Genomic DNA, 72,089 nt, shown 5'->3' on the forward strand with positions numbered 1-72,089 from the left:
GATATTGAAGGAGAGGCAGGACAATGGCCAGGAAGAAACACAGCATAAGATCAATGATCCCGACTCACTCTTTCAAAGAATATAATCAATAGGTGAAGTGAGCACGGATCTGGATATGTAATTGAAGTGTTTTCCTTACTTAAAGAAGTAATGAATAGATCTTGTCGGGGTTTCCCTGCTTCCCATGGACCCCATCTTACCAGCACAGGAGTCCCAGAAGGCAGAGAGCAGCAGCCAGGGTCCCATACTGGGTCAATGGATACCAGGGGTGGGGCCAAGAATGCCTAAGGGCCAGCAGCTGCCAGCAGGTGCTCCTTTTCAATCCCTCAGGCAGGAAGGGGAGGGGCAAGAGGAAGCAGGAAGCCCCATAAGAGGCAGGAAGACGGGTGATGACAGGCAGAACAGAAAGAGAGGTGAGGCAGGAGGCTGCACAGCCAACAGCTCCTGCCCAAGACCAGGGCAAACCAGTCAAACCAGGGAGGAGGACCAGGGTGCCTTAACCCCCTCCCTCTGAAGCAAGTCTGAGGCCTCTTGCTGGGGTCTGCCTGCTTCAAACCCCTACAGATCTATTCTTTTTGTTTTGTTTGTTTTTTTGGAATGTCTATATACTGCCATGGGCATTTTTAATGGAGAAGCACTTAATACATTTTATCAGCGAAAATAAAACCCTAAATGGTTGTGGCCTGCCGATAGTAATGTCTTGGTGTAATACTTCAGGTACCTGACAGCTTGCGATATTGCCCTGGCACAGCAAGTCTTAAGATTGGATGGAAAGTCATTGTCAAATCAACTACTACATTTGGTGTCCAAGACTGTTTGATATTCAAGATCCAACATTTTCCATAAACAACCCTTTAATGCAAAGAAGTGCATGTAGATGTGATGTTCATTCTGCTATATTTTATTCAGTGCTACAATTCTGCATATTTTATTTCCGTTTCATTTCTCTCACTACAGTTCCCTGAATGACTTTGCACGCTAACTTATGAATATAATTGCTGCCTTTGGCCTTATGTCTGGATGTTTATTTCCCTTTTTGTTTTTTTGTTTTTTTCCTGTTTATCATATCACTTAGCCGTATTTACTATGTGTAAAGCACACAGCTAAAGGTAGTCCTAAACTTTCAAAGCAGAGCAAATACATTTCAAAAAGTGATCACACTGGATATGTTTGTGGAGAAAAACACAACTTAATTTTGAAGCATTTGCTTCCATGACGGCATGGCTATTTTGTTGTGCATTCACTGTGATTGAGAGCCCAGTCCTATCCCTTTCCAGCACTGATGTACTGTGCCAATGGTACATGCGCTGAATCCTGCAGTTTCAGAGGCCTCCTTAAGGTAAGGAAATGTTTGTACCCTTAGCCCAAGGGTTGCATTGCGACTGCATCAGCACTGGAAAGTTGGATAGGTTAGGCCCTGTCAGATAACTCTTCCAAAATATCAACCCCTATACTGGGATCACTACAGTCCTGTTCAAAAGTAAAGCTCTCATATGCTCCTGTACATATGTTCTTGTGTGTTAGTATTGGCCTCCATCAGTTGGGGGAACTTGTTGGTAGTTTAAAAGCTTGATACTTGCTCCTCTTCCTACATCTGATTGACCACTGGTTTGGCTTCTTTTCCTGTTTTGATGCTTCTGCTTCTGTAATGCTTCTGTAATGATGCTTCTGTAATGATGACTGCAGTTCTCTCTTTGATCAAGCCAGGGGTGTCCAAAGTTTTTGGCAGGAGGGCCACATCATCTCTCTGACACTGCGCGGGGGCCGGGGGGGGGGGAAAGAATTAATTTACATTTAAAATTTGAACAAATTTATATAAGTTTACATAAATGAATATATTAAAGATGAACTTATATGAATGAATGAAGGTCTTGCAATAGCTCAAGTCGTATAAAAGGCCTTGCACAAAGGAAGGCTGGCCTTTCCTTTGCTGCCCCTACTGCATCACAAATGTGAAACAGTAAGCAATGGAGCGAGCCCTCATCCCACAGCTCACGCGAGAGGTCAAACAGTCGACCTCATGCTGAGAACAGTTGCATCAGGCCAGTGCGGGCTCCAGCATGTCTCCGGAGGACCAGAGGCTTATTGGAGATTTGGGGCTCCCTGGGGGCCGCATTGGGAGTTCTCAAGGGCCCCAAGTGGCCCCAGGGCCGGAGTTTGGGCACCCCTGGATCAAGCAAAGCTCTCCACAAAAGTCAGTTTCTTGTGTGTGGGACTGCTTTAAGTCCCTCAGCTCTGTTAACACCTGCCAGTGATGTGCTGATGAAACTCTTCCTTCCTCCAACCTCCCTGTGATCAGGACTTGACTGTAGTGACAAATGCGGAACATGGGAAGCGATCATTCCCAAAATATTCCAGGGTGGAAACTGCAAGGAGGTTCTCTCCCTTTGTTCAGCCTTTGTCTCTTTGTCTCTATAGTCTCTATGGAGGCAGGGCTAAGCATGTGTGTCACTGGCAGGTATGTTTATTCCTGATGTGCATAGCATTCATGACAAAGTTGAGTAGACTTGGAATCCAATTTTAGACAAAGGATAATGGGACAAATGTAAAGGAGGAAGTAGTAAGGAAGATACAGAAAGCTCTAACATGCCCACTGCACAGTCCAACTAATGCTCTAGAACAGAGGTGGCCAACTTACCGCAAGCCATGTGCCACTTTTTATCTACATCATCTTGAATGTGCCACTCCACCTTATTTCAGCCTCTGTCAACCTGCTCAGGTGGTTTCACTGGCCCACACGATTGGCCTAGCCTTCGCTCAGCTATCTTCCCTTGCCCCTGGCCCCGTTGCTCCCTTTCCGGGCTTTGCCTCTGGAGAAGCACTGTGCACTTGTAGCCGTGGAGCCCTGCATTGACTGGCACAGCTGTGACAGACAACTGTGCCACTTAGGAAGTGTCCGCATGCCACTATTGGCACACATGCCACAGGTTGGCCTCCCTTGCTCTAGCACTTTGTCTGGTATGTAGCACAAATATGTCCCCTTGCAAGAGTAAGAGCAACTATTGCAGTGGCTGTCGAGACGATATTGCTTATAAGCTTATGAACTTTCCATGACATCACAGTAATTCTGCCACCAGTGCGTGAGACATGTCTATCAGACAGCCACACAGGGACCAATCATGTAAAGGGAGTATCTGTAGTACTGTATAATATCTATTTGTTCTGCTCTTAACACATCCCCTCACAAAACTTCTTTGTTTATAAGGTTGTCGCTGACTAATAGCCCGTATTGGGAGAAACCAACTCACTGGTAATTGTTTTTAGGGTATTAGGAAGACAAATGACATTTCAAACAGGAAACTAATGATTAGACAAACAAACACCAAAAGGCCATAACTCTGACAAAAGGGCAAAGCAGACACAAACAAGGAAACAGTGGGAGATGAAAATAAGGTTCTTGCGCTGGTGTTAGACATAGAGACTGCTTTAGGTTATTGGGTCCTTTCTCCATTCACACTAATAACCGAACATTGTCTGAAGTAAACATTCCATGAAATATATTGATTGTGCTGCAAGAGATGTCAGGCGGGGCAAGTGGGGGGAAAGAGAAAAACATTTGCTAAAGCATTCTTATCAGCTAACACAGGAAAAGAAAGGAGGTGGGGAGAGAGCGGCCAGTTTAAAAAAACAACTCAGATGATACTACTAAACTATCCTCAGTCAAGTCATTCTTTAATCCAAGAATGCTTGGAATTTCAATTTTTCTTCAGAGAAACAAAACCAAGGTAAATTCAGGCTACAAGACCGGCTTATCCGTATGTCGGGATATCCAAAGGATTTAAGTGGTAACTTTCAATAGATTAACTAGCTCAGACTGTTGATCTAGGAAACAATGCCTGTTAATTAGACAAGGTCAGGATTACAATGGTGGGGCAGTGGCCCTTGGAGACAGAAAAGGGGGAAAAAAAAACAATAGCATATGTTCTTGAAAACAGAAAGTGGACATGCCCTTGATATGACCCTTATTGAACGTAAAGGCAACACACATTCTTACCTTTCCTCCCCATGGGAAGTCCAACACCACCTGCTGTGATTTCATGTCACCTGGTGAGGAAAGAGAGGAACAAGCCATGGCTTAAGAATCACAGGACATCTTTATTTCTTGTTTAGCCACATCAGTTGGTCTGCAGCAGGGGTGTCAAACATAAGGCCATAATTGGGCTCTCCCAGCTTGATAATTGGGCTCTCTTATATCTTGTAAATATGAACAAGATTTGCATATTTTCTCTTTTGTCATTCACAGCTAATGAGTTTCTATATGAGAACAAAGTGCTTATTTCTGGCCATCATATGCTTAATGGTGTCACTTTCCGTTGAATGATGTCACTCCCAGCCCTCAGCAGGCACCATGAAAAGCCTCATTTTTGAGAGACAAAACAGTAGCTGTTTATTAAAGCATTTTTTTTATAGCAAAACTACCCCTAATTTCATTGACAAATCAAAGGAGAAGTAAAATTGTATTTAAGACAAACACATTCCCAGAGGAAAGATCATGGCACAAATGTGGAGGCAAAGTTGAGCCTCTTCTAATATATAGCAACATGGGAGTTGTAGCTCCTACCAAGATTATCTCATATGGGAACTGGAGAAACATTAGGGTGGGACGAAGCAACGGTAGCTTCTGGCAATAGTGGGAAGGAGCCACATAGCTAAAGGTAATCTCAATGGTGGCTGCAGAAGCACCAGCAGCCCTGTGGGGTGGAGAAGAAAAGGAAGGCATCAGGGTGAACATCCACCATTTCCCCCCTCCAGTTGTGGCTGCCTCCTCAAGTCCCACGTCTTGTGCCTCTCCCCCTCCCACACAGTGGCACAGGGCACCAAAACCCCCGGGAGGCAGAAGAGGAGAATTTTGTTTTCAACGTCATTTTTGAGTTTATTTCCACTCTTTTAAGTTCTACACCATGTCTTTTTTTCCGTTATGATTGTGTCACCCATTAGTGCACTACAGTTAGGGGCTGCCACTAGTAATGTGTCGGGAAAAATTAGTGTAAGCCATTTTGGGCTTCTCCTGACAGAGAGGGGAAAGGCGGGATGTCAATATTTTAAATAAAGAATATGTCAATCATTATTCTGAGCCATTCTGGTACCTATTTAAATGCATTGCAAGACAAGCAAGAAGGAATTGTTCAAGGACATCTTTTTTTTTCTTGCCATCCACTCTTCTCAAGGCCATTCTTCTCAAGGCCTTCTCAATGCTCACTAGCAGCCCAAACCTGAGCTGTCCAGCATGTGGGGCTGCAATGGCGCTGAAAATGGCTGCTGTCACATCCTACGTGCTCCAGGCAGCCACTGGCGGCTCCTCGAGAGAAGGGAACTTTTGTCTCCTTCCCTCTGGTAAAGTGATTAGCCCCACAATGGGGCTACTCAATTCAACAGCGACCCAAAAGTCAGCATAGAATCAAGAGCCTCTGTGTTGGGCGGCAAGCCCAACGGAGAGGCTCTGGATCTGGTGGAGCAAAGCTGGATCCAGTGGAGCAATGCCAGATCTGGATCCGGCAGAGCACTGCTGCTAGGGCCTGCAAATGTGCCTTACAGCACGTTTGAACCAGTGCGCACCGGTGGTGAGCTGGCACACCAAACTCAGGATTGGGCTCTAAGAATGTTGAATTCAGTGCTGTTTTAATTATCAATGGTGGTAATATGCACTACCTAAGACCAAAAGGCAATATCATTAACTGTTTGCTACAGTAGCTTTTAAGTGAACAGCAATGCAGGATTTTAATCCCAAACTGATCCATTACCGAATTTCTATCTAGCTGCATTTATATCTATCTAGTAAAGAAACTGACCTAAACGGATAGCCATTATCCACAGATTCCTTGAGTTGAGAAAGAAAGTCTAACATCTTTGGAAACAACACGGGTATTCAGTTAAGTTCTGAGGTCAAAATGAAATGTGTCTGACAGTTCCAATCTGGTGTTCAGCGCGCGTCCATATCACACAACCAATTTCCCATGTTCGATGCAACCTTACTGCTCAGTACTGGGCAAGGTTAAAATGCCAATAAATTTTTAGTCAGGTGCATTGATGGAAGTCTGAAGATGGTATTTGTAGGACTGTAGCCCGCAACCAGAATCTGAAGCACAAATGGTAATGTGCTTTTAAAACAAATTCTGAAATTGTAAATATATAATAAATATGGTCAAAAGTCTTATTCCTAGGAATGCCTGTTTATATGCCTCAGCTCTCCTCCCCAGTGAACAGATCTTTGATTAGAATCACATTGATAGACCTAAAGCAAGCTAGTAATTTCCATTGGCTTAGCTATATGAACAGGAATCATTATATGATTGAACTCACTTCAGGACTCTGAAGTTCTCTGATCTATTTACACAAAAGCTTGTTCTCCACAGGCAGAGAGGGTTGATTCAGACTATATGTCCAAACCAGGCTACTCACTGCATGATTAGAGATGTTACTATCCTTCTAATCTCATGGGCTCATAAGGACATTTGAACTAGTGCTTAGATTGCATTTTAGGGGTGAACCACACTCCCATACAATTAGAAGAACAGAATAAGTTTAATAAGCCAAGAGGTTCACCCATACAGTGGCATTGCTAGTCAAGTGCAGCTTGCACTGGGTGATGTGCACAGGGTGTGTGTGTGTGTGTGTGTGTGTGTGTGTGTGTGTGAGAGAGAGAGAGAGAGAGAGAGAGAGACACCACTACTCATCAAAATGTTTAAAATCTTGGTATTTTGAATAATACTATTATGCTATATATAATTATCAGGCCCTCAGCTGCTGAGCAGTGCTGAGATGTTACTGCTATAAGGGCAGCCCACATGAAAATTGGGCTCTCCCGTATCTTGAAATATGATCAAGATTTGTGTATTTTCTCTTCTGTCTTTGCAGCTAATGAGTTCCTAAGTGATAAAAAGTGCTTATTTTTGGTTATGACCTGTTTAATGACATCATTTCCTGCCTAATGACATCACTTCCGGCCCTTAGCAGGCACTGTGCATGCTGTTCGGCCCTTGGTTTGAAACGAGTTTGACACCCCTGCTCTCTTCTATCAAAAAGAGCCAAAAAATCATCAGGGATGGGGCTGTGATCACCACACCCACCACCCTGAACATTGCCCCGCCCACTGTATGGGAGGAGAACTATCATAGGGGTGACACACTGGCCTCTGCACTGGGTGATGCAAACCCCAGTGAGGCCACTGTCCAGAATCCACATCCTCAGAATCTGAGGTAAAGTTGGAATGCATGAGAGCTTTGCCATTGTTGCACCTGGACTGTGAGACTCCCTGTTCCCAGGATGTCTACCTGGCTCCCACCAGTTTGGAAAATGCAGTACTGCTTTAATCATTAGTATTGGTTAAAAGTACAATTAAGCACATATAAGTGCAGTGGGCCTTCCCCACATCTCGGAACACCTTCAGACAGAGGCATAGCTAGGTCATTTGACACCCGGGGCCCATAAATTTTGTCACCCCATATGACTGTTTAATTAATTAATTGTTTAATTAATTAATTCACTTTTTATACCACCCTTCCTCTAAGCAGCTCAGGGTGGTGTACATGGTTCCTCCCCTTATTTTGTCCTCACAACAACCCTGTGAGGTAGGTGAGACAGAGATAGTAATAGTCATGACATGGAATGAATAATAATAATGGCCAGAAAAATAAATGCAGTGAATATTTCCCCACAAGCAATGGATGAAATTCTGCATCAAATGGTATATAACATGATGGCATTATTCCTAAAAGCCATGATTTCCAGAATTCTGGTCATTAGGGTGTCACAACCCCCCCCCCCCGGATGTCTCATTGGCCTGTTTTGAGTTGACAGTGGCTCTCAAACTTTTAACACTGGGACACACTTTTTAGAATGACAATCTGTCCAGGACCTACTGGAAGTGATGTCATGGCTGGAAGTGACATCATCAAGCAAAACAAAATAATTATAAATAACTAAATTAAAGAAAAACAGATAAATAAGGGGAAGCCAGCCCTGTTTCACCAAGTGAATTTTCTCTGTAGCCTGCCTGCAATAACACCCCCCCACACACACACACACAGATAAAGCAGTGAGATTTTCAGCCCTCCCCAGTACCCACCTTACCAGCTCAAGCCTCTGGTTTATTCTTTGGGGGGGTGCTGCCTTCTGGAGCATTTGTTGAGCTCCACTTTTATCAGATGGGGACCATGCAGCTAGCCTTGCATTCCTCTTTGCCTGACTTGACCAGGAGCCAAGGCACATCTGCTTACTTGCGAATAAATGTGACCGTGTGGCTTACTTTTGCTTTCCATAGGGCTCAATACATTCGTCTGCTTGGAGGGAGGGACTTCCTTCTTGGGTGTTTTTTCAGGACTGCTTTCATTGGATAGGAACCATTCTGCTGTCATTGGATTCCTCTCAGCCTGCCCTTTCCGACGAACTATGGCGAGTTCACCTACTTGCAAGTAAACACACGATATGGCTCAGTTTCATTTTCCATAGGGTTCCATGCATTTTTTTTTGTTTCTGGTTTTTTTTTACCATAACTTTTGATGGAAAGGAGATATTTCAATCTGTTTTCTTGCATTGCATTCTGCTGTAAATTCCGCATCCAACGGTATATGGCATGATGGGGTTACCCCAACCTTCATGATGTTAGCGATATTGGGGCATTTGTGGTGTTACACCCCCCCAAAGGGTGGTACCTGGGGAGGACCGCCCCCCCGCTGGCTACGCTACTGCCTCCAGACAAGACCAAAAGTCACCAGTGTGAACAGGAAGTGGATTCCGGGACATTCTCTGAGGCCCTCCAGTCATAGGCTCAGCATCCATGAATGCTGAAATCCACCGATAAGGAGGGCCCACTGTACACTTAAAAGCATGGGCACTCATGCTGTGTGCATGCCCTGACTCCTTCCCCCCTTTTTAGTTTCTTCTTTTAGTCTACAGTTCTAAGCAAACACTCCTGAGAGTAAGTCCACTGAAGAGAGTAGGGCTTACTTCTGAGGAAACATGTGTGGGATTGGGCCATTAATTATGGGAGGGGGGGTGAGTTTAGACAAACCACCTCACTGCAGGCAATAAACTGTTTTTTAAAGTTCCTCCAAGTTTAAAAAAGCAGTTTGTGATATGGCGTGGTGATCTGTCACTTAGCAAGAACAATGGGAATCCAAATCAAGAACTGGATACAGCTCAGATAAATTAGCAGAAGATGATGAATAGAAAGAAACTCTCTTCTTTCAAAACTCCCAGGTAATAACAGGAGTTATGCTGAGACAAAACCCCAAAATTCAGAGGAAATAATACAACAATATAAAGTGGAGAGTAAAGTCACCTCCCTGACCACATTCTACTATCTGGTACTTGTAACCAACCTGTGGAGAACAATGTCAAGCTGTGAATTCCTTTTTAAGACCCTGAAGTCTTTTCACGCTTTTGTCTAATAGCAGCGCACCCTGCCCTTGAACTCAACACCACCTCGTTGCTCTTTCTTAGCTCGGAGCCCCAACTAGCCGGTCTCTTGAAAGATCATTTATTTTCCAAGGTCTGCCCCAGCAGGGTGTGTGTGAGAGTTTAATGGTGTGGTTGTCTGGGATCCGCTGACAGAAAGCAACTAAGCTATGCCCATTAGGAAGCTCTCCAAAGACAGCAGGAGTCAAATAGAGGGCAAGGAAGTAAAGGTGTGAGGTGGAAAGGTGGAGTAGGTGTTCATGCTGTGTCTAGAGTAATGTTGTAAACTCACAATTAAATTTAAACTTGAATCTTGCGGTATGGCACATATCACAACTGCTCAGGTATTTTGTTCACCTTACCTCCTCCATAGTAAGAAGCAAACTGAGTTCTGGAATTTTTTTTTTTACCTGTTACATTGGCTGTATCTTAAGACAGCTCAGGGCTTGATACCTGTGCATAAGACAATGCTGTATCTGGTCAGATCCAGAGTTGCCCAGCCATTTACAGATATACCAGATCCCACCATCCCACCTAGATCTGCACTGTTTGCCTTGTTTGACATGCATAGCTACATCCTGTACCAGTCTTATTTCATTTATGTTTATTTAAAATATTTATACCCTATCTTTGATCAAGCCTCTCAAGACAGCTAAAACCAATCCTGTATAACAAATACATACACGAAGGGCAAAATCCTAACAATAATAATAATAATAATAATAATAATAATAATAATAATAATAATAATACAGGTATTTATATACCGCTTTCTTGGTAGGCGGTTTACATAGGCAGGCTTATTAAATCCCCGTAGGGATTTTCACAATTTGAAAGAATGTTCTATTTTACAAGAACCACAACATTCAGGTGTTACTTTCTTGATCTGGTTTCACATTCTGGCCTCCATCCTCCCACGCTCAGAGCAGATGGAATAACTCGGCTCAGCTTGTCAGCTGCTTCAAGGTCTCGCCATTCATGGTGCCGGTGGCCTCGAACTGGCGACCTTCGGATGTTATCTTCAGGCAAATGGAGGCTCTACCCTCTAGACCAGACCTCCTGCCCTTAACTATCTGTTAAGGCCTTAGCTATCTGTTAAGGCCAGTGCAAGTCCCTTGCACCAGCCCAGGAGGGTCGCAAACATGCCATAAAGCAGGGGTGCTCAAACTTTCAACTTTAGGGATCATGGACCTTTAAAATTGTGTAGGAGACATAATTTCAGCAGGTGCAGCTTGTCATCTGTGGGATGACAAGTTGCACCTGCTGAAATTCTCTCTTCTATACACTTGTTAAAGGTCCAGCATCCCTGAAGTTGAAAGTTTGAGCACCCCTGCCATAAAGCATGTTTGCGCCATGTCAGGAGTTGGCTGGGTCGGCACAGGGACGTGTGTCCGCCCACAGAGGCTGCATCCAGCCTCTGCGCCAATCTGAGGAGGGAAGGTTCCAGGGAGTGGGCAGGCAGGGAGCGCGAGGCAGGGCTGGGACCCGCAGTTATGCTGGATCCCAACCCCATTCCCCCAACTGTATGGAGAAGTTGGGCTCAAAGCTGCTCCATTCTCCTTGGACTCACACCACCTCAGGAGGTGGCGCAAGTCTGAGGAGACCCATTGGGGCTGTGGTGGCTTACCCAGGGGTAAAGGGAAGAATTTCTGTTTACCTCCAGTTGAGCCATGTCAGGCCCCAAGCTTGTGCTGGATACAGCACAGGCCTCCTAGCCTGCCTGTTCCAGCACAAGATAGGATTGTGCTGCATGCCATATATGTGGGACATGAAATATATGTCCAGAAACATAATAAGTGTAAGAGACAGAAGATCAATTCATTGAAAAACAGGGTCTTTTATATCCTATTAGAACAAGAAAATAAAAGATGCAGCTCAGCCCCCCCCCCCCCAGTAATATTAGTCTACAACGGAAATTAGGATCTATTGTAACTTGGAGGTGGTTTATTGCTTAACTTGATTTTATTTGTAAGAGAAGTGTAAATGCTTGCTACATGGCAACATAGATTGGATTTTATTACCATAATAGTATTAAACACCTTGTTCTGTTGTTACCTGGTTATGATGTCAAAGTGATAAGATGATTCCCGATAAGTGAATTATATAGTGTTATTTACACTGATGCATTTCGTTGAATGCATAATAAAAGAATTAGCTTAAACAAAATAAAATAAAACCTAATGCAAAGAATGAGTCAAACTATTTATGAAAACAACAAATAAATAAAAACAGAATGAGAGAGATAGTAAGAACAAAAACCGAGCTGCAAAACTTTCAACAAAATAATCTAGCGCAGTGTTTCTCAACCGGTTGTATGGGTACCACTAGTGGTACTTGAGGTGGTGTCTGGTGGTACTCATAGGACCCCTGAACACCTGCCACTCAGCAGTGAGACCAGGAATGTGACACAACACGTAGTGGTAGGAGGCTCCAAACATGCTTTTCCACACTTGAAAAAGCCCTCCCTCCCATCCACCTGAGCCTCTTACTGGTGTTTGTTGCATCTCATCTGGCCTCCCAACCCAGAAGTAACTGGCAATGATGTCATCGCCAGTTATTTCTGGTGGCACATTGAATAGGTGGACCATGTGAAGTGGTATGGTGGGGGACAAACATTGAAAAACCCTGACCTAGCACAATTCAGAAGTATGGTAAGGAGCTTTTTGAGATCATTCTGAATAACTGGCCTCCATTTCTGATTTATATGATTCCCATTTCAGGTCAATATGCATTTGGATACTGTTTTTCCATGTTATTATGTATTCTTCTTTGTAAATCTGTGTTTGTATATGCATTTGTATATTTTTTAAAAGAAGTTAATTTCAAAAACATATATATTCAAAAGCAACCCTCTCCCAAATTCTCTGAAATGAAACAGTCTTTATCTGAGAAAGCCTGCATGGCAGGGACAGAGGCAACTTATATGAAAGGAAGTTCTAGGTGCATATACTGAAGAACATTTCCACCATATCTTATACACCAAAGGGAGCAAAAGCAGGGCCACCATTTTGTTCCTATGCATCCGCTTAAATGCAGGAACAAAATTGTAACTTACATTGTGCCATCCGCTGCCTATTCTCATCGATCCATGGCCATTCTGAAGCTGACCACACAAGGACCAGCACAAGGCCACATAAGGAGAATTAATGGAAAAGGCAAGATTTGAACTGAAGAAGTCTTGATTCACAGCTCCATCTCCTGCAGTTCAAGTTGATGCATGTCTAGTCAGAAGTTAAGTCCCACTACATTTAATGGGAACTTATATCAGAAGTCCAGGCATGTTTAGCCAGAAGTTTGTTCAATGAGACTTACTCCTGGGTAGATGTGTCTCAACCACTATGCTACTTCAGCTCTCATAATAACATAAGAACAGCCTCACTGGATCAGGCTATAGGTCCATCTAGTCCAGCTTTCTGTATCTCACAGCGGCCCACCAAATGCCCCAGGGAGCACACCACATAACTTCATCCTAGTGCCCTCCCTTGCATCTGGCACTCTGACATAGCCCATTTCTAAAATCAGGAGGTTGCACATACACATCATGGCATGTAACCCATAATGGATTTTTCCTCCAGAAACTTGTCCAATCCCCTTTTAAATGCATCCAGGCCAGTCGCCATGACCACATGCTGTGGCAAGGAGTTCCACAGACCAACCACATGCTGAGTAAAGAAATATATTCTTTTGTCTGTTCTAACTCTCCCAACACTCAATTTTAGTGAATGTCCCCTGGTTCTGGTGTTATGTGAGAGTGTAAAGAGCATCTCTCTATCCATTCTGTTCATCCCCTGCATAATTTTGTATGTCTCAATCATGTCCCCCCTCAGGCGTCTCTTTTCTAGGCTGAAGAGGCCCAAACGCCGTAGCCTTTCCTCATAAGGAAGGTGCCCCAGCCCAGTAATCATCTTAGTCGCTCTCTTTTGCACCTATTCCATTTCCACTATGTCTTTTTTGAGACGCGGCGACCAGAACGGGACACAATACTCCAGGTGCAGCCTTACCATAGATTTGTACAACGGCATTACAATATTAGCCGTTTTGTTCTCAATACCTTTTCTAATGATCCCAAGCATAGAATTGGCCTTCTTTACTGCCGCCGCACACTGGGTTGACACTTTCATCGACCTGTCCACCACCCCAAGATCTCTCTCCTGATCTGTCACAGACAGCTCAGAACCCATATCAGCCTATATGTGCATGACCTTACACTTACTTACATTGAAACGCATCTGCCATTTTGCTGCCCATTCTGCCAGTCTGGAGAGATCCTTCTGGAGCTCCTCACAATCACTTCTGGTCTTCACCACTCGGAAAAGTTTGGTGGCGTCTGCAAACTTTGCCACCTCACTGCTCAACCCTGTCTCCAGGTCGTTTATGAAGAGGTTGAAAAGCACTGGTCCCAGGACAGATCCTTGGGGCACACCGCTTTTCACCTCTTTCCATTGTGAAAATTGCCCATTGACACCCACTCTCTGTTTCCTGGCCTCCAACCAGTTCTTAATCCATGAGAGGACCTGTCCTCTAATTCCCTGACTGTGGAGTTTTTTCAGTAGCCTTTGGTGAGGGACCATGTTGAATGTCTTCTGAAAGTCCAGATATATAATGTCTACAGGTTCTCCCGCATCCACATGACTGTTGACCTTTTCAAAGAATTCTATAAAGTTCATAAGAATTCATAATAGTCTCAAAAATCTCTACATCAGCTCCCCTGAACTTTGTCCATACAGCAAGTCCTTACTTAAAGTTGTTTCATTCAAAGTTGTTCTGTTATAAAGTTGACAAGGAAAAAAATAAATTGATTCTTGCCCAGGGTCTTTGTGGAGTTCACACATTCTCCCCATGTCTACTTGGGTTTTCTCCAGCGCAGAAAGTTCACATTTTTTTCTCAATATTTAATATTAGAAGTGTTTTGGGTCTTTATTTAGAATTTTGGTGGTGTTTTGTGACCAAAAAAATGCTGTACAAACTTAACTCTGGTTTACAAATATCAATTAGCCTACTATAAAATTGGTTTTGTTATAAGTCATTTTGCTTAAAATTGCAGTTTCCAAGAACCTATTGACAACTGAGGACTTGCTGTATTTACTGAGTTATTGACCCAAACCAGATATAAGCAGAGCCACGATGGTTCAGAAGCTTACATTTGGTTACATCAGTACTGAAGAAAAGTTCTTCTTCTTCTGTTTAAACATACATCTGAGGACATAACTGAAAAGCCCTATCGAAACATGCCTGATCAGAGTATATTTGCTGTATAAATACATGTGTATTGTGTGTAAATGATGCTTAATGCAAAACTAATAGCTTACACTACCTTTCTTGTTCTAGTTAAGCTTATGCTAACCAACACTTATCTGGGGAGAGCTATGCAAACAAAGGTTCTTCCACAACATCCTACCAGGTCTCTGTTATACAATAAAGTCAGGCGGCTAGTCCATGTTTAAATAATGGGTATTGATTCCTTTGTTAGTTACTGTCCTTGCTCTCAACTCCATTAATCAATGTAAGCTTCCAGAAATCCAATGTCTCTGTCATCAAGAGGAGAACACAGACAAGAACTGTAGGCCAAGGGGAAAAAAAGCACAACTATTTACATTTTCAGATCTCTGAAGATCTCTGAAGAAAAAGGAGAAGTTTTGGCTGGTTTTCATGAAGAAGTGACCATCTATTAGGGATCACACCAGAATCTCTAATAGATACTGGAAATCTTCTCCCATGTTACAAGTCTTATTTAATTTTCACATTTTTATACCACCTTTCCTCCGAGGAGCTCAGGGTGGTGTAAATGGTTCCTTCTTTTCTCCAGGATTGATCATAACTTGGCAGAAAGAGAAGTGAAATGTTTGGAATTTCAAGACAAGACATGGACCTTCTAGTAAAGCACACACATTGCTAAGTTGCAATCTTCCGTTACGTTCCAACCGCATTATCTACACTGACTGGTAACCAAATAACAGGTGTCAGATACACCTGGTGCCTTTCTCCATGTGACATGACAAATAAATGATGATGTTTTGAGTGTTCAAAAGAAAACGATGATGGCTCAGCAAGCAGAAATTCAATTGCGTAGACCAGCCAGTGACTCTATGTCCTTTTAAAAACATATCTGAAACAGTATAATTAAATCTATATTCCATAGCTGCACTTAACTATTCCCATATTTACTGAACACAGCTTTTTTGCTGGTATAACTTCAAGCAAAGTCAGAGGGCAGGTCCAGACTGGGAAAGGGGGGGAGGATCCAGTGTGTACTGCTGCCGCTGAGATCCACACCTACCCATCCCCAAACTGCTCCTGCCTTGCCTCTTCCACCACCTTACATGCTTTGGTATGGTCTGGGTGGGCCTTTGGTGGGCACACAGAACCTCCAGCTATCTGCTCCAGCAGCTTGGGTGCAGAATGAAATCCTGCATCTTTTGATCATAGCTAATAAGATCAAAATTACTTCAGAATCACCAATTATGAAGTCAGAATTGCTTCCCAATTCATATTAATTTAGGTTCAGAAAGGGTTATTTACAGGATAGATAACTATAATTATAACTTATCAGCACCAACCCTATGCATTCTTACGGGGGTGTAAAACCCATTAAACACTGTGGATCTTTCTTTTACATAAAATAGGCACTGTTAAGTGGGTTCCTAAACATGTTTAGGATACAAGAAACATTCTTGGGATTGGTCTGAAGTTAGTAATTCAATATGGCGGCTAGTCTATCCTGTTGAATCTAAGGCAAGGTAAAACATGCATCCAAAATTGGCATGCATGTCTTTATGAACCATCTTCACCATATGGGCTCACAGATTAGATATTAGAGTTGGCTGGAGAATGAATGAGCTTTCACATGTAGAATGGTTATAGGCAATCTCTGACTATTGTATTTAATTAACAGGGAGATGGTAATCTATATTTGCAAAAGCAGAATATCAGTCCCCTAACCCACAATCAAATAATATATTGTTGATTATTATCTCCTTAAGACAGTGGTATTCAAACTGGGGCGTTGTGACGCCCCAGCCTGTGGGTCCTGGCCTCTGCCTCCTTAAGGGGCAGGGGCAGCAGCGCGATCCACAGGATCATGCTGCTCAGGGGGGCTACAGGGGCTTGAGTGCACTTGCTCAAGCCTCCTGGAGCCTCCCGGGGGTGCGGGGAGCCCTTCGCAACCTTTGGCAGGGCTCCCCAGGTCAGGGAAAGTGAAAGCGGAGCAATCACACTCCACTCCACAAAACCGGAAGCGGAGCACAATCGCTCTGCTTTCCCTTCTGACGGGGCTGCAGGGACTGGGGTGCACCCTCCAGTCCCTGCAGCAGCCATCCCTGTGTGCGGGGAGCCCTGCACAAGTGCCTGCTGGGCTCCCCAGGTCAAGGAAAGGGAGAGTGGGGCGATCACGCCCCTGCTCCTTCCCCCTTCCCCCTGCTGCCTCCCCCCTGACCCCGCAAAGACTTACTGCAGGTTTCAAACTCCTGGAGAGTTTGAAACCGCAGCCTTAAGAGACTACAGATTGTCAGTTTCCATCATGCTTAATGTGCTATGCGTTCTTGTTTAATTAAAATGTTAACATTGCAGCTATGTACTTAGAAACTGGAAAGATGAGGAGCTGGAAAGAATATTATACCGATTTCAGCTTTCTTGCTACTCTGCTAGTTTCTGCCCTGATGTAGTTTATAGCTTGACCTTATTGATATTCATAACTTGAACTTATTGATATTGTTCTTGACAACTGTAATATCAAAGTTACACCTGAATTTTTCTGAAGTTGGGATGGACAGCTGGGGTCCCTCAGGTCAGATTCACCCCACCCTCCCAGAGCAATTTTATTTTGTCACTGCTCATTCATTCTAATTGGGGACTTTGAATTTCTGAAGTATCAAAACAGGAGGGGAGTAAAGTGACTATTAATGTTTACAAACTGCAAGTCAGAAAACCAACCTGTATCTTTCTCCCAACTCCACAAGAAGACGTGGCTGTAGTTTCTCCAGGTTCAACATCCACCCTCTCTTTCCGCTTGCTGTTCAATCAGGAATTGAGGAGGAAATGTGTGATAAGCCACAGCTGCCTTCAATTTTTCCACCACTGTTAAAGAAAAAATTTCTGCGTTAAACCTCAGCTTGTAATACGTTTTGTTAAGGATATGTGATAATATAATTCAGGGGTCTCCAAACCCCAGCCTGGGGGCCAGATGCAGCTCACAGTGAACCTCTATCCAGTCCATGACAAGTCTTTAGTTCCCTGCAAGCCTCTGGCCCACTTGACCAAATGTGACCAGAGCTGTGCACCGGTTGTGTCTAAGGGTGTTCTGAGAGGACACTTCTCAGAACACCTTCCAAAGGCCTAAAAAAAACCACATACTGGTTCTCCCAAAAAGCCAGAAATGATGCTTTTGGGTCCTCTGAAGAAAGATCATTCCCTCTCCCCAGGAACTCTGAATTATAATTCTGCAAATAAAGCTAAGAAGACCTAATAGGAATTTTTCTGACTAAATCACACGTCTCAGAATGCTTTAGGAAAGGCATGACCATTATTACTTGTCCTGTAGGTATGTCCTTTTTTTTTTTTAAACCATCTCCCCAAACCTTCCCAAAGGATACAAGCGGTGGTTTATCAGGAACCATTACTAGATAATATGGATTCCTTGGTAAATTTGTGGGTACATGCAGTAGCTACTGTAAGAGGAACAGTGCTGCTGACTTCATGTTCAGAATGGATTGTACTCACAGAGGACAAAAGTTTATAGGCTGTTGTGCATGTTAATCTGGTTTACTCCTAGCTAACTAAACTTTTCAGAAAAAAAATGCACATGTGGGAACAGCAGGAGATAATTAGCCGCATTAAATGAGGCTGTTCATTGGATTCCACAATAATCTCTCTCTCAGCAGGAGAAAAAAGGCTATTTGTGTCTCAAGGATCCTTACCCCTGACATTTCCTAATTGCTTTTCAGGAGCTCTGCTAACTTACCTGAACATCAGGGGAGATTGACCCTGAAGCTGACTAGAGTGGTCACTCTAGGCTGCTTGTTATATTCTTGGAGGACTGGTCAGAACCTGCCAGATAAGAAGGTTAGACTATTGATCAGGGGCAGAGCTGTGGTGTTTTTATCTGCTGCAAGACAGGAAGAAATTCAACAGATAATGCATTCTCTGCCACTAAACCCCATGCCTGGAAAAGCTTTTCCTGATGAATTTTGACCTGGGTTTGTTCAGGAGCGCAGGAGCCCTACCAGGGAAAAATTAGTCACATCTTCAGTGCCGGCAATTTTGTCTTTACCCAAAGCAGGCCTGAATCATGTGATACATACAGAGAGGGTGCAGAACATAGAAAATAGCGGCAAACCGATAATGGATAGTTGTGTATGTAAAGCAGTTGTTTAGCTCACTTCCCTGATTACCAGCTTTCCATTAGCGTTGTCTTTAATTCTTCCACATGCAATTTGTCCCTAAAATGCTGAAGCCTAAAGTCCCCAGCTGCCCTACAATATACATTGTTTCTAAATAAGTGAATGTTCTTTTACTTGCCCTGTAAGTGTTGTAAGCAAGGACCACTTCAGTTCCGCACCCTGCACAGTCTTGCATGATGTTGAGCTAAACAGACTTTCAGGGGTAATCTTAGCAGTACAAGAGGAAGCCAATAGTTATGGCAGAATGCAAGGAAAACACACAGCAGCCATTTGTCACAGTGACAGCCGCCAAAGTCCTGTGACAACTCAATTCACCAGCTATGCTCCTGTTTTCTCTGCAGCCCACCTTGCTGCAAAATAATAGCACTGACCGAATAATAGCATTGTCAGCAAAGTGCAGAAGAGGACATGGGGACATTGCTATCCATTCAGTGAAGGCTGATATTTGCACTGGTAGCACAGAGCAAGTTATGCCTTCTCCATTGCTCCTATGGCAACCCCTCTCCAGAAATAGCAGGGACTCCATTCTTTCTGTAGCCATGCTTCCAATCCCACTGCAATTAATGAATGGCGAATCTTTTAAAGGGGCCGCTTCTTCAGATCAGACAACTATTTAAATGACTTATATCCTTTCTTTCCCTCTAAGTAAGAGTGCTCATTTTTGTGTGGAGATTGACCCTTTCACTGCGCCAAACAAGATGGGGTGATGGATATCCATGACTGGAACTCCCATTTCTTCATAGTATAAACATTCCACAGGGTGGTTAGATTCTTTGTTTTTGTATATCAATTTATTTAATGGGATGTTCTCCCTTCCTTGGATAGTTCAGTGAACCTCCAACCTGGCCAGTCATCTCCTATCTGCTTATCTTCTCTTGTGTCTAGTTGGTCTTGATGCCATGATGTTATGGTAGAACTCATGGCCAGGGAATGCACAAAAGCATCCCCAAAAGGCCAGGTAAGGCAGTTTGCATTAACTCGCACCACCAAATAAAACACCAGACTGCAGCCTGGGTTTTAACTGGGTCACTTTTATTGATGAATTTATAAACATTGCAGCAGGGAAGGTTAGTCTATAAAATGCCAATTACCAGCATACAGAGCACTAAGTCAGGGGAAATTACTCTAGTCATCTACCTTCCTTGTAAGTATCTTGGGCATACCACTCAACAAAGCCAAGTCTAGCACAAGGCCTGAGTTCTCATCACCCCTGAAGGGTCAAGGCAGCTGCTGGACAAGGCTTGCCATGCTTCGCCAGTTCGGTCAAGGGCTTGCAGCGAGTCTCCTTCAAGCTGGTCAGGCATCATCAGAGCAATCATGGCCCATTCCTGATCTTGCTGCTTCAGATTGGACACCAGATGTAGTAAAACTGCCTACCCAAGCCTGCACGCATCACGTCAAGTGACCATTACGTGAACTGACCAAGTAAGGAAAAACCTAGTCTTTTAAACCCACACCTCACCCCCAGGCAGTCTGGGGTAGGCAAAAAAACTGCCAGCCAGGATGAATCAGGCTGACAACAAAGGCACGTTTGCAGGCTGGGCGCATGCAAAAGACCAGCCAAGTTAGAGAAGCTGTGAAGGGCAAGGAAGCTTCCTTCCGTAAATGGAAGTCTTGCCCTAATGAAGAGAATAAAAAGGAACATAAACTGTGGCAAAAGAAATGTAAGAAGGTGATAGGGGAGGCCAAGCGAGACTATGAGGAACGCATGGCCAGCAACATTAAGGGAAATAATAAAAGCTTCTTCAAATATGTTAGAAGCAGGAAACCCGCCAGAGAAGCGGTTGGCCCTCTGGATGGTGAGGGAGGGAAAGGGGAGATAAAAGGAGACTTAGAGATGGCAGAGAAATTAAATGAGTTCTTTGCATCTGTCTTCACGGCAGAAGACCTCGGGCAGATACCGCTGCCCGAACGGCCCCTCCTAACTGAGGAGTTAAGTCAGATAGAGGTTAAAAGAGAAGATGTTTCAGACCTCATTGATAAATTAAAGATCAATAAGTCACCGGGCCCTGATGGCATCCACCCAAGGGTTATTAAGGAATTGAAGAATGAAGTTGCAGATCTCTTGACTAAGGTATGCAACTTGTCCCTCAAATCGGCCACAGTGCCAGAAGATTGGAGGATAGCAAATGTCACGCCTATTTTTAAAAAGGGAAAGAGGGGGGACCCGGGAAACTATAGGCCGGTCAGCCTAACATCCATACCGGGTAAGATGGTGGAATGCCTCATCAAAGATAGGATCTCAAAACACATAGACGAACAGGCCTTGCTGAGGGAGAGTCAGCATGGCTTCTGTAAGGGTAAGTCTTGCCTCACGAACCTTATAGAATTCTTTGAAAAGGTCAACAGGCATGTGGATGCGGGAGAACCCGTGGACATCATATATCTGGACTTTCAGAAGGCGTTTGACACGGTCCCTCACCAAAGGCTACTGAAAAAACTCCACAGTCAGGGAATTAGAGGACAGGTCCTCTCGTGGATTGAGAACTGGTTGGAGGCCAGGAAGCAGAGAGTGGGTGTCAATGGGCAATTTTCACAATGGAGAGAGGTGAAAAGCGGTGTGCCCCAAGGATCTGTCCTGGGACCGGTGCTTTTCAACCTCTTCATAAATGACCTGGAGACAGGGTTGAGCAGTGAAGTGGCTAAGTTTGCAGATGACACCAAACTTTTCCGAGTGGTAAAGACCAGAAGTGATTGTGAGGAGCTCCAGAAGGATCTCTCCAGACTGGCAGAATGGGCAGCAAAATGGCAGATGCGCTTCAATGTCAGTAAGTGTAAAGTCATGCACATTGGGGCAAAAAATCAAAACTTTAGATATAGGCTGATGGGTTCTGAGCTGTCTGTGACAGATCAGGAGAGAGATCTTGGGGTGGTGGTGGACAGGTCGATGAAAGTGTCGACCCAATGTGCGGCGGCAGTGAAGAAGGCCAATTCTATGCTTGGGATCATTAGGAAGGGTATTGAGAACAAAACGGTTAGTATTATAATGCCGTTGTACAAATCTATGGTAAGGCCACACCTGGAGTATTGTGTCCAGTTCTGGTCGCCGCATCTCAAAAAAGACATAGTGGAAATGGAAAAGGTGCAAAAGAGAGCGACTAAGATGATTACGGGGCTGGGGCACCTTCCTTATGAGGAAAGGCTACGGCGTTTGGGCCTTTTCAGCCTAGAAAAGAGACGCTTGAGGGGGGACATGATTGAGACATACAAAATTATGCAGGGGATGGACAGAGTGGATAGGGAGATGCTCTTTACACTCTCACATAATACCAGAACCAGGGGACATCCACTAAAATTGAGTGTTGGGCGGGTTAGGACAGACAAAAGAAAATATTTCTTTACTCAGCGCGTGGTCGGTCTGTGGAACTCCTTGCCACAGGATGTGGTGCTGGCGTCTAGCCTAGACGCCTTTAAAAGGGGATTGGACGAGTTTCTGGAGGAAAAATCCATTATGGGGTACAAGCCATGATGTGTATGCGCAACCTCCTGATTTTAGGAATGGGTTAAGTCAGAATGCCAGATGTAGGGGAGAACACCAGGATGAGGTCTCTTGTTATCTGGTGTGCTCCCTGGGGCATTTGGTGGGCCGCTGTGAGATACAGGAAGCTGGACTAGATGGGCCTATGGCCTGATCCAGTGGGGCTGTTCTTATGTTCTTATGTTCTTACGCATGCCTAAAAGAGCTCAGTCTTGCCCCAGGGTGCAACTTCTTCAAGGGAGGGAAGCCTCAGCCTGGAGCACAAGTTGAGGTGGGGGCAATGGGCCATTAGTGTGGAGGCATGCTAATGGCTTTTCCTGGTGCATTCCTCTTTCTTGGATGCTGGTAATTATTCAAAAAACCAAAACGGCCCATGACAGGTTAAAGGTACAGCATTGATCTTGAAGATGGAAAGAGACTTTGGTGCAAGGCAAGTCTCATTAGGTGGTCTGATATTCTTCAGAAAAGTGTGTACTGTAGAGACGTCTGGAAATCCAAGATGTCTGAATAGGACTTGGTCTAAAGCCAAAAAGGAGTTAAGTCATCTTGTGTTGGGTTTGGAAGGATTGTATATTCTCATCTCCCCGGCACTGGTACAGACCCAATGACATTCACCTTTCAGACAAACACTGCAATATCTTCTCGATGGATCCAGTGTGGCTTGTTGGATGCTGACTTGGGCTGGTGGGGGGGGGGAGGGTATGAGACTAAGCTTGGGCTAGCCCTACCCTTGGAAGGTGGAATGAGGGGGGGTGAGTACAGAAGTTGCCTCAGTCACCCTGAGGCATTGTTTGGTGGGGGTTTTTTCTTGAACCAGCAACTATTACCCTGCGCATGCCTGATCTCGTCGGATCTTGGAAGCTAAGCAGGGTCAGGCCTGGTTAGTACTTGGATGGGAGACCGCTTGGGAATACCGGGTGCTGTAGGCTTATACCACAGTCTTTCGAGACTGAAGGTTGCCAACCAAAATCTCTTGGGGATCATGAGGAGGTACTGGAATCTCTCAAGGAAAAAAAAAAAAAACCAGTTCCCAAGTTCAGAGACATGGATCATGGGTGGTGGTGAAGAAAACCAGAATCCATCTTGGCACCTTAGGTGGTACAGCTTTGGCATGCCTCAACCAAGAAAGAGTCTGATCATAGACATTGACCAGGGTGCACTTGCCCAAAATGTTTTAGACTATGGAGGGCAGCAGAGGTCTGCTAGCTACATATCTGCACCAGCTGCAGATTTACAGTAATTAGTCTGTTTAGCAAATTGTTCCTTCTTCTAGTGGTGGTGGTCATTTGTTCCAGTTTCTGAGCCCTGCCTTTTTATTGCCACATTCAGTTGCAATGACTTAGCAATAAGAGCCGTGTGTCTTTCAAAGGAAAAAAAAAAAAATTCCTGACCATGAAGCACAAATGTCATACTGGCAAATTTACATTCTGTTGAATGAACATTTGTTTGGTTTCTCAAAATATGCATTGCTGTGTGAAGAAGTTTAAACTAAGACTGTTCCCTGAAGAGAAGGACAGGTTTTGTGTTTATTTTCTTTGGTCTCCTCACAATGCAATCTTGTCTTAAAACTCGGCAAGACAAGGAATGGAAGACAGATGGGTGTCATGCTTGATATTCAGCTTTATTTCCTTGATATTTTGACTGGGAAAGGATCTTTCTTTAATGGGGGGGGGGGGTTTCCTTTATTCTTGCCTAGAAAAGTATTTTAACTTAATCTAACCCTCTAACTGCATAGAAATAATTTGTATCCTATCATTTTGGAGTATTCTCCTTGTTTTGTGTATAAAACAATGATATAATGGATGGAAATGGATGGTTTAAAATGTACATACATCTATTTAAATCAATAAATAGCCACAAGTCACAGGAACATAAAAAAAAGCCCTGTTGAATCAGGCCAAAGGCCCATCTAGTCTAGCATCCTGTTTCACACTGTGATCCACCAGCTGCTTCTGGGAAGTCTGCAAACAGGATAAAAAAGGCTTCATTGCTCCCTTTTAACTGATATTCATGCTGCTGCTGTGAACCCGGAAACTGAGCACGACCAACATGACGAGGAGCCACTGGCAGATCTGTCTTCCATAAAGTTGTCCAATCCCTTTTTAAAGCCATCCAAGTTAGTGGTCACCATCACAACCTGCGGCAATAAATTCCAGACTAATTTTATGCTGTGTGAATAAATATATCCTTTAATATATTCTAAGCACCCGATCCTATGCTGTCATTCACCCCGCAGTACAGCGGCACCAAAATGGCCGCTGCCTTACCCTGGGGGGGGGGGGAGGAGAAGCAGCTGGAGGTCTCCTCGGGGTAAGGGGACATTGGGTCCTTTATCACATGTAGCACCCCTGCAGCCCCTATGGGGCTACTCGGATCTGCACCAGTGAAATCCTTGATTTGGGTAGCCCGTGTAGGGCTGTCTGGCACAGGAGGGGGGGATAGGTTTGGTGGCGGTCACTGCTGCCATCTCCGCTCCCTCCTGGGCCTGAACTGCCCTGTGTGCCACCCTCTCCCCACCCAGGTTCCCCAGTCCCTCCCCCTGCCCAGGAATGCCTTCCTGCCAAGTGGTGGAATACTCACTACTTGCAGGTATCCGCCATCCTCCGATTGGCATGGAGGCCCAGTACCAAGTGGAGTTCACCTTCCCACCAGGGCCTCTCTTCACAGTCACCACAATGTGCCTAATGGCATGTTTGCAACAGCAATTTACCCAGCACCCCCCAATAAAGACACAGGCAAGGGCATATGGTACAAATGGCCACTTTATTAACTATTTAAATATACTTCAGATTGCAACAGGGCCTAACAAATAAGTCATGCGGGTTCTACATGGGGGAAACAGAGCTGCCCATCTACTTCCCCCTATATTGATTTGGGCGATCACACCAGACTCTGGGCAGCGTCAGTACAAGCCTGCCGCCCCCTTCATTGTCACCCCGAAGGGGCAGGGTGGCAGGCTAGCTCAGGCTACCCGAGCGAACCCGCGGTGCGCCTTTACCACCAGGCCGAGGTTCATCCAGCCTGCGTCACCCAGCCGGGAATGCCAGCATGACCAAGCGTGGAGTCCACCCGGCCCTTGCCACCCTGCAGTGTACACCGATATGACCTTACCTACCCAAAACCCGCACGACACCTGCCTAAAGTGACCAAGAAGACCTATGGAAAACCCCCATTCCGCCCCTAATTCCACAGTCCGGGGTAGGCAAAAAACCACTAACCGATGTGCCAATTAGGCTGATGGCAAAAATTCCTACCCGGCCCCAGAAGGCAACCAGCTAGTCTCGGACTGCCAGAGGGTGGGCGGGTGGGTGACCGCTGCCTGGTTCCGACTGCGCGGGCTTCTCCGAGCAGCCTGCACGTGGCCCCAGACCAATTAGCCCCCAGCCAATCGGCTGCGAGGCTGGCCCGTCCTGTGTCTCGTGAGGGGGCAGGGTAAACGCTGGTGGTGCGCTAATACACGTGCCACCAGAATTCCTGGGCAGAACGCACCCGAGCAGCGCTGCCCAAGAGGAGGATCAAGATGTAAATATCCCACCAGTCAGTTTCATTGGATGTCCCCTAGTTTAAATATCGAGTTTGTGAGAGACAAACTTCTCTCCACCCAACCGCTGCCAACCATGCATAATTTTATGTCTAAATCATGGCCTAATGCTTTTCCTCCAAGCTAAAAGCCATGGTAGCCTTTCCTCATAAGGCAGGGGCTCCAGCCCCTTGATCATTCTGATTGCCTTCCTCTATAGAATCTTTTCCAGCTCTGCAATAGCATTCTTGAGCTGTGACAGTCCAAACTGTACATAGTACAGCAAATGTGACTTTTTAATGACATATTTTAATTGGTGATCCTGGGTGTTTTAAGGTTTTAATTGTTTCAATATATATTGTTTTATTTTATGTGGATATTGTTAGCCACCTTGAGTTCCCTTTGGTGTTGGAGAAAGGCAGGATAAAAATCTTATAAACCAGTGGTTCTCACACATTTAGCACTGGGACCCACTTTTTAGACTGAGAATCAGGACCCACCAGAAGTGATGTCATGACTGGAAGTAACATCATCAAGCAGGAACATTTTTAACAATCCTAGACTGCAATCTTACCCAAGAGTAAGTCCCATTGACTATCATTGTTAAAAGAATATACATAGTAGCTTGTTAAAAATACAGGCGTGTTACATTTCCCAAATGCAGTCACATACCATGGTAGCATCAAGTCTAATATATTAAAAATAAAATATTGAAATAAATGGGGACCCACCTGAAATTGGCTTGCGACCCACCTATAATGGGTCCCAACCTACAGTGTGAAAAACACTGCTATAAAAAAACAACAGTTCCCCCCACCATCTAGTCTACTGCCAATTTGAATTATTGCCAATTTGGGAATTATTGTATATGGGCTGCATTCACAGTTTTCCTTCCTTAGCAGCAAGCAATCTTTCCAAAAGAGCAAGTAAACTGTAGATGCTACCCTACACTACCTATTAGCAGAGAATAATTCTAAGGACATCCCAATTCTGAGGAACAAAAATAACAAATTATGCCCATAATTAACTGGCTGCCTCTCATTAACACAGATGTTACTGAAATTAACTTCAGCATTACCTGTTGGAAAAAAGCAATCACATGAGATAGATGTGACTAGACTGAAGGATTACACAAAACATTTCCTTATCTCCAAAGCCTTCACTTTTAATTCTATAGACGCTATGTCAGTGGTTCTCAAACTTCTCTGTGTCAGTGGTTCTCAAATCTCCGGGGAGATTTACTCCCCGGATAAGTCTTTGTGGGGGCGGGGGCCGGGGCAGCAAAGTGATCCCCAGGATTGCGCCCCTGTCGAGGGAGGGAGTCCTATTTTTTAACAAAACTTATGTGCTCCCAGGTTCCAGGGGGTGTGGGGAGACCTGCGGAGCGGTTGCAGGGCTCCCTGCGGCTTCTAAACAGTGAAAGTTGCAAGCGCGACGAAACCGGAAGTTCCAGTTTAATTCCCCACTGGAAGCGTTCCCCAATGGAAGCTTGCTCTATCTCCTCCTCCAGTCATCCTGAGCTCAACACAAGGGTGAGAAGGAAGCAGGAAGAGAGTGAGTATGCTAACCACTAGACACTACAGCCCTGGATCAGTGTGCAGTCACTGACAGCCCTTCGCTCAACCTTGACACAACCAAGCTTACCATCAGGGATCTTTTGATGTTGCCATTTCATCTTATGTTGAAGATGTGATGATTACAAGGGTTACAATACATACTACATCTATTTATTTAGGTCAAGGTGGAGTTGGCAATTGAAACATAGTCATGACATTTAACATGTTCTTTTCCTCCCCTTTAAAAAAAAATGTGTGAGGCCAGCATTTTACAACTGTCTTAGGTTGCAGTGCTACACGCACTTACCTGGGAGTAAGCCCCACAGAACACAGTGATACTATACTTACTTTTGAATAAAAATGCATAGGATTGCAGTATTAGAAAATGAAGGGTCCCCCCTCCCCACAAGAGCTCAAAGAAACAAAGCAGTCCTGGCAATATTAGTCAAAATCCTTCAGTTCACTTTAACAAAATGCTGTCAAGAAAAACAGCAGGTGCAATAGACCAGAGATCAATCTGTCTTTATTATTTCAGTCATCTCTCCCTGAGCAAAGATGATTCAGCATTCATGCTATGTCTTCAACCTATCTTCTCAGTTCCAGAATGTCAACATGATAACGGTGACTCTTGGTGGTCTGCAATACACAGCACCCTTATTTATCCAATCAAAAAGCTAGACTAGCTCAGGGGAACTCATTTTATAAGCGGGTTGTCTACTTTATCCCCTTCCTGGTCATTTGATCCAGGCAATGCAGAGCTACTGGAGGCCAAACAGTTTTGAGATACTATCGCCGAACTACCTAGAGCTGCCAGCCTTTGAAGCTACAGTCCAGGACAGATGTAAATCACACACATTTGAAGACAGAACATTACAGTCAAAAGCTCAGTAAAGCCGGTTGAGCAAATTAATGCCATGCTATGCAAGTCCGATTTGCAACACACGCATGCATGCTTGCACATATTCATAACTTCCTGAGTACAATTATTTTACTTTGGGGGAACAGAAGACATTGGTTGGAAACAAAGACAATCAGGAGAAATGCGAATTATTTTTGGAAGTCTTATTATTACCACTCTACAGAATTCATAGCAGCCCGGCTGATGGGCTGTACCTTACACCTTCCCTCCAAAGATTCTGCCATGTGCTTTACAGGCAGTACAATTTGCTCAACACTGTATAAGGTCAGAAGAGCAGCAGAAAATTGAGAAAGGGAATGGTGCTAGTGTAGGCAAGGAAGTCCACATACTTCACATATTCCACGTTCCATCTTTCTTTCATCCAAGGTCCTACTTGGGTTCCACCTACAGGCCAGTTCCACCTTTGCCTCCACCTGAGGAAATTAATTCCTCCTCTTTTCCTTCCTAAATTGCCCACGGAGGGATGGAGAATTCTGCCACACTCTTGAAGGAGACACAGCACCACTGGCGAGGGGGCTCTTTGTGCTGGGTATATGAGAAGCAGGGGCATTTGCCAGAGAAGGGGAGGAGCTGTTGCCAGGGGTGTGGAGTCATTGGACACATGTGAATCACATATAGAACTTGTGTGAGGGAAATACTGTGCTTTCACTAACATTTTCTGGAAAATGTGTTCCCACCCACACTCACAACGCACGTACACATTTGTTTCAGTGCTACTGATTTCTCAGGCCTCTTTGACACAGCATTATGAGATATGAGGGAACCAAAATCTATCCTATAGACTAGTACAGTTGCAGAGGGAATATTTTCTAAATGATTTTACAGGCCTCATTGTGAAAGCAGCATTCAAATCACTTGGCTCCACAAATACTGTTCTTACCCTGCAAAGCGCAAAAGAAAAGATTGTCTTGACCCCCATATACAACCTGAACAAAAGATTAGGAGCAATCATATTCTTGCCATGACAGCCATTTTCTTTTCCAATTAAATGTAAGCTTTCTTTCTATTGTTAGACTTTCCGCCTTTATGGAACACCTAATTAAATTATGAATCCATTCCAACCAATTCACACACCTGTACTCTCTTATCATTAAAGACATATTCACTTTTATTCATTGGAAAACAGATAGGACTGTGACCCTAAACAGGCACATGAGTTAGCACAGCTATAGCAAACACAAAAGCTGTAGCAGCATAGAGAACTTGACGATCAGTAAAGTTTCCTTATTCCATACTATGATATTGATGTTACTCTGCAGCAGTGGTTCTCAAACTGGTGGGTCAAGACCAGGGGTGCTCACACTTTTTTGGCTCGAGAGCTACTTTGAAACCCAGCAAGGCCCGGAGATCTACCAGAGTTTTTTTTACAATGTTCGCGCCATCATAACATATAACATTTATGTGTACAACGTATATTGGTGTACCTTGAGCCCCACTGAGTATAACAGAACTTACTCCTGAGTAGACATGCCTAGGATTAGGCTGTGAGGCTGCAATCCTAGCCACACTTACCTGGGAGTAAGCCCCATTGAGTACAATGGGCCTTACTCCCAGCGTTTCCTCCCAGAGGCACCTGAAAGGGGGGGGTCGGCACTCCGCGATCTACTCATTTTGCCTCGCGATCTACCGGTAGATCGCGATCCACCTATTGAGTACCCCTGATCAAGACCCACCAGTTCGTGTAACGCTTCCCCCACCCCTTTAAGAAGGTGTGGGGAGCCCTGCGCAGCCCTGCACAGTGCTCCCCAAGGCTTGGAATTTTCACTAAAAGCGGGTGCAAAGCACTTCTGTTTTGCAGGAGGTGCTTTGCACCCACTTTTAGTGAACGTTACAAGCCTCGGGGAGTGTCGCGTCGGGGAGCGTCACATCACTGCCCTAGCCCCTGCCCCGGAAGAACTTACTGAAGGAATAAAGTTCCCTCAAACTTTGAGAACCACTGCTCTACAGGCTTGGGGAGAAAAAATAATAAAACCTACAATGTCAAATATTTGGGGTACATTTGTTTGGGTCTTTTTAATGTACATTTTAAAATTTTTATGCCAACCACTGAAAGTCTTTGTGGTGATCCCATATGGCCATTGCAGGAAAGGATTCCCTCTATGTTCAGTGTTATCTCTTCACGCATGCGAGGAATACAGGGGTGGGAGGCATTGGTTGGTCATGGAATGCATTGGCACTGGATGTGTGGCTAGTTGATGTACTCTCACTCCTTCCTTTCCCTTGTTCATATATGTGCCAGCCCATATATGAAATCCAGCTAGGGGCCATGCACATGCAGAAGGGAGGCCTTGTACAAATATCACTGGCTCGGTTGGGAATGTCACAATTTTCCATTTTACTTACAAGTCAAACAGCCCAATCCTGCTAAACTCCCTGTGTGGTAATGCAGCTGCGGCAATGTGGCATCCTTTGTATCCTTCAGGGGAGTTTAAGGCCTCTGAAGGTTTTCTTAGGTTAAGAGAACATTTGTTCCCTTGCCCCAGGGTAAGCCTGCACCAGCCCCCTGGGTCTACTGTGCCATGTACATCACTGGCGTAAGTCCATATGGACCCGTGTCAGGAGATCAGAGCCAAGAAAGGGGATAGGATACTGCCATGCATGCATTGCTACCACTTATACCACCCCCCTTCCTAGCCCCGATCTGCCCTCCTCCCTGCCCCATCACTGCTTTGTTCTGCTCCCTCACCATCATCCTCCACCCTCTGTGCAAATGTACCAGTGTCAGAGGGTGTCTGTGAACTGCTGGTGTGTGGAGCCGGCCACCTTTATGGACTAAAGAACTCTTTATTGCTTTTAGCCATTCATTTACTTCATTTTTTCCAGTTCTCTTTGGCTTCTGTCATTGGAAATACATCTGATTGCACTATTTCAATGGTATTTCAGCCACTGGACACTTGTAAGGAAAGTTGTGTGGTCAAGCTCAAGCCAGTTGTTGATAGCGGGAGGCCTAATATGCCTTAAAGTAGGCCATGAACCTGTTTTTGGATAAGATCCGTGATTTGGAAATTCTCCTGGACCCAGTTCAGCTTTTTAAATGTCCAGGCTATGTCCGTGGCTGCCTTTTTCAGCTTCGGCAGCTATGCCATCTGTGCCAGGGACAGAGGCCTGACCATTGTCTATTGAGCATGCTGAATGTGGGGCTGCTCTTGAAAACTATTCAGCAACTCAGCTCATTCAAAATGTGGCAAACAGATTGCTCCCTGGGGCTGATTATACGGCAGATATTACATCTGCAATGAATCAACTCCATTGGCAGTTTCTGGATACAATTCAAGGCGCTGGTTTTACAGAAAAGCTACTCAATGAGAAATATAAACAAGGAAGGTGGATAACGATCATTCTTGTCCTGTGTCACTCTGCAGGAAAAGGATATGTGATCAAAAGTGATTCAATTAAAGCAAGGTGCACAGAGATTTGAGCAAAGTTTGATCATGGAGGACATGTATAAATGGATGTGTGACTGATTTTTTTTCCCAAGGAACCAAAATGATAATCCCAAAGAACTTGAATGATTACCTTTGCTGTACAATATTAGACGTAGGCCACATTTAATTTGTTTGGTTTAATTAATATGATTATAATTTGTCAGTCTCTTTGGAATAAAGCTAGATAGGCGAGTCAGAATAAATTAGCAGTGGTGAGGCTGAAGATAGCTTGCTTGCCAATTTTTTATTGTTTAGATTAATTATATTGTCAATCCGAGCTGCAGTCTTCTGAATTACGATTTCTCCTTTCATCCCTCTCAGACATAGTAACATTGATATATATATACCACAACAGAGAACCTTCTCCAGAGCTTATCTAGAACATTGGAGAGTGGGAGGAGCAGGACTTTGCACATTACTGGGTAAGAGGGGGCAGTATTTAGTATGCTGCCTCAGACATTAGGAAGTCTTAGGTCAGCCCTGCAAAGACCCATGGAAATGAACTTTTCTCATATCTTTCAGTAGTTGTCATTAACTTTCTTTGGATGTAATCCTATACAGTTTGCTCTGAGTCATTGCAGCAAATGTAGTATCTTGATTTCATTTACCAAATCTTAGTGGATCACAACCTAAACTGATTCAATGGCGGTGGGCAAACGAAACTTGCATGGCAAGAACCACTGCAGGATGGCGAAGAGGAAGGAAAATGTTACTAAACAGAGCGACACTGCTTTGCCACAATTAGTTTGCAATACCTGTGGAAAATAAAAGTGAGGTGCTTCTGAAATTCACAAAAGCAAAATAAAAAAATCTCACGCCACTGTAATCTGTCTGATCACGAAACCCAGATACTTTGTAAGATGAACATAATGCAAAAACTGCTCAGATTTTAGATAGACAGTATTTCAGTTCTAGCTCTTTGGAATTTAGCAGGAGAGCGGGATATTTTAACCTCTACTGCTATTCACCATGGGAGTTTGGAGTATGATCCTGTTGGCAAGTTAAGCACTTTGAGTTAAGGGAGGTATTTACATGTACTCCATTAAAGGTTAAAAACTTTTTTAAAATTCTTAATGGCTGTTCTATGGCCATGCAATGCTTCAGAACAATGAAATCCTCCAGTGACAGCTTTATGACAACATATTTTGCTCTAATAGAATTAATAAAGACTGGTTTCTTATATTTGACTTTTCTGTTTCAACATTCAATTTAGTATTGTGTGGTTTTGCCAGGGACCCTTTTTTTCTATCTTACTCCTTCAAATATTTACACACATGTGTCACTTTGTACATGAAGAGTTCTATTGATTGCAACAGATGCATGACAAGCAGAGTTTGGTCATTATTTTCCATCAGGGCTCAATTCAAGCCACAGACAACTGCAACTGCTATTTAACAAACTGCATTCTTCCAGTGGGAAATGCTTGTTTCTCTGACATAATTGAAGACACACATACATTTGTTCAGTTCCTTTCTAAAGGAAATATATGTATTTTCTAGTGCTAAGCAGGGGAAAGCAAGAGAGCGCGTGAGAGAGAGAGAGAGAAAATTCCAACATTCACACCAGTAGAGGCTGCCAATTTGCAAGAGTACCCACCACAGACGACATGAGACAAGATATTGATTGTATAAACTGGGCCACTTTATTGTTTATACCATACAAACCAAATTCTACAGAGGCTCTTGTAGGTAACTCCTCCCCCAATTTAGTGTGGGTACTTAACCTGAGAGAGACAGAGGCAACTGTTCACTACCCCCATCAGGTGTAGCACCCTGGCTCCTGGAAAATTTTTGACAGGTTCCCTGGAAGTGGGGTGGGTGGAGAACATTACCTTATTTTCTTGTACACATGAACTGTTTTAACAGTGCCAAACTGTAAAGAAGTTGTTGCTAGTCATTGAAATGTAAGGCTATTGAGAGGATCAAGAGCAGAGCTAAGTTTAGCATCCGTCAGAATCAACAGTAATGACCCATTATAAGATGTAATTCCCAACCTTTTGACTACACCAGAACTGCACACATAGATTGAAGGGTCCTCTTTGCTAAGGAATGTATTAAATAGCTAAGCTATACAATTATATTATGGAATTCCTTTTATAACATCAGATCTAATAAAACATCAAGTTAAATTCACTACCTAATCAGAAATAAATTGAATTCTTCTAAATGTTATGCTTATGGACCAGTTCAGTTCATATATTTCCTCTTCTACTAAGGGTGGAGATTTACTTCCCCCCCCCCCCCAACAATATCTTTAACTTGGGATTTTGCAGAGATGTTTCAATTTAGCTGAAGTTTAAGGTGAAAAAAGAAAAAAAAAACATGTTGCATTCTGAAAGAGTGGTGTATATGGTTTAAATTAAGTCATTTCAAATTGAAAAGACACATACGTGTGTAGATTTAGGCAACATGTCTTTTAAAAAATGATTTTGTAGGGTGAGCTTAGTCCATAAAATATACTAAAATTAGTAACTGAAATATCTTGCTGGCCATACACTCATTTATTTTTATTTACTTCGTCATGCACGGTATCTGTGCTTCCCCCCCCAACAACAAAACTATTATTATTATTATTATTATTATTATTATTATTATTATTATTACAACAAAACTATTATTATTATTATTATCATCATCATCATCATCACCACCACCAAGAGACGTGCTAACTACAACTGTCTCAGTGAATAGCATATTTACTTGTTTTACACTAGAACCCTATGCACACTTTCCTGGGAGTAAGTTCCATTGAACAAAGTAGGACTTACTTGTGAGCAAACATGTATAGCATTGCACTATCAGTCCCCATATTTATGGAAGATAAATAAATCACATATTTTGCATGCATAAGTTCTGAAGTTCAATTCTGATTGTCTTCAAGATCAAAGTAGGCCTGGAAAAAACCCAAATCGCACCTTGACAGCTTGCTTCTCTTTAGACTTGACAGTGCTATATTAAGGCTGCAGTCCTATACCAATTTTTGTATGAGTGAGTCCCACTGAATAAAACGAGAATTACTTCTGAGTAAGCATGCATAGGATTGTACTGTAAATGCACCAAAAGTCTGACCCAAACTGATGGTACGAATCATTTGTAGTTCAATGTTTCCATCTGTTTTTCTCTATAATTAGGCTACTTTCCACACAATCCATGTTTACTCCAAAATAAGTCTAATTTTGTTCAATAGGGCTTACTCCTGGGAAAGTGTCTATTGGGACTGCTGCCTTTGTCTCTACAAAAAAGCTAAGAAAGGCTTCCAAGTTCAACAATGTGCATATGCAAGCATTGTACCAGAATTGTTCCTGCCCTAAAGCTTGCAAGCAGAACCAAGATGAGCATGAATGTGCTTTGTAGCCACAACATAAAGTTCAACTGCAGGAATAAAATCCTAAAGTGGTTAGATTTCTGCTGCCACATTGCATGAATACTTCTTTGCAGGTCCGATGTCTTATCTCCTTTGCCAGTGTGTATATTTATCCCAACACTGACTATGGCAAAGAAGCAGGAAAGCACTGGGATGGCACCTACACCAATTGATTGGCGCCTTCACCCTCACTAACGGTTTCTATGGACAACAGATAGCTTCATGCCTGTCTTCTAGTTCCTCTTTCTCTTTCCTGTCGGCTGATTCTGCATTCACCTGACCCGCAGAGTTTTTCCTCCTAAAATCAACTGAAGGGAATATCAGAACAGGACTTTGTGCGATTAACAAGAGGATTTGGCTCTCTTTTAATATTCAGGATTAGAATAATGCCAAAGCTAAACATCACTTGAGCTACATACAAATGATAAGTTTAGTGAAAGGCGCTTTGAAAACCTGGCATAAGATAGATTCCATTCAAAGAGATTTTACAATATTGCACTGAATGTGTTCCCCCCCCCTTGTCCCCATAAGGCACTTTAAAATAAGGATGAGCAAATACACTGATGTACCTCAAATCAAGTGGAGTCTTTGTTTATCTTCCAAGCAATGCCACAGCCAGGTTGCTGGGGATCCTGGGGCAAAGTTCTGCATTGAGCCCCTCATGGAACCCCCACCCCATCTCCAGATAGTGCAGTACCACCAGTGCTGATGGTTCAGGAGTTAGCTTGGCCAGGTGGTCCCTCCATTGGAGTGGGCCCTCAGCCAGTGCCCCATACTTGGTCAAACTTTAACAGCATCCTTAGTTCCAAGTGAATGCTGCAAAAGCTCAAAGCCTTTGCATAACATTGCATAAGCTTTTGCATAACAGTGTACCTTTCTGATACACTGCCTGCAACATTTCTACTTCAGAATAAATAGATGTAGAAGCTATGGTACTGTTAAACATTCTGTAGTGGAACAGCACTATTAGTCTGTGGAAACAAGGCTTTGGCCTACTCATGCCACAATTACTGGGATAGGCCACGATCCATTATGCTTCTGAGGTACTATTATGCCTTAACCTCATGCTCACCCACTGGTATTGTTTACTTATTATCTATCCGTTTGGACAGCGGAGTCTTCCCATCATCTTGTCATGAACTAATTTTGAAATTCACTTCAGTTTGAAAAGCAGTTTGCATGAGGCAACAACAAGGGTGGTGATAGTTCAGGTTCAAGTAAAAAATACAAGTCTAACAACACACTAAATGCATAACCACTCAGAAGTAAGTCTCATTAGTAAGTCTCATGGGGCTTACTCGCAGGAAAATTCATACAGGATGGCAGCCCAAAGCACCTCAGGGTTCAGGACTCACTGTGCTTCAATAAAAATCAGCCTTGTCTTTAAGGGGCTATTGCACTATTGTCATTCTTTTCATTGCAACCATTTTAAGTTGTTCTTTTTTAGATTATCCTTATTTTAAAAGCTTCACTCATTAAATATGTTAAAATATAGTGGCAAAGAACAATACACTTTGTCAATAATTCAACAGTACAGAAGATCCATTATCTAGATTATTCTAGAAGATCAATTAGATTATTTATTTATTATTTATTAGATTATTTATTATTTATTAGGTTATTTATTGCTCTTTGAAATAAAACATGCACAAGAGCTATACAACTGGGCAACTGATACTGTAGCAATATAAGTAATTTAAGGACCTTGGCATCTTGCTCATCATGACACACTGCTCTCCACTTAAGGGACGACTGTTTGACCACCATGTTTTCTTCATCCTCTTCATACTGGACTTTGACAACATTGGCCAAGCTCCAGAGATAATCCTCTGTGGTGTTCCACTGGTCCCCTTCAAGTAGTATGTGCATGTCCACTGAGGCTATCAGTCTCTTGTAAGACATCTGGGATCTCCCCAGAGAGCTATTGTGTCCCAGGGACCAAGACAAGAAAGGAGTGGCATCCCCCTATTTCAGCCTACCCAATGCTAGTTACCCAAGCAACCAGCATGGCAATGGTAGATATCTCATCTTCTATTGCTATCACAGATGTAGCAAGAGATTGATCTTCACATATACCATTGAGTCCAATACATGCATGAGAACCATGTCCAGTTAACTTTATCAGCATTTTTTCCTGGTGTATTTTGCCAACACCCATTGCTTTGAAGCAGTCGCTTCCTCCATGACTTCAGAAGTATCAAGTTGTTATTCTTGGTCCATTTGTGGAGGACTGTTATCTTATGGCAATAATCATGCCTACTTCTTGCAAAGAGGAAATAAAGAACAAAAACAAATCTGTAGCACATACCGGGAAGTGTTATCTTTGTTGAAATGTTCCGTTTGCACTTTTTACTTGCCGGCAGGTGTTCCTGATGTGGTTCATTTCAGGAGCCATATTCGGGTTACTTGGTAGCTCTCCAGATGTTTAATGTCATTGAATTGATATGCCTGAGTGACTTTCTAGGCTAGTATTCTCAAGCTGTGGTACACTGCTTCTAACCTCCTGCTCCTCTGTTCATTTCTCTCATCAAGAATGCTTTGTTTGCCTAATAATATATTTCCTCAGCATTTGCTCCAGATCCCTTACAAGGTGAGTCAGGAAGCCATCCAAATCCAATCTATGAGGCAAACTTTTTCCTGATACAGAATACTCGATGTGACACTTGATGTGACACATTGATGTCACTCGATGTGACACTTGATGTGATCATGCAATCTAATGATAGTAAAGGGAAAAAAATCTCAAAAATGGGTAGGATGTTTTTTTAAAAATAAAAGCTTGTCAGAATATAAGGAAACACTCTCCAAACATTGTAATTGTGCCCAGATTCTTAATTTGGGAAGATCAACACTTGCTGGAGCCTGTTTTTATGCACTTCATTCATCAACAGTCTTAAATACCTGTTTTTCAGATACAGAGAGATGAGTTTATGTATATCTATTTATAGTTTGCTCACACTATTTATAGTTAACTAATGTCACTTAGAAGCACCTTTCACTTAAATCAGTGGGACTCAAGGCCAAGTGAGTGTGCTTAGTTTCAAGGTATCCAAGTGTACCAAAGGTCACAATCTGAAATGTTTTTGAAAGAGACATGCAATGAAAAATATAGTGGACCAAAACTTCCCTCTGTCTACCTCTTCTGACACTTCGCCCTTTTGTCTCTTTCTCCCTCTGCTTTTCTAAGAGGTTCAGTGCATCTATGATGATGGAGATAAGCACCAAAAACAGGTACTATTAGCATCTACCAGCCATGATAGTCTTTTATTATTCTTATTTCTGAGGCAGCATTTCCTCTGCTTAGCCAACACTACCAAGCTACCTCCCTGCAGGGACAACAGCAAAAATTCCCTTAGCTGGTGCCCTTGGGACTAATGGAATTGGCACATTATGTCCACCCTGTAAAGAACTTCATTTAACTCAGCTCTCATATTCTGAAGTGGGGTCTGCCCAGGCAATTTTCAGCTTATACCTTCCTTTACATAGTTCTGCCTCTCTCTCAGTTTGGGCTTGACACCTTAAATTATACAGCTTTAAGGTAAGTTCACACTAAAAGGTAAGTTCAGAAGTGTAAGCAATTAGCCTTTTCCCAGCAGCTTAGGGGCAGAAGGACTACTATCCATTAAAAGACTCATTCCTGGCCTTTGGCAACAGAAGGGAAAATGCTAACCTGAGAGGTGTCATTGGCCCTTAGGGAAGCTAAACATTCTGGTGGAGGAATTTGATGGTTGCGACCCATCCCTTAACTCCACTGCAAAATCACGGCCATGCTAAATGTACAATAGTTATGATGTGAACTTGATTCAAAGGTAGGGTTGTGGGCTCACTCTTCTGGAGGGAATGAGTTATCAAGGACCCCAAGCATCACTGAACCATGCTTCAATTACATCAAGCTCTAAGTTATGGGTGTAATCAGACATCAAACACAAAAATTACAGGCCACTTCAGTTTCATTACATTTTCTACCTATTCAGAGGCACTGAATACCTCTGAATATGCTCAAAAGAGTGCAGTTGCCTTCATACTCCATTGTGTTTCCCAAACCACAATGGGCCCTCAGTATCCATGGGGGATCCATTCCAGGACCCACACCCCACAGATATCAAATTCTGAAAATAGTGAAATGTGTGTGGAGGGGAGCTACTAGCAAACCAGAAGTGCCTTTCAAAAGTCTCAGAGAGGACTTCTGAGGCACAGGGAGGCATGCACTACCTTCTTCCTCCTCAGACCCAGTGGCGTTGCTAGGGAGGTGCGGGGGGTGCGGGCCGTACCGGGTGACACGCAGGGGGAGTGATGCACACTGGGAGGGTGACGCGATAAAATCGCGGTGGTTAGGAGTAACACCATGTTATATACCGTTGGATGTGGAATTTCCAGCAGAATGCAATGCAAAAAAATGGGAGTGAAACATCTCCTTTCTATCAAAAGTTATTGGCAAAAAACCGGAAAACAAAAAATGCATGGAGCCCAATGGAACATGAAACCGAGCCGTATCATGCATTTATTCGCGAGTAGGCGAACGTGCCTTAGTCCGTCTGAAAGGGCAGGCGGAGAGGAATCCAACAACACCAGAATGGTCCTGATCCAATGAATGTAGCCCAAAAAAAACACCCAAGAATTAGGTCCCTCCCTCCAAGGTGGCGAATGTATTGAGCCCTATGGAAAGCGAAACTAAGCCACATGGTCGCGTTTAGTCACAAGTAAGCAAATGTGCCTTGGCTCCTGGGCAGTTCAGGCAAAGGGAAATGTGAGGCCACCAGAATGGTCCTGATTTGATGAAACTGTGCAAAAGACATAGTGGAAAAGACATTGATGCAAAAGACATAGTGGAAATGGAAAAGGTGCAAAAGAGAGTGACTAAGATGATTACGGGGCTGGGGCACCTTCCTTATGAGGAAAGGCTACGGCGTTTGGGCCTCTTCAGCCTAGAAAAGAGACGCTTGAGGGGGGACATGATTGAGACATACAAAATTATGCAGGGAATGGTCAGAGTGGATAGGGAGATGCTCTTTACACTCTCACATAACACCAGAACCAGGGGACATCCACTAAAATTGAGTGTTGGGCGGGTTAGGACAGACAAAAGAAAATATTTCTTTACTCAGCGTGTGGTCGGTCTGTGGAACTCCTTGCCGCAGAATGTGGTGCTGGCGTCTAGCCTAGACGCCTTTAAAAGGGGATTGGACCAGTTTCTGGAGGAAAAATCCATTATGGGGTACAAGCCATGATGTGTTTGTACAACCTCCTGATTTTAGAAATGGGTTATGTCAGAAGGCCAGATGCAGAGGAGGGCACCAGGATGAGGTCTCTTGTTATCTGGTGTGCTCCCTGGGGCATTTGGTGGGCCGCTGTGAGATACAGGAAGCTGGACTAGATGGGCCTATGGCCTGATCCAGTGGGGCTGTTCTTATGTTCTTAACTGGAGCTCAACAAATGCTCCAGAAGGCAGCCCCCCACCACCACCACATAAAAAGAATGAAACAGAGGCTTGGCAGGATAAGGTGAATCTTTTTGTTTTAGGCTGCAATTCTATCCACACTTTCCTGGGAGTAAGCCCCACTGACTATAATGGGACTTACTTCTGAGTAGGCAGGCATAGGATTGGGCTCTCAGATTGTAAAGCCAGGTGGGTCCTGATAGTGATATGCTTGAAATATAAGAACTTAAATTGAACTGGGTACTGGGTAGAGGTGAAAATCTTACTGATTCTTTTTGGGGGATGCGTGTTATTGCAGGCAGGCTGCAGAGAAAATTCACTTGGTGAAACAGGACTGGCTTTCCCTTATTTATTTATTTTACTTTAATTTATTTATAATTATTTTAATTTGCTTTATGATGTGTCCTGGACAGATTGTCATTCTAAAAAGTGGGTCCCAGTGCTAAAAGTTTGAGAACTGCTCCAATAAGGTGTTAGTAAGTTGACACCCTGGGGGAGAGGTGACACCACTAGTGACCAAAATCAGTTTGCAAAAATAATACCATCATGTTATATATCAATCAATGTGTAATTTCGTGCAGAATGCGATGAAACAAACTGCGTTGAAATATCTTTATTCTATCAAAAGGTACAACAACAAAAACCAGTGGGGGCAGGGCGATGGTAGATCACCACGCCCACCACCTGGGGCGTTGCCCCGCCCACTGCATGGGGTGACGCGCTGGCCTCCCACACCGGGTGACGTGAACCCTAGTGACGCCACTGCTCAGATCACCTCCTGGATGTGACTGGCAGGAACTTCTGGCCACTTCCAGGAGGTCCTCTGAGGCCCTCCAGCATAGGCTCAGGATCCACATTGAGTGAAATCCACAGATTGCAAAACTGCAGATAAGGAGGGTTCACTGTATCAAGTTACCCACTATAGGAAACGGGATAGGTAGACTTTTGAGCAAGACTCATAACAACAACAACAACAACCAGTATTATGATATCCATGGAGGTGGTCTACACGGTCAGTGATGGCTGAGACATGTGCAGCGCAATCCTAACAATGAATTAGACTGGGCCAAGTCCTTCATGCCAGCCTAGGAGGGTTGCAAACATGTCGTAAAGCATGTTCACGCCTCTTCGGAAGCAAGCCGCGCCAGTGCATGGAGGTGCACTGGCATACGGAGGCTGAATCCAGCCTCTGTGGTGGCTTGTAGGTCGAGTCTTGCGTCAGCTGAACTTAGTGAGAGGGCAGTCCCTGGGGGTGGGTGGGCAGGGAGTGGGAGGCAGGGCTGGGATTCAGCTGTTATGCCAGATCGCAACCCCATTCCCGAGCAGAGGCTTCAAGCCACTCTGCTCTCCTTGGACTTTTGCCATCTCCTGAGGTGGTGCAAGTCCAAGGAGACGCATAGGGGCTGCAGTGGTTTATCCACGGGTAAGGGGAAGAGTTTCCCCTTACCTTCGGCTAAGCTACTTTGCAGCTGTATCTCACACTGGATACAGCGCAAGCCTCCTGGTTTGCCTGTTCCAGCGCAAGATAGGATTGCGCCCTAAATGGTGTACATGGATGTGTGAGTCAGTTCAAAACCTCCAAGTCTTCAGCTGGTATGCAACCAAGGCCCTGATCCTGAGAGGAAACATGCACTCATGTATTATACTATTTCAGTGCCATCTCCTTCAGACAAGAGTGAAAACATGAATGAGATTATTTGTTGTATTCACCAAATCATCATATTCCACTTTCCTTTTTCTTTCTCTCTGATAAATCTACTTTGTGTGCTGCTCATTAAATGTTGTCTTCCTGGCCACACAGGAGTCATGGAAAAGCAGCTCCCATTCAGCCAATAAGTGCTTAAAGGGTCTCAGAATATTTTTGCTTTGAGGACAGTTTTGACTGAATGAAGAGCTCCCAGTAGCCATAACTTAAAACTCATATTTTTAATGCTGTAAAATGATTAGATGTGCAGGGAACTTTAAGTGTCAAAACTGTTCTGGTGGTAGTTACTGAATTCAAAAGGAAAAAAAAAACAGGGGAAAAAAAACAGATTTCAAAACCAGGTTTGGAGATTAAGAAGCTCTAAGTAGCTTTGGCTGAGCTTTCAAATTATTTCAACTGAACTCTTTCTACATTTTTTCCCCCTAATGTTGGCACATTATTGGATACTTGAAAACATTGGAAGTTTCCCACAGGCCCCCCTGTTGAGCAGGCAATAAAAGGTGGGTGTTTCAATTTACAGAAGCGCAATAAAATGTTCAGCTTTAACATGTTCAAGAAGGGCCGTTCAGTCCAGATGATTCAGCTGGCACATTAACTACTGAGTTTTCAGTCATTTCAGGGCACCTGTGGATTTTCATTCTTGCACCACATTTACTTTCCTTACATCTATAAATAGCCTGGCTTACCCCACAACTTGAACTAGCATGAAACACATAACCACTGTAAGTCCAATAATGACAGCTTTCGTGAGATTGCTCTTTCCTGTTTGGGGTTTTTTTTTTGTGCACGTGGATGGTATGGCTGCTATGTTGCAGGACTGTGGTTGGCTGCTCAGGTCATGTGGTTGGCTGCAATCACAATGCACTGGGAAATTCTTTGTGTCATTCCCATCCGTTTGAATGGGGCATGTGCTAGGGAATATCCTGGAGGGCAGTGTCCAGATGCCTTTAAAGTTACTTTTGGGATATAAGAAAAGCCCTGCTATGTAAGACCAAAAGTCCACCCAGTCCAGCAATCTCTTTCCCACTGTGGCCTCCTAGATTCTCCCAGAAGTAGAAGTAATTTGGCCACTTCATTGTTCAACATTAATTCCAAGTCATTTGTAAACAAGGTCAAAAACACAGGTCCACACAAAGCACAAAACAGATCCTTGGCGCACCAGTGATTTTGCTGCCACTGATACCACCCCCTTCCCGGCCTTGATACACCTACCCCCTCCCCTATCCTGTTACATCCTCCCACCACCCCTGTGTAACACGATGGAAGCTTACCTGGTGTTCCTTTGGGATTCAGTGCCAGCGCTATGGTACTGGTGTTCCCGCCGGCTCTGCTTATTTCCAGAGTGCTGCAAACATCCTTTACATCCCTCAGGGACCACAGGATTGCATCATAAAACAGTACTTCCATATTCCTAGCTGCCATATCATCAAATAGCTCCGTTTCAGCAATAGGATCTCTCTCAAGTGGCAATCACCGGTAAGGATATCCACAAATCAATGAACATAAAATGAATCTTTATTTTTAATAATTATGCAAGGTCATTTTTATTGGTAAAGATAGGCTGATGGATGGCATTTTTGCTGCTTTCAAAGGCAGGGGCAGCCATATTGCAATTAAGAAACATAACAATTGATTGTACTTATGCAGAAATCAATTTGATCTGGAGATGCTTCAAACCTCCCAGAAGGCATTTGCCAACTCCAATGAGACGGCCACAAGGGAAATAGTTTGAAAGGTTTCTCCTTGCTGTATAATCTGTGTTTTATTCTGCCATCAGCATTAAAATCATTAAAACATTTACAGCAACCACATTTTTTTTACATAATCTACATCCATAACAACATTTTTTTAAAAGCAGCTATTGACTCTTTTTCTCAATATTACGTACATGCCTTGAGCACTAACTAACTTGAGCTAACTACTAGCACAGTAGCAGAAAAGAGTCTGTGATAGTCCTGATATATGACTAACAACTGACAAATAAGTAAGATTATGGAAAGTCCTGATCACAGCCAATTCAGTGGGTGGTTATTGTTTCTACTGGACCGACCTTTGGCCCCAGCATAGTGTTCCACTTTCTCTCTGCAGCATTCATTTGTGCTCCCTCTGTTTTCTTAGATGGGAACTATGTTTCCCTCTAAAATACTGACTTTTAAAAATTCATCAAGAATGCTTAGCATCCCCCCCATACAGAAAAGCCCTCAAAATATATATGGTTGAAAAAACAATTTCCTGTAAAAAATCAAACAAAAAACAGCAGCTCAATCGTAACAACTCCAACTCCCCCAATCCTATCTGGGCCTTATGGTAGCTGATCTTGCAGTCTACCATGTAAGTATTGTAAGTCAATGTATTGTAAGCCAATGGCACAGAATGGTGCAAAAGCTGCCCAACCATTCTGCAAGCCAGGCACACCAGCGCCATCAACTGGAGCCTGCACAGGAGAACCACCGGCCTGCAGAATTCTGCTGTCGTCCACTGTCACCAGCAAGTTTGTGCTAAGAGCAGTTTGGAGGAAGATCGTGGGTGGATTGTGGCAGGGACTGGGCCAGGTCAGGGACAGTTCAAGAGCCAGAGGGGGTAGATCTCAGCTTGGGATGGGCAATACAATTCAAAACTTCCTTTACCCTTTGTTTGCAGGGGCAGACATGGAGAGGCTTATATTGCTGGATGTCTACAGCTTTGGGATACATACTGATGGTTGTATTCTCCAAAGTAAGAGCCACACTTAGAGGGAGTGAATAGAGAGTCTTAGGATAATTATCTCTTGTTGCAGAATATCTATTACAATGCACAAACTGGCCCATTATAACTCATAACACCTTGTCTTGTGATTTATTGGAGTATGTGGGCAATGCAGAATATTATTTAGATATCTCACCTAACCGCTGTCAGGAAAGCTGCAAGTGAAAAAATTAGCATCTCAGAAATGTTATGAAAAATTGTGGGCACCGGGGGGTGGGGGGGGGATGGAATCTGAACATTGCTGTATATTTATCAGCAAAAGTAAGAAGGAACCAAATTGATCCAAATCAGTTCCCTAATGATTGGTGCTGGCCTAATTCTAAAAGGAAGAGTTAGCTAAGCTTCGTGTTCTTTTTACATCTGTCACGGCCACCCAGTTATTCCATTCACTTTGTACTTTCTCGTCACCATTCGTTACCATCAAAGGCATCACACCCAGCCAGGAGAGGAAACCAGAAATCCCTTCTGGATAAATATGCTACATCAAGTTACATCTTGTGTAGCTCACTATTTCAAAGACTGAGGTCACCACCTCCATCAGAGTAGCCAAGAGACTGAGAAAGATCACAAGGATAAGTTAACATAGTGGGCTGACCAGGGACTGCCTTTCTTCCTGCTTTATACGTTTGACACTGTGAAGACATGGAGGGGACAAATGAATAAAGGTACAGATTTAATCAAAGTGAAAGTTGACATCTCTTTCTCCCTATCTCAGTTCAAAAGTTCAGCATCATCATTCCAGAATAACTAGCCTCACTCGTGAAACCAATTTCTAAATTTGAAGTTATTATCTAAAGAGACAATCTGGAGTCCTTCCTAATGCCTTCAAGAGGAACGGTTAAAAAACAAAAACAATGATGATAGAAATAAACCTGCATTCTTTCTAATAACATCTTGCCCATTATCTCAGCTGTACTGTGACCGCCCTGTGTTCATCAGCCAGCTTCCTGAAAAACAGTATATTTTAATGGTCAACTTTTCCTATAAGAAAGTGATTTCTGGTGTCATTAGAAAGAAAGAAAATCACAATTTCTTTTTCACGTATACATTCAAGTCGCAGAACATGCTATACACTTTCTAGGAGACTGAAGTTTTAATTTAAGTTGAAAATAGCAGCTCAGCAAAACCAGCAATGTATATAGACATGGGAATGTATCTGTCTAAAAGAATCAATCACAAATAGGGATCTTTAGAACATTTTCTCCATTCAAATTTCTCTCTAGAATTGGAGTTACCTTATCTGGTTCACAAAGTGACCCAAATGCCATTAGCAGCCTGCCGTTCTGTTTTAAATGTAAGAACATAAGAGCTCTGCTGGTTCAGGCCAAAAGTCCATCTAGTCCAACTTCCTGTATCTTGGTAGCCCACCAGATGCCCATGGGAGCACACAAAATACTTGCATCCTGTTGCCAGTCCCTTGCACTTGGCATTCTGAGGTAGCCTACTTCTAAAACCAGGAGGTTGCACATACCCATCATGGCTTGTAACCTGTCATGGAAGTTTCTTTTAGAAATGTGTCCAATTCCCTTTTTTAAGGCATCTAGGCCAGATACCATCACCACATCTTGTGGCAGGGAGTTCCACAGACTAATCACACATTGGGTAAAGAAACATTTTCTTTTGTCTCTTCCAACTCTTCTGACACTCAATTTTAGTGGATGTTCCCTGGTTCTGAATGTCCCATAAGAACCTGAGTTCTAGACTTTGCTCAAGTATGCAGTCTGTATTTTTCCGTTTGTGCAGTTTTCATCACTAACCAATCAGGAAGGGGGAAAACAGGCATGAACTAACAACTTCAACAAACACAGAAAGAATTTTACCAAATTAATTCAGAAGACAAGAAGATCAAAGAATGGGGCAGAGTCAACCCAAAGAACAAAATGGAATAGGGCATGCACTTATCCACACGACAATAGAATACTGCATATCTGTTACAGCCAAGCCAAGCCAAGCCAAAATGTCTCATGTTGTTCTGAAATGTTGTCACATAGCATAGCTCTGAAACAAAGGACAAAACATCCTAGTTTCTCTAGGAAGGAATCACTGGGAGGAAAATTGTGACTGCCAACCACTGGGAGACCCAAGAGTGCCAGAGGTAAGTTTCGCCCATGTTTATCAGAGTCCAATACTCTGAAATTATCCTCTCCCATCCAGCAACTTTTTTTTACAGGCAAGGAAACTCCGGTGCACACCTATAACTCCTCTGCCATCCAGGGATGTCCCGATGGAGAACACAGATGTGTGTGCAATACTTGGTATGCATGGGTCTGCATCTACATGAGCTGTGGTTAGAGCCAACTTCATTAAATTACAAATAGTCAGTGTTGATAAGGTTTCAGGTTACATCCAGGACATCCAGGGATACACCAGTATATGACAAATGCATGCTGCTTTTGGAAACAAAACAACTTGAAGTGAAGTGCATTTGTATCTTCCAGGCTCACACAACCTTTGGAAGGTCTAAAGAAAAAGGCAGAAAACAAGGTGTTCATAATCATTACAATCGCTAGGGCTGTGGATCAGATTGTCTCTGCATGACCTCTGCCAAATCATACAGCTGCAGCAGCTGGTTTACTGAGGAGTGATGAAATGCTTGGGCAGATGTCTTAAGCAATGATGGAGCAAGACTCACAATGAGTCCAACCAAACATGGACTAGAGCTCATACTAGAGTCCTTGGGAATGAATAATAGATGCAATATTAGTAATGGAGCCCTGGACATTGGTACAAAGACTGGTTGAAAACGAAGGGCCCAATCCTATCCAGCTTTCCAGTACTAATGCAGTCGCAATGCAGTCCCAAAGTAAGGGGAAAAAATGTTCCCTTACCTTGGGGAGGCTTCCATGACTGCCTCTCTACCACAGGATGCAGCGCATGCCTCATTGGCATGGCTGCATCAGTGCTGGAAAGTTGAATAGGACTGGACTCAAAGTCTAGTTCTTAGTGTAAGTGAGGAGTACTTGGGCAAGAGAAAGGAGGACAGAGCACATGCAGAAGGTGACAACATATTTTGTTGGCTTAAAAATGGCAGTGGGGCCAGAGAGGTACATCATATTTTTTCTCAGCTTGTAGATTCTCCCAGAAGCATGAATACAAGAAATGGTTCGCAACCTTCAGTCTCAAAAGACTATGGTATAAGCCTACAGCACCCGGTACTCCCAGACGGTCTCCCATCCAAGTACTAACCAGGCCTGACCCTGCTTCGCTTCCAAGATCAGACAAGATCAGGCATGTGCAGGGTAACAGTTGCTGCATGCAAGGCTCTCCCATATATCATGTTTTCAAAATTGTTTTCTTGAATGTGCCCATTGCTCATTTTTTCCTCTTTTTATCTTCACATGCTAAAGCACTGCAAAAACACTGGGCTTGCAAAAAGGGAGGAATAAAGTATTTTCCAAGAAAGCAAATAAACATACATCTCATTAGCTGTCAGGCAGTTCAAAATTTAAACTTAGCCAGCCTCAAATTACGGTGAGGCTGCTTTCTGGCAAAGAACATCAACCGTCCACACTAAGTACTACAGAGGGGTTAGCAACTCAATAGCATGGAAGAGATTAAATTTATTGGGGGGACATGCATGCTTTTTCCATTCCCAGATTTCTCCCGTCTTCAGGGTTTGAGAGAAAATGACCCAGGAATCAGAACATGGCTTTGGCTCTTCTTTTATTTTGCACCTTTATTTAAAATTGAAATATAAAAAAATCTGTATCTGTATCACAGGTTTTGGAAGTAGATTTTCACTCTGGCCAACAGTAATGGAGGTCATGCCTGGCAGTTATATAAATCCACTGGGGCTAACTAGCTCATAAAAAATAAGTGCTGAAGTGTTCATTTCTCTGTGGGTTTATACCACCAGGTTGACTTGCTTTTCCTGTTTTATCCATTTCATTATAAGTACTCCATTTTCTTTTCTCGGGAAGACTAAATAAGCTCTGCAAAAGAAAATTTACAATATGCAACACATGTACCTTTCTATATGGTCTCCTCTTTAGTGTTGAACCCTTATAATACAAGTGGCATTGCCACGCTGTCTCCAGTGGAAAAATAAATCATTTGGAATGCTATTAAATTTTACAGGCTACACAGTTTGTGGGTAAACCTTACACATTTCCATAGTTCCCAAAATTGCAGAAACAAATTCTAATAAGCCTAATATGTAATTTGCAATCAAATTGTGAAATCAAACTACCTACAACAGAGGAGGAGGGCAATCCTAAACAGCATCATTTCCAGTGGGAATTGGGCTTCCAACTCTATCAAAATTGCACCACTTTAAAGTTTAAGTAATAAACTGTTGGGGAAAAAGAAGCAATACGCATCTATGTGGCATATTCAGATGGTTATTTTTAGTGCTTTTAAATATTCCATATTGAATATTGCCTTACAGATTGGTTTTATGTTTTTCCATCATGGTGGCAAGTTTCCTTATGCTTTCCTTCTCTTATATAAGCAGCCCTTACGCATCCTCAGCATCACCTGGCAGGACAAAGTTCCAAACAACACAGTCCTGGAACGAGCTGGAATCCCTAGCATGTATGCACTGCTGAAACAGAGACGCCTGCGTTGGCTCGGTCATGTCGTGAGAATGGATGATAGCCGGATCCCAAAGGATCTCCTCTATGGAGAACTTGTGCAAGGAAAGCGCCCTACAGGTAGACCACAGCTGCAATACATCTGCAAGAGGGATCTGAAGGCCTTAGGAGTGGACCTCAACAGGTGGGAAACCCTGGCCTCTGAGCGGCCCGCTTGGAGGCAGGCTGTGCAGCATGGCCTTTCCCAGTTTGAAGAGACACTTGGCCAACAGTCTGAGGCTAAGAGGCAAAGAAGGAAGGCCCATAGCCAGGGAGACAGACCAGGGACACACTACACTTGCTCCCAGTGTGGAAGGGATTGTCACTCCCGAATCAGCCTTTTCAGCCACACTAGACACTGTTCCAGAACCACCATTCAGAGTGCGATACCATGGTCTTTCGAGACTGAAGGTTTCCAACTACTAAATTTCTAGGCTAGCAGTATATTGCACCATTAGCTCCTATCTCCAGAATATGACATTATGGTCCAAATCCTAACCCACTTTCCAGCACTGGCATAGCATTGCCAATGGGACGTGTGCTGCATCCTGGAGTTGGGTGGCATTAACAGAGGCCTCCCTCAAAGTAAAGGAATGTTTGTTCCCTAACCTCGGAGCTGCATGTCGGTGCTGGAAAGTGGGTTAGGATTGCGCCCTTAATTTCCCCCACTTTTCTCCAAAGATTCTTACAGCACACATCATTTCAGTTCTCACTCTCCCTCACAAGCGCATGTGCAAGATTAGAACATGACATGCTTCCTCTTGTAAATATTTGGAGCATATCTACATCTTAAGGGGTTTCCCCTTCTTTAATTTTACTGCTGTTTATCCTACTTATCGTTTTTTAGTTCCCCCCCCCCTTGATTGCAAGCAGCTTTGTTTTATGCCTTTTCCCAACGAGAAGTTAACATCTTTGCAACATGGAAGTGATAGAAGTGTCTCGCCACAGTTAACAGATGAACCAGAAAAGATTTGGATTTCAAAACAAGAAGAACAAAAGGTCTTGGCAGCGACCCCTCTGTTAATCCAGTTCCTCAATTTACTATATTGCTGAACATAACCTAGAAACAAAAGAGAGAAGGAAAAAAAGGGAGAACCCAAGATCTACCATTGGCATAATAACCTAAGAAAAGCCTCAATGGATTAGACCAGCATTCCTGCTAGTCCAGTTCTGGATCAAACAGTGGTCATCTAAGTGTAAAGCTTACAAGCAAGGCAGGAAAGCAACTGCCACCTGGGCAGGAAAAAGGCAATATATCATCAATAATGGATCAATAAGAAAGTGGAAAAACTTTTCCACTTTAACAGCACAGTTCTATACAGGTCTAAGAAGTCAGTCCCATTGCGTTCAAGTGGGGCTGACTCCCAGGAAAGTGTGACAAGAATTCCATCCTAACTGTGTTTTATTTTCACAGTCCACCCACTGTAAGTCTCTCCCTCTTATAACAATTTCTTATTTTTTTAAAAAGATTCCTCTATTATGCTGAATCTAATCTGCACAAGACAGGGTGAAGAGTTCAGACAAGCAGCGAAATATGCTGCGTGCAGAAACAGCTCTTGTTCCTGTGCGGTGCACACACATCCCGCCTGAGACTCTGGAAAGGCCTGTCATTGTTTACCATTAGTGCTGTGATATTTGTACGCTTTGTCATTCTATACAGCAGGGCATTGGCTGGAGAGCTGCCGAATTGCAGCTTTGCAGAAGGACTGGCCTGGATTTGCCTTTGACTCTCAGTGGAGATTTCTGGCAGAGAGTCTCTAATTCTTGATGAAAGTGTGCTCCCTAGCGTTAAGAGTGCGATAAAAGCCAGCGGGCCTTTGCTTAGAACATCACAAAGTCGTGCTTGTTCAACAGATTGCACAGCTTTCGAAATAGGTTACTCTTGTCGCCGGTCGGCCTTGTGGGGATATCACAGGTGTGTTTCGGTGTAAGCAAATGGAGCAGAGTGTGTCGCTTTTCTAACGTGGAGAGATACTTACGCAACTCCAGATCTTGGATACTGCAAGAACAAAACATACCTCAAACAGCAATATTCCAGACTCCGATGAGTGTTTGACTTTAATTTGGAAAAAAAGGGGGCATGACTCCTGAAAGTACAGTTCAACTATGTATGCCAGAAGAATGCAACCGAGTCCCTGGAAGCTCTCCTCTCTGCAGAGCATAAAGAAAATAGCAAATTGGAACCTGGTTTGCAGATAACCGGATGAGGAAACAGAAGAGAAGGTTACTATTCCAGGTGACCAATGCACGTATGCCATAAAGGAGTAGGGAGAGCAGAGGGCTCCATTGGGCCCTATAGTAACTCCTAAATGCACATGTGCATGCTGAAAGGGATTGTGCCCAAAGGCTCTAGCTGCAAGGAAAAATGTTCAGCTCATACTTTAGCACCAATTGTTTAGTAAGACGCAAATCTGCTCCCAGTGGTATAATGGAAAATTTTGGAAGTGCAAGAGGTCATCAGGACACTCCCCAAAATCAAGCTGAGCATGCACTAAGTCCAAGCTGCAAAAAATCAACTGGAACTTATATCATGGGCATGTTTTCTTCCCATGCCACTTATCTCTATTTGAAACTTTATTAAGTAGAATCTTTAAATAAAATATATTTTTCCCCAAAGCACTTTTCGGGTTGCAGTAGTCTACAACAAATGTTTACAAAATGGAAGGTGGGCTGAAAATATCTAAAATATTATAAGTACAGTAGAGTGCAGTCCTATGCATGCTCACTAAGAACAAGGTTCTACTTACTTCCACCACCTATGTCTCCAGGGGCCACTCATCCAATGAAATGAACAGATTGCCAATCCTTCCCTGGGCAGGCATAAATTTTTCTCCTCTTTCCATCTTCTCTGTTTATCATTCATCTTCCCCCCTTCCCTATCCATCATGCATCTACATCTAGAGGAAGGCAACCTGGCACATTCCCTTAGGCATGTTTCTTACTTTGCCTTCTGCTGATCCTGACACTTTTTCAGATCAGGTCATTTGAAACAAGTTTCTAAGGCAGCACTTGAGTCACCCTACTGATTTTGCCACCACTACAGCTGAAAAAGTCCCAGAATTCTGCTTGCCCCTCCAACAACAACAACAACAACAACAGTATTTATATACCGCTTTTCAACAAAAAGTTCACAAAGCGGTTTACAGAGAAAATCAAATATCTAATGGCTCCCTGTCCCAAAAGGGCTCACAATCTGAAAAGATGCAAAAGAATACCAGCCGACAGCCACTAGAACAGACAGTGCTGGGGTGAGGTGGGCCAATTACTCTCCCCCTGCTAAATAAAAGAGGACCACCCACTTGAAAAAGTGCCTCTTACCCAGTTAGCAGGGGTTACCCTCCAACACCATCTTCAACTACAATTGTCTGCTCCTGCTTTCTGTCAATGAGCACAAAGGAACTGCTGACAACTGATGAACACTTGAGTTCATAGTTAGCACTTAATAAAATAAAAAAGTTTCAAAATTGTGTAATAGAGTAAAATTTAAACTAGAAGTGTCACCAAATATCTTTAGGTTTGGGTTTGGTTACTTGTTTTGGGAATTCTAATTTCCACCCCACTAAAGATGGACAAGCTCCCAGTACTTGTACTGGAGTACTTGGGGCAGGAGGTCTGGTCTAGAGGGTAGAGCCTCCGTTTGCCTGAAGATAACATCCGCAGGTCACCAGTTCGAGGCCACCGGCACCTTGCGACCTTGAAGCAGCTGAGAAGCTGAGCCGAGTTATTACATCTGCTCTGAACATGGGAGGATGGAAGCCAGAATGTGATACCAGATCAGAAAGAAACATCTGAAATGTTGTGGTTCTTGAAAGATAGAACCTTCTTTCAATTGTACGTAAAAATCCCTACGGGGATTTAAATGGCCTGCCTATGTAAACCGCCTTGAATAAAGACTGAGGAGAAAACTGATGACCAAGAAAGGTGGTATATAAATACCTGTATTATTATTATTATTATTATTATTATTATTATTATTATTATTACTTGGCTCCCTTGCCAAAGCTTGAAGAACCTCTGTCCCATCACCAGCCTCTCCCACTTGTCTTCCTTGCTCACAAACACACACTTTACCTTACCCCAGTGGTACGGGGGGGGGCTCCTTTCTTCCTTCCCCCCATTGATCTGGATGCAGCATGGCAAATATAAGGTTTGCTATGCAATTTTTTCTTCCTTCCTAACACAAAAGAAGAAAGGCAAAGGAGTTAATGGGATTGAAGTCATTGTGTGATCTTGCTAAATGATACATTGGGGGGGAGAGCAGTTCATTTTCAGTCATTTTGAGATGAATCTCAACCAACTCACTGATCTCTGCTTTGAACATCTTGGACTGATTTAACCACTCCTTGCATGGCTTGTTGTTGTTTAGCGTTGACTTGCAATGCTCCCCAATGTACCCTTAGCCCCTTCCGTTTCCGGCAACCAGCATGACATGCACGTAACAGAACGTTTAGCTTCTTTTGAACAGCAGTGCCCTGTATGGCATCATGAATGGCTTTTGAAGATGTGCCCTGCTAATTTTTTTTTTTGTCAGTGACCATCCCTCTAGTATCCTCTGAGGTGAAAATCAGGCAGGACAATTTGAGGTTTGCATTTCATGGCTGTCTCTTGGATACTTTCCCCACAACCAGTTTCCTACATGAAGTGCTATGTTTCATTAAGCTGTTGTCAGGGCCTAGGAGAGGGGGGGTAAAGGGGTAATTTGTACCCAGGCCCAGGGTCAAAAGGGGGACCCAGGAGCCAAAGCAGGGTGCCCAGAAATTTCCTGTGATCTGACATTTTCCTATCCACTCAGACTTGTTGCCGTCACGGGATGCTGGGGACACTAGCATGACTGAAGATGCTGGGGACACTACTGATGCCTCATGGGTGGGTAGACCTGGGCTCCAAAGACTTTCCAGCTGTCTCTACCCTCCCCTCACCCTGCTTTGCCTCTCCCTGCCCCTATCTCGCTCGCCTGTCACCACCACCCCTGCTCTGTTTCACCCTTCCCCCTTTGCAAAGGGGCCCAAAAGAAACTTTGTACCCCCTGATAAAATTCCTCTCAGAGACCCTGGCTGTTGTGACTGAATTGGTTCGCTCATATGTGGATTTGCCTGGGAGAATGGCATTGCCCTGATGAAGCATTTTCACTTTCCAATTCATTTTATTTTCATTTCACAGTGAAGTTTAGCAGGGAATAACCATGTACCATCCAAATGATCTTGGTATTGGCATTTATGTCTGGACTGGATATATACTATGACATTAATAGAGTGCAATTGCATGTAACCGCTGCCCTCCAAAGACTACAGGAGAGTGCTTTTGCATGTTGCATGCTCTTCGTACTTTTCAGAAATGTGTCAGGTTTTGGTTCTCCGTCACTTTAATTCAATATAACAGTATGGTCCCTTTGCTTCTGAAGCTTCATGTTCTCATGCTGTCCGTGGTCAGAAAGAAGCCAAGGCAGCATAACGGCAGGGACGGCTGCAAACAGTTCTCACACCAAAAAGGAGACCTGTGAGCAATTCACACAAACATTAATTATGCTTGTTTTCAGTCTAGGTTGACGTTTTTAAGTAGCCCAGTTTGAACACATGAGCAGTTGTTGAAGCAGTTCATCCAAAGGCCACATAACTGGCAACCCTCTAAGAAATGCCACAGTCTTACTTTAGGCATACGTGCGTTCTGTCAAGTTTTTGACACGGTCATGCCATTCATTGCTTTACTATGAACACAGTCAATCCAAGCTGAACAGCTCAAGTTGAAAAGCAGCAGATTTTGTTTTTTCGGAGTTGCCTAAATTGGTCTGCAGCAAAGAAAAATCCAGATTGCTGGAACATAAGATGAATGGATTCTTGGAGTTTCATGACCAAAGAAATTCAAGAAAGGCATAGGGTTCGGCTCAAAGTCACGTAATTGCAACCACAAGGTGCCACAAGTAGTGCAATTCCTTCTCCATCTACAATACGACGACAAGTTGGATTCTTATGGACCATGTTTTTTGCTTGTTTAAAAATTGTCTTTTTTCATGCCACTTTTCTATGACTCAGAGTGGCATACAACATAATAAAACTCAATCTAAAATAACTAAAACAATATAAAATAAAATACAGGTATAATACATAATACAATGACAATAATATTAACAGGTATTATTGTAATATACCTTAATGTAGTGGTTCTAACACATTTAGCACTGGGGACCCACTTTTTAGAATGAGAATCTGTCAGGACCCACCGGAAGTGACGTCATGACTGGAAGTGACATCATTAAGCAGGAAAATTCTCAACAATCCTAGGCTACACGTACCTAACCCAACAATCCTAACCACACTTACCCAGGGGTAAGTCCCATTTACTATCATTGTTAAAAGATTATTCATAGTAGCTTATTAAAAGTACAGGTCAGTAACATTTCCCCAAATGCAGTCACATACCACGATAGCATCAAGTCTAATATATTAAAAATAAAATATTGAAATGAATGGGGACCCACCTGAAATGGGCTGACGACCCACCTAATGGGTCCCAACCCACAGTTTGAGAAACACTGCCTTAATGTATTGTACCTGTATTTAAAACCAGCTAACAACTATATCATATGAGCAGAGTAATGATAAAGTAAAAACTATAAAAGAAGCATTAAAATAATGACCCAATCCAATAACCTTTTTCCAAACCAATAACAATGACCCATAACCAGTGACTAAAAACAGTGACTAAAAAGAGGCCCTTTGAGGATCATCCATCTGCACAATAATAATAATAATAATAATAATAATAATAATAATAATAATAATAATAATAATAATAAAGGTATTTATATATATATCTCCGGACCAGATCAGATGGAAAGCTCTTAACCTCTCCAGACTGAGAGCAAAGTCCAAAGTCCAGCTGAAATGTCTGCGTGACTTCCTCTTTGCCGACGATGCAGCTATCACTACCCACTCTGCCAAAGATCTCCAGCAGCTCATGGATCGTTTTAGCAAGGCCTGCCAAGATTTTGGACTGACAATCAGCCTGAAGAAAACACAGGTCATGGTTCAGGATGTGGACTCACCTCCCTGCATCACAATCTCTGCACATGAACTGGAGGTTGTCCATGACTTTGTGTACCTTGGCTCAACGATCTCCGACACTCTTTCTCTCGATACCGAGCTAAACAAACGCATCGGTAAAGCAGCTACCACGTTTTCCAGACTCACAAAGAGAGTCTGGTCCAACAAGAAGCTGACGGAACATACCAAGATCCAGGTCTACAGAGCTTGCGTCCTGAGTACACTTCTGTACTGCAGCGAGTCATGGACTCTTCACTCACAACAGGAGAGGAAACTGAATGCTTTCCACATGCGCTGCCTCCGACGTATTCTCGGCATCACCTGGCAAGACAAAGTTTCAAACAACACAGTCCTGGAACGTGCTGGAATCCCTAGCATGTATGCACTACTGAAACAGAGACGCCTGCGTTGGCTCGGTCATGTTGTGAGAATGGATGATGGCCGGATCCCAAAGGATCTCCTCTATGGAGAACTTGTGCAAGGAAAGCGCCCTACAGGTAGACCACAGCTGCGATACAAGGACATCTGCAAGAGGGATCTGAAGGCCTTAGGAGTGGACCTCAACAAGTGGGAAACCCTGGCCTCTGAGCGGCCCGCTTGGAGGCAGGCTGTGCAACATGGCCTTTCCCAGTTTGAAGAGACACTTGGCCAACAGTCTGAGGCTAAGAGGCAAAGAAGGAAGGCCCATAGCCAGGGAGACAGGCCAGGGACAGACTGCACTTGCTCCCAGTGTGGAAGGGATTGTCACTCCCGAATCGGCCTTTTCAGCCACACTAGACGCTGTTCCAGAACCACCTTTCAGAGCGCGATACCATAGTCTTTCGAGACTGAAGGTTGCCAACTAATATATACCGCCTTTCTTGGTCTTTATTCAAGACTTTATTCAAGGCGGTTTACATAGGCAGGCTAATTTAAATCCCCGTAGGGATTTTTACAATTGAAAGAAGGCTCTATCTTTCAAAAGCCACAACAATTCAGATGTTTCGTTCTGATCTGGCCTCCATCCTGGCCTCCATCCTCCCACGCTCAGAGCAGATGGAAATAGCTCGGCTCAGCTTGTCAGCTGCTTCAAGGTCGCACGGTGCCGGTGGCCTCGAACTGGTGACCTTGTGGATGTTATCTTCAGGCAAATGGAGGCTCTACCCTCTAGACCAGACCTCCTGCCCTAAGGAGGCAGAGCTAAGCAAAATAGATGTGTTTTTAAACCCCTCCAGAAACTATATAAAGTGGTGGCTGTGCTGATTTTCTAGAGCTTTTCTAGAAGCTTTTCTAGAGCTTTTCTAGCTTTTCTAGAAGCTTTTTTGATAGACATGGTGCCACATGGTGCCACAACAGAGAAGACCCTGCACCTTGTGACCCTTCACCTCAGATAATGGTGGTATCCTAAGCAGGGCCCTACCTAATGATCTTATGGGATGGGCAGGATTGTGTAGGAGAAGGCTTCAGATATGAACCTAGGAATACAGCAGTTAAAAGCCCTCTGTTATATGTTTTTAGAGGACCATCTCAGTTTCCACAAGCTTTGGTGACTACATGCTAGAGATAAGAGACACACATTCAACTATTTGAAAGTTAAATAAAAAACATCTCCAAACATTTTCAAAACTCTGTACAAGTGAGAAGTAACTCTGAGGATAAAGCAAACCCCATCCCATGAATTGTTGCATTACACGTATTCCCTTTTGTAATCTTATGCATTAAGTTTCAGCACAACCCATGCAGTGAATGAAAATGCTCAAACAAGAATCTGAGCACGTAGCACAGTAGATGCCAATAAGGGGAAAGGAAGCCCTCAGGAAATTAGGAAACACTGGCCTAAAGGGGGGAAAAAACACAATCCTCTCTTGAATGTCCACTTGAAGAGATTCAGAACCTTCCTTTAATTTCAACCAGCCTCATCAAGTACCTTCATTGGGGACTGCCTTGTGCCTTGTACTTGTGCAATTTTTATCTTGCAGTACAGCAAATAGGAAACAATTTTTCTTGTTGTTTCAAAGGAACATATTGATAGCCACACAAAAAAGTTGAGAGAGAGAGAGAAAGAGAGAGAGAGAGAAGATCAGGTTCCAAAGAGTTTGAATGTGCTTATGAAAATTTTTGAATTTATTTAGTAAACCTCCTTGCCATCTAAAAATTATATTTGATACCTCCCTCAGTTGATTAGAAGAAAGTTTGCTGCAAAGCATGGCATTGGGGAATCAGCTGTTAACACAAGTCCTCTGTCTGTCCGCAGTTCCCTTGGGTGTATGAAACTAATCACATAGTTCTTTGGACCCAGGCCTAAGCCTGGAAGGGAGACTTTGTAAAAAGTACTTTCAAATATTTTTAAACAAATGGGTGGGGGTGGGGGAGTGAGGTGGAAAAATATAATCACTTCTAGGACATGATTTCATTGTTATTTCAAATGAATTGACTTGGTTCTCTATTTCATTTTGAGAAAGGCCCTAGCCAGTATGAAGATCTGGTGTTCTTGCATTTAGCATCCCCTTGTCGTAATCAAGGAAGTTTAGATATTTTGTTCCAGCTGGTTTAAAGCCATTCCTTAAAACAAAAGCATTGGCACAGGTTTCCGAAGAACAGATAAGAGTCCCAGAAACAAGCCTTTTTCAGCCTTAAGGCAAAAGAAGAATACAGTGATAGTGCATATCAGGTTAATAAAAGTTTTTTATATATATTTGTGTACAACAAAGGAACAAGTCTTAAATAAGCACTCCAATTAAAATAGAAAAGGAAGAAGCAAAAGCAAATCCAAAAGGAATAGAAAACTGAAGCAAAACAAGCCTTCTGTTCACATACCAAAGTCTGAGATGGGATTCTGAGATCTACGGAAAAACAGAGAGAAAATAGTCAGGATTCTTTTATAAGTCTTCAAGAACCACATAGGATTCAATGACAAACTGTGTGCAAAATGGGGGAGGGGGGAATAATTGTGAGTCACAAAACCATTCTTTTGCTGAGAAAAGTTCTGTCATCAAGTGAGAGGTCATTAGCAGAATGAAAGCGACGATTCCTTGCGCCAAAGGCTCAGCTTGCTCGGCTCTCTATGGAAGACATTAGCGTTGCATAGCAGAGATTTTTTCATCTTCCGTGGGCTTTCAGCACAGGTGAATGTGGTCCACAAAGCCTAATCATGCAGACAAAAATTGAAATGGACTACTTGGATTCCCTATGTACATGACCCTATGAAAGAGCTTTGTATTACAGTACTCTTTTTGTCAATAAGAGGTTCTTCCCCCCTCCATCCCAGGGAAGAAATTACAGCGCTAACACAATCGCAACTGAAAGCTCCAGTGATATACATGATACCGTTTGACTCCTACAAAATCCTTTTAGTTGCAATGGATAATTAGACAGTCTTATCCAAAATCTGAATTATACTTTTTTTTCATTTTGTCAGTCGGGGGAGGGGGCCCCACTGGAGATAATTGGAGAGCTTGATAACTGCAAACCATATCAAGCACAAGGATTCTTGCCAATCCCCTGCCTCAAGGCCTAAACTCTGACACAGTTAAAAAGGTGTGATTTAAATTTAGGTTAGGACAATATAATTATCCATTGATTCTAGAAAGACTTCATATGAGTCAACATGTTTTCAATTATACGATAATATCATGGATATCACTAGAACTTTTAACAATTGCGTGGCTGGTAGCATTTACAGTAGTTCACAGGGAAGAAAAAAAAATCTACAAACATGTTTCATATCACTGGCCATTTGTGAATGGATGTTTCACCACAGTAGTAATGTTGCCTCCTCTTACCCAAAAAGACACCTTTAAATATCCTGATGTAATTGGTGAAGAAGCCACAAAGACTACTCTCACTCATTCTTTCCTAATCCTATCATCTCACCTCTCGTGTTGGAAAAATAGAATTTTATTCATGTCATAACACCATTAGCTGGCTTTTCTATCAAAGAATGGATTAAACATATAGTCAGTCAAAATAAATCAGACAGTCACAACAAAAATTATATTAAAAAAAACCCTAAAAAGGCAACTATAGAACTTTAAGGAAAACTCCAAATGTTTGTTGGTATAAAAATTTCTTAACAGTCCACCTAAAGATGGGAAAAGAGAGGCCCAGTCAGATTTCTTCTACAAGGGTAGCTTATAACTGACAAGCCACCACCAAGAAGAGCTTGCATTTACAAACCAAGACGTTCCACACAATGGCCTCAGAAACCAAAAGAATGGCTCAGGGAGGAACATATGTGTAAAGATGGTTGAGTCTTGTTATTCATAAGGGTTCTGTTCCCAGAACTCACATGGATGGCGAAAATTGTATTAAAGCAAATCCATTTTAAAAAAAAAAATGTCCCTTTGCTAGGTGATTTAAAAACAGCCTTACTTGTCTTTGTGATGTAAGACAGCATGATTAGGCAGACAATCCATCAATCAGTCTCTCTCCAGGCACTTAGAAAGGCTTCACTCTGACCCCCCCCCCCCAGAACGCAGCACTGGGAAAGAATGCAAAGTAATTCTCTTTTTCACATGCTGAGGAGGCAGGGAGGGGTCAGCCGGCTGCCCTCTCTCACATTAATGAGGCTGTTAGACTCTTTTCCTTTAAAGGGCCCTTCTCATCATGTTGAGATAAAACCGCAGGTGAAAAATCTGTGGGTAATTCGGTTATATGTACTTGTATATCTGAATTGGACATGAATTGTGACAACACATATATCTACCTTCTTTACCGGATTATCCATATTTCAGGAGGGCCAGAGTTAATCTCTCCTTAAAGGTTCACAGGTCACTGAAGAAACGGCTCCAGTTCAGTGCTACCCTACTCCAAAGCCCTTAAAGGGAAAGAAGCACTCTCCCATTTCAAATGTAGTCAGTTTCAGTTTCAGAACCTTTATTGGCATATCACACACATACACAGACAAACAATCAATTTGCAGGCTTGAAGAGTATCTTTAATCAAATGCAGTTCTCAAATTAAGATAGCTAACCCACTGGGTTCTCTAGCGTGAGGCCGGTCTTTGAGCCACTCCATACATTACATTTTCAAATGCATTTGATGCACCAAACATGCAATGAAGCCTGTGACAAACTAGGTCTGTGCAAGCGCATGCGGCATTCAGGGAGACATGCCAGAGAGCTCTGATTGGCTGCAACTCCCCGCTGCGTGTATGACAGCAGACCTGAGCTTCTCTTGGCACAGTTTGTGAAATGCCTTTGGGAAATAGAAAATGTACCTATCAGCTTTGAAGCTGGGAGCTATGACAGCAACAGTAGAGCGGCAAATCCCATAAATATATTGAGTTAATATTCGGTGGGCTCCTATCCTGCTTCCAGAACAAAATGACAGAAGCAAAACGAATCCGACAGTCATTCTCTATTTGTGGCACTAGTTGCAGTGATCGCTGAAACACAATCTTGAATGTCGAGTTCACCTCATGATTTTATTTAATTTTATTATTGAAAAGAATTCAGAACACATTTTCCCCTAGTTTTATCTTTGGCAGGCCTTTGTGCATTAAATTACTGGCATTTAGCAGATAGATATATTTTAAAAAGTGTTTAATACACTACCTGCTATTAATTTTTTTTATTGCACTGGGTGGTTTTAGAAAATTACTAAGCTAGGCCATGAGACATACAATGTATTCAGCATATAGAGAAATCAGAAATTACTGAGGTTTGGGACTTTTTTTAACAATGCCAAACCACAGCCCATAAATAACTTTTTGGATGGAACTCTGTAATTTTATATTTTCAAGGGATCCTCCATAACATGCATGCAATAAGGTGAACAGAACCTGTGAATTTCAAATAGCCTTCTTGTTTTATAATTATAAATGCTTAAGGCTTCAGCCTGAAACATAACACTGTGTAACAAAATTTGAACAATGTCATGTTTATCTGAATATTCCAATGCTTCTTTATTAATTTTGGTGCAAGGATTTCAAAAATGCTGCTATTTTTGGCATAGTATCAACAGTTTAGCCACAGCGTACACTATGTAGTTGTATAATATGATGTGTATCACAATGGAAATAGTATAGATAAAATGGAAATAGGACAGATAAAAATACAAAATTTACAATAAGTAAAAAAGTTTTGATGATACAAAAAAAATCTAAGATTACTGTTGGAATCAGCACCTTTGATCTGCATAAGAAACATAAAAAATCCAACATAAACTACTTTGTGTTATCCAGCGCAATCACCAAATATGTAAATCCCATTGAACTCAGTAATATTTACTCCCAAGCAAATATAGGATCTAACTCCAACATTCCTTCTTTGTTCACTAGGATGTTGTTTATATTAAATCCCACTGTCACCCAAGCCATATACTCTATTATTAGGAATGTGGATTTTTAAGAATCACAGACTCGGGGTGCAATCCTAACCCTATATGTCAGTACTTTCCAGCACTGGCATAGTGGTGCCAAAGGGGCATGTGCTGCATCCTGCAGTTGGGTTCCACTCACGGAAGCTTCCTCAAAGTAAGGGAATGTTTGTTCCCTCACCTCAGAGCTGCATTGCCCTTATGTCAGTGCAGGAAAGCACTGACATAAGGGGTTAGGATTGCACCCTCAGATATTTAGAAGCTCCTAAACAGATGCATAGCCACAATCCAGATCTAGTCATTGACAATTAATAATGTGTTCAGTGCTTGGGATGGGTATGCATAGCTGCATCAACAGCAAAAGGCAACTCTAGCCAGTTCAATAGGCTGATGGTGTGAATGTGTGAAGAAGCAAGAAGCAGGTTTGCATAATCCCACTTTATGTCACGATTGACCATCACATCAATGCCACAAGGAAAATCTCCCTGCCAAAACAGCCTAGCATAGCTTATGCAGTACTTATTTGAACGTGTATTTCCAACTATACTACGATGCTCCTTCAAAGTCCTTTTCTAACAGTATACAAACTACTGGAGGGAGAAGGATGATCACACCCAAGCACCATGGTATTATTAGATCTGAAAGAGATCACACATATAGATTATGTATGTGCTGGGGGGGAAGGTTCAAAACCCATAACGAATGCATAGAGGTTCTTCTATCACAAACCTAGAATGCAGCTCCTTTGTCAGCTATGTGTTCATAATACATCTGAAAAGGGCTTTGAGTAAACATCAGTTCCGACGGAGACAGGCAATCAAATATGCATCAGTATTAGCTACGAACAGAGAAGACGTGCCTTTGCAGCTCGCTCTCCCTCGCTGGATCGATGTGACATAAAGTGGGATTATTAAAAAACACAAAATCCCATACAATTCCCCCACTCCAGCTAAAGAGGACAAAAGCGGTATGTGTGTTCTTGACATTAAACAGATCCTGAAGTTTAGAGGGAAAGCTACTGTGCTTCCTTTCTTTAAAAAGCAAAAATGCGGCAATGAAAGCCAGCCTACGGTGACGGGGTGGTGGTGGGAAGAGCGAAAATGGGAAGAAAATTAAAAACAGGACTTGAATAGACTTCTGAAGAATTAAATACTGCCAACAAATTCTGATGTTCAAAATTGATACTGGATTTGTATTTCCTTTATTCCTTTGAATGCTTTATCTCTATTTTTCTCTGTCAAATATCAGGCTTAGAGTTGGCATAATAGAACTTCTGTACCATGTAGCTCTGGAAATTAAAAAGGAGCTACAAGGAGAGGGGGAGGGAGTTATTCTTTTTATGATGTGGCGGGCTGATTTCCCTCTAGAATACCTTATTCCCACACACCACTGCCTGAACCCAGCAAGTGCATATTTTAATAAATACATCATTTGTTTGATAGATCACTTTCCTAATTTAAGAAAACATTATAAAACTTCATTTGTGAGCCCTGGTGCATCCACCTACACCAACTATATAAGGCCTATCATGCATTATTCTATCAAGGTGAAGGTAGCTCATAGGATCAAGAGTAGGTTCCAGGGTCAGAATGACGGCACCACTTCCTGCCTTGACTCTGGTGAAGAGCAAGAGGGGGAAAAATATACTGAGCAGTGATGGGGAAGACAGGCACTATTGCTAGTATGACTGTACTGCTATTAGAGCCACCACCAGGTACACTGTCTGTAAGATGCAGAAACATTCTGGCCATATATACAGCCCCTCCAAAATATCATCAAAACAGGAGCCTCTTCACAGCCCAGGAATGTGTCAGTGAAGTTGGGAAGGGCTGCTTTGGTTCAGCCCACGTTATAAGCCTTAAAGCCCAATCCTATGGGCCTTCTGCATCCACAGATCTTGTGATCCACTGATGTAAAATGCCCAGCAATGGTGGAAACATTGTATTGTCGTTGTGCATGAAAGAGCCTCTGGCAGAAACAGAGCAGTGGGTGCTTGGCCAATGCTGGTATGTTTGCAGCAGGGGTGGGCTCAGGGCATTGAGGAAGAAATTGGAGGCATGTCAGGGGATGAAGGGGGTGAATCCAGTGGCAGTCATGCATCTCAGATCTATCTCCATAACCCTGCCCTTGAATGTTCCCTCATAGGAAGGGGAGCTTGTTTTTAAAACGAGTAAAACATGCCCCAACATACACACTTGGTATGCTCTGAGGGAAGAGCCAAAGTACCAACTCACAAAGGGCACAATCCTAACCAACTTTCCAGCACCAAGGTAAGAGCAATGCAGCTCCAGAGGTAAGGGAACAAATATTCCCTGACCTTCAGGAGGCCTCTGTGAGTGACACCCAACTGCAGGACGCAGCACATGCCCCACTGGCACAGCTATGCCAATGCTGGAAAGTTGGTTAGGATTTGGGTCAAAGAGAAGTAGGTAGAGTGCAACCATCTTTTTACTTTTTAGCAGAGCTAGTAAGACAATCAGGCATAGAAAATCTAACCCACCCAGTCCCAGAACTACCTTCCAGAACACCTCTGCTACCAAATCCATCCTCAGAACTCAGATTTTCTACAAAGTCTATGGTTTAGCAACTTGGGTCTCATTCCCAACAAAATGAAGGTTAAGTACAAGTTACTGCACCCTAAAATTCCTTGGGTGAAATAAATACAGTATGGTTCCAGGACTACGCAAACACGGGGAATGTCTAGAAAGAATATCAGCTAGTTTAGTGCAAAGCTACTAAAATGTCATTTTCCTCACAGTCTTGCCTAGGAAGCTTAATGGATACTTGCCTTGATGGCAGATACCTCCATTTTGGGTAGTTACCTCCAGCTGTGATAACTGTTCTGTTCATACATCACATTAGCCACACACAGACCTAGGGCCCAATCCTATCCAATTTTCCAGCACTGATGCAGCCATGCCAATGGGGCATGTGCTGCATCCTGAAGTGAAGAGGCAGTCATGGAAGCCTCCTCAAGGTATGGGAACAAATGTAAGCTTGTCATAAATTGAAGCTGATTAGACAGAGTTAACAAAAATTGCTTCCTAGGAAGACTAAAGGACTTCAAAATGTTCATGAGGAAAAAAGGTTATTCTAGGTCAGAACACTTGTCTTAGGTGGGAGGCAATGCAGCTACAAAATTCCAGGTTGTAATACTGTGGAAATCTCTGTTTGTCCTGAGACAAATACCTCCCCAGTTTCAGCATTCTTAAGGTATCTAACTAATTCTAGTTTAGTTAGAAATATTATCAGTTTCAGTATGTCTTTAATATGTTGTAATGAAAAACAGCTAGGGGAAATGTGAAATTGGAAGACTGTGACTGTCAAAATACATTTGGTAAGTGAGGTCAGAGGAATTGGTCCTTTGGAATGCTTTCTAATTGCTTCAAATACCATGAGCAATGTATCCTTACAAATGGTTTTAGATCCTCACACTAAAACCCGAAGGAAACTTGCTTGCAAGAATTCCTTTGAATTCGACTGTGCTAACTCCTTCCATTAGGATGGAGAAGATCACATTTCAACTTTGAGTATCTAAGATATGCACAGATCTTTTTTCAACATCTACATTCCAAATTCACTGAAGCAAGAAGCTTAGTAGTTGACCCAATTGCGGATGGTGTTTAGGCAAATCAATGGAGAGGAGGCTCTTTCTACTGACGTTCAATTTAGATACAACAAACTGGGGGGAAAGAATTAGTGAGAGGGTGCACCACAATTAATGAACCCCACTCTAATTCATTAGCCATGAGCAGATATCCGAGAAATACAAATACATTATGTTGAATAAAAATTAGTTTCTTCTCCATGCAGAATCTGAAGACATTTTTATTCATTTGATAACTTCGTATTTTATCCTTCTGTCAAAGAGTTCAGTGCAGTGTTGCCCTAGAAAGGGCAAGTTGCCCTAGGCTGTAAGCAAACTTTTTACAAGTCACACTTTAAACTGAGTATTACCGCATCCAAGTCCGACAGTTTCCCACATTGGCTGTCAAGGTTGAGGTGTTTGTTTCTGGTAAAATAGGATTACAGCCTAACAGCCCAATCCTGAAGCTGGTGGCTCTGCGGGGTGCAGCAGCAGCACCAAAATAGCTACTGCTGCATCCAGCAACACCACCGAAGCCACCTGAGGTGGGGAAGCCCCAAGGCCCACAATGGGGCTTCTCAAGTCTGTGCCAGCTATTTTGCCAGCACAGACGTGAGAATTTTCAGTCCAACATGGTCTTTTAAGCCTGGCACAGACTTTTCAGCCCAACACAGAGTTCAGGATCCAGTAGGTCCCATCGCCCCCACCATGGTTCCTCCCCCTCCTGCCCTTGTTGCACCCTCCCTCGCCCCAGAGGTCGCACTGGTGCCCAGCAATCTTACATCTCCAGCAATGGCATGTCCTCCTCCTGCTGGCGTTGGCCCTGGTGCCTGACCGATGTGAGCCCAGCGCCAGTGCTCCCTACTCCCCAGATGCCATAAATGTGCTTTACAGCACAGTTACGGCACCCAATACCAGTGCTAGGGGTCAGCACTGGTGCTGGGGGAGTTCAGGATTGGGCCTTAAGTCTTACTGAACATGATGGGCTTACTTCTGAGTAAAATAAATACAGGTCCAGACTTGTTATACACGGATTTTTTATACACAGATTTGAATCAACACGAATGGCCACTGCAGATGAGAAGGAATGTGCTGATCCCTGGAGAAGGGGAAAATGCAGCCCTTTAAAATCAGTTTAAAAAACTGAACAGTCCTTTAACAATAGCCTTCTTAATGAGAGAGAGAGAGAGAGAGAGGGCAGCTGGCTGACAATCCATCAATCCTTCTCTCTCTAGGCAACCCCCTGAGCATGTGAAAGAAAGGTGATCACTTTGCATTGGTGAAGGAAGGGGCTGAGTGAAGCATTTCTAAGCACCTGGAGAGAGACTGATTGTTGGATTGTTGTCTTAATGACTCTATCTTAACATCACAAAGGTCAGCAGGGCTGTTTTTAAATCACTGGAGCAAAGAAACTTTGTTTTTTAAATTGATTTGCTATAGTGCGTTTTTTGCCATCCAAGTGAGTGCTTGGAACAGAACCCACATGAATAATGAGGCTCAACCTGTATTACCATTTTCACAAACATCTTTGGCAATGGATGGTGTTTAGGCAAATCAATGGAGGGGAGGCTCCCAAAGTAGGACTTTGGGAATTAGCTAAACCTTGCCGGGGTCAGGTGGGTTGCCCTGACAGCTCCGCAACAATCACAGTACTGTTAGGACCCCGGGGCTTTTTAACTTACCTAGGGCATGACACTAGCCTCCTGGAGGGTCCAAGAGACTCTCAGTCTCCTTTGCGCAACTCCCTGCAGCTCCACAGGGCTCCAATTGGCGACTGGAGCACCCATTCCTGGGCTTAAGAGGGAATTTCCCATTTCCAGTTCCCCTGGTGGGTTGCAACCCACAAGTTTGGGAACCACTGCTCTATGACATATGCAGATCCCCAATGTTCATACAGGTACATTCATTGCTTTTGATCAAGACATCACTTCCTGTCACATTCAGCAGAATGCTTCTCCCTGGCACTCACTAAGTAATGAATGCTCAGTGAGTAATTAATACCTCATTACTCAGCATTGGAACTTGCACAAAGTGCTGAGTAATCAGGTGCAGAAAGATTGGCGAACTTACAAGCAAGTGTGAACCAATCTTAAGGACTACTGCTTTCCTTTCAAACAAACAGCACAGGGTCTATCTTAAAATCCAATGGCTGATCCAGCCACACTTTGCTTTTCCCAGGCTCAGAGGGTAGACAAGGAGAGCCAGACCACAATGTATGTTAGGAAGAGTATGATTTATGGGTATACAGAAGCAAGAGGAAGCTTATTCAATATTTTGGAGGTTATACACATACTTTCAGGCTAGTTTCAAGACACTTCGTTTTTAATACAAAAAGTTTAGAGTCTTTCTCATGCCTACATGTCTCGTCCGTCCACACCCACCCACCCCCCCCCCCAAAAAAAAAAAAAAAAGAAAAATCTGGGCCTTGCCTTATGTCAACTATGCAGGAAAATGACTTGTGGCAGGCACAGCTCTATGCTTATAGGAAAATAGCATCTGTGGGAAAGGAGGGGGCCCAGAAATTTCCTAGGATGTTACATTTTCCTGTCTACTCAGACTTGTTACCTGCATGGGATGCTGAGGACACTACCACAAGCGTGCAGCTGCAGCTACTGGCAAGCCACATATACTGGGCCGACAACAATCATCCCAGTTTTTAAAAAGGGCAATCCAAACCTCCCTGCGAATTACTGGCCTATCAGCTTCCTCTCTGTAATAGGCAAAATTTACGCGAAATACTTTCTTAATAAATAATAAGCTTTCTACCTAGATCAGCTCTAAGGATATCCTAGGTCCTGAGCAATCAGGATTTTGTCGGGGCAAATCAACAATGGATAACTGTTTAATTTTATCTCATCTAGTCCATAAACAGGTTAAGAAAGCCAAGGCAAGACTCTACGTGGCTTTTCTTGATCTAAGAGCTGTGTTTGATTCCATTGATAGAGATCGTCTTTGGTCTAAATTAGCCAGCATGGGGATTGATAAAAGACTATTGATGTTAATTAAGATCTAAGATCTTAATTACTCTAACTCATCATGTAAAGTCAGATATACCAGGAGTGGTAGCCTAACACACCCCATTGCTATAAACCAGGGGTGTCCAAAGTTTTTGGCAGAAGGGCCACATCAGCTCTCTGACACTATGTCAGGGGCCAGGGATAAAAAGAATTAATTTACATTTAAAATTTGAATAAATTAACATAAGTGAATATATTAAAGATGAACTTATATGAATGAATGAAGGTCTTGCAATAGCTCAGGCTGGCCTTTTCTTTGCCTCCGCCACTGCATCACAGACATGAAACAGCAAGCAGTGGAGGGAGCCCTCATCCCACAGCTCACACGAGAGGTCAAACACTCACCCTCATGCTGAGAGCAGTTGCATCGGGCCAGTGTGGGCTCCAACAACTCTCTAGAGGGCCAGAGGCTCATTGAAGACTGGGAGCTCCCTGAGGGCCGCATTGAGAGGCCTCAAGGGCCGCAAGTGGCCCCAGGGCCAGGGTTTGGGCACCCCTGCTATAAACAAAGGGGTTAAGCAGGGATGCATTCTGGCTCCCATGCTATTTAACCTGATCCTGAACAATTTAGCCCTGGTCTTGAAGACAGTGGATGGTCATTGCCTGATACTTGGGTCCTGTCTAGTGCTGCTATTACTGTATGCTGATGATGCGGCTCTTATTTCTCGAACAAGAACTGGCTTAAAACGTCTACTTAATAAATCTATAGAGTATTTTACATCCAACAAGTTACAGATTAACTACTCTAAAACTAAACTTGTGGTGTTTGCCAACAATTGGAAACCATTTAAATGGTCATTTATGGGCAACAAAATAGAACAGGTAAAGTCATTCAGATATTTAGGCATTAATTTCCACTACAAGCATTTGTGGGTTTCTCATCGTAATGCAGTCCTAAATGCATCAAAAAACTCATCCCTTGCAATTTCCCAGGTTTTTTTTAGCCAAAGTAACAGATATGTCCCGGTTGCTTTAGAGGTATTCAAGGCAAAGGTACTTTCGCAAGTTCTTTATGTCTGTCCAATCTGGCATAAGGCCTTGAATCATTCAACTGAGAGCATACAGGTCTCCTTCCTGTGGAGGATCTTGGGTTTCCCCAGATGTGTTCCATACTCTGCTATGTGTCTTGAAGTGGGTTTTATCAGACTCAAAACATTGGCTTGGCTGAGATCAGTAAAATTTTGGCTTGCGATCCTCTTCAGTGCTGCCCCGTATGGGCTAATGTACCAGCTTCTGGCTGATCCAGTACTGCCTGTGGAGGTTGCAGATATACTCATCAAGCTCAAATCGATAGGACTAGACACAGCAAGCCTGGGTATGATTGGTTTAAACGAAGCCTACAGGACTATCAAGGAAAGATTGCTTGATATTGAGCATCAAGAGCTATTCTGCACAGCTAACACTGTTTGCTCCCCTCTCCATCTGCACATCCCAGTCAGTTTTGGGAAGCCGGCTTCTCTCTTTTATCATCTGCAGTGCCCGCAGGCTCACAGAGCATTCTCCCTTGCGAAATGCAATGCATTTCCTTCAGCTCTGCTAGCGGGCAAGTTTAGTGGCATTCCCTACTCAGAAAGAAGATGTACCTGTGACAGGAACTGTGTGGAGACATTACATCATATATTTTTTTATCGCCCACTGCATGACACCCTCCATAAGAACTATCTGGCTCCACTGCTAAACAAAATGCAGGGTTGGGAAGATTCATTTAAATTACAAACTCTTCTTTCTGTAGAGGAAACTGACACTCTTGACAAGGTTGCCAACTTTGTTTCTGGGATACTGGCAGGATGGAATTCTGGGTCTTCTGCTATATTATGGTGGATGGGGGGAGGGAGTATTGGATGATTATGATTGTTTTATTTTATTTTATTTTTTGTTTGTGTGTTCTGGATGTCTGTTTGTCATTGTGTATGTTCTTTATCTATGCCAATAAAGGTCTTATGTATGTATGTATGTACTAGGCCGGGGAATGCATACATGACAACACAGTGTCAAATCTGGGAGGAAACTGGCCTGCTACAGTAGCTCCTTGGCTTGTGGATCTGCTAACCATGAAGGAGTCAGGGACACAGCTGCAAGGCTACAGCTGCTGCAGAAGTCAGTTTTGTTCTGCACAGGACACTTTCAGTTCCAATGTGCGCCTGAATACGATGATGCTAATTTTCTGCAAGATTTTCTATATTTAAAAGATTTTAGAGAGACTTAGGAGTGTGTCTGGTATTACTGTATCTAGCTGCTGATGCCACATGGGTGGGTAGACCTGGGCTCCAAAGACTTTTCCTGCTGTCTCCACCCACCTCCCAGCTTCTTTTGCCCCTCCTTGCTCCCATTCTGCTTGCCCATCACCACCCTCCCCTGCTCTGTTTTACCCCTCCCCCTTTGTAAAGGGGTCCAAAAGAAACTTTGTACCCCCTGATAATTCTTCTCAGAGCCCCTGCTGCTGCTGCATCCGACATGCTCCAGGCAGCCACCTCCTCCTCCTCAGGAGACAGGGACTTTTGTCCCCTTCCCCTGGGTAAAGCGAGCAACCCTGCAATGAGGCTATTCAATTCTACATCGACCCAAAGGTCAGCGTAGAATCAAGAGCCTCTATGTTAGGCAGCCAGCCAGACAAAGAGGCTCTGGATTCGGTAGAGTGA

General features: G+C 43.2%; 2 pseudogenes; one reads left to right on the top strand and one right to left on the bottom strand.

Annotated features, from left to right (window-relative positions):
* The first annotated feature begins 23,081 nt into the window (after window positions 1-23,081).
* On the top strand, window positions 23,082-23,198 carry LOC136646226 (5S ribosomal RNA; annotated as a pseudogene).
* Window positions 23,199-48,076: 24,878 nt separating this feature from the next.
* Window positions 48,077-48,196, bottom strand: LOC136646579 (5S ribosomal RNA; annotated as a pseudogene).
* Between the last annotated feature and the right edge of the window lie 23,893 nt (window positions 48,197-72,089).

The sequence above is a fragment of the Tiliqua scincoides genome, chromosome 3, assembly GCF_035046505.1.
Source record: "Tiliqua scincoides isolate rTilSci1 chromosome 3, rTilSci1.hap2, whole genome shotgun sequence".
In the NCBI taxonomy this organism is placed as follows: Eukaryota; Metazoa; Chordata; class Lepidosauria; order Squamata; family Scincidae; genus Tiliqua; species Tiliqua scincoides.